Source organism: Mya arenaria, chromosome 10 (genome assembly GCF_026914265.1).
Source record: "Mya arenaria isolate MELC-2E11 chromosome 10, ASM2691426v1".
Taxonomy (NCBI): domain Eukaryota; kingdom Metazoa; phylum Mollusca; class Bivalvia; order Myida; family Myidae; genus Mya; species Mya arenaria.
The window spans coordinates 54674716-54746804 of NC_069131.1; the positions used below are offsets into that span (position 1 = coordinate 54674716).

The 72089-nt window shown below is 33.1% G+C and overlaps 4 protein-coding genes and 1 long non-coding RNA gene across 11 annotated transcripts; all 5 read right to left on the reverse strand.

Moving 5' to 3' along the window:
* Positions 1 to 1368: 1368 nt before the first annotated feature.
* On the reverse strand, positions 1369 to 20369 carry LOC128204243 (multiple epidermal growth factor-like domains protein 6). Of its 2 annotated transcripts, XM_052905635.1 has the most exons (5): positions 20250 to 20369; positions 8645 to 8717; positions 5661 to 5736; positions 4104 to 5033; positions 1369 to 2723 (listed from the first exon to the last, which is right to left on the reverse strand). In XM_052905635.1, exons 3-5 carry the CDS (start codon positions 5719 to 5721, stop codon positions 2698 to 2700), a joined length of 1017 nt encoding a protein of 338 aa, XP_052761595.1. In that variant the 5' UTR covers positions 5722 to 5736; positions 8645 to 8717; positions 20250 to 20369; the 3' UTR covers positions 1369 to 2697. The 2 variants fall into 2 exon arrangements, 1 of the variants encoding a protein (XP_052761595.1); XR_008256137.1 differs by lacking the exon at positions 20250 to 20369 and having other exon boundaries at positions 4833 to 5033; positions 8645 to 8806.
* Positions 20370 to 22347: 1978 nt separating this feature from the next.
* LOC128204240 (multiple epidermal growth factor-like domains protein 10) lies at positions 22348 to 30765 on the reverse strand. 5 transcript variants are annotated; one of them, XM_052905628.1, is made up of 5 exons: positions 30669 to 30765; positions 28219 to 28313; positions 25704 to 27387; positions 25220 to 25287; positions 22348 to 25106 (listed from the first exon to the last, which is right to left on the reverse strand). In XM_052905628.1, the coding sequence occupies exons 2-5, from the start codon at positions 28277 to 28279 to the stop codon at positions 25015 to 25017; spliced, it is 1905 nt and encodes a 634-aa protein (XP_052761588.1). In that variant the 5' UTR covers positions 28280 to 28313; positions 30669 to 30765; the 3' UTR covers positions 22348 to 25014. The 5 variants fall into 5 exon arrangements, 4 of the variants coding, with proteins under 4 accessions (XP_052761588.1, XP_052761591.1, XP_052761590.1 ...); XM_052905631.1 differs by lacking the exon at positions 30669 to 30765 and adding an exon at positions 30058 to 30104; XM_052905630.1 differs by lacking the exon at positions 30669 to 30765 and adding an exon at positions 30034 to 30063.
* A 4430-nt stretch (positions 30766 to 35195) lies between these two features.
* Positions 35196 to 37120, reverse strand: LOC128204830 (uncharacterized). Its single transcript, XM_052906238.1, has 5 exons — positions 37116 to 37120; positions 36687 to 36775; positions 36392 to 36494; positions 36110 to 36183; positions 35196 to 35805 (listed from the first exon to the last, which is right to left on the reverse strand). The coding sequence occupies exons 1-5, from the start codon at positions 37118 to 37120 to the stop codon at positions 35654 to 35656; spliced, it is 423 nt and encodes a 140-aa protein (XP_052762198.1). The 3' UTR covers positions 35196 to 35653.
* Positions 37121 to 41559: 4439 nt separating this feature from the next.
* Positions 41560 to 46498, reverse strand: LOC128204247 (uncharacterized). Its single transcript, XR_008256140.1, has 4 exons — positions 46246 to 46498; positions 43298 to 43378; positions 41854 to 42774; positions 41560 to 41648 (listed from the first exon to the last, which is right to left on the reverse strand). It is a non-coding gene; the product is annotated as an uncharacterized LOC128204247 (long non-coding RNA).
* A 4321-nt stretch (positions 46499 to 50819) lies between these two features.
* Positions 50820 to 57549, reverse strand: LOC128204242 (scavenger receptor class F member 2-like). Of its 2 annotated transcripts, none has more exons than XM_052905632.1 (6): positions 57480 to 57549; positions 56144 to 56260; positions 53768 to 53848; positions 52452 to 53268; positions 52179 to 52252; positions 50820 to 51943 (listed from the first exon to the last, which is right to left on the reverse strand). In XM_052905632.1, exons 1-6 carry the CDS (start codon positions 57514 to 57516, stop codon positions 51768 to 51770), a joined length of 1302 nt encoding a protein of 433 aa, XP_052761592.1. In that variant the 5' UTR covers positions 57517 to 57549; the 3' UTR covers positions 50820 to 51767. The 2 variants fall into 2 exon arrangements, with proteins under 2 accessions (XP_052761592.1, XP_052761594.1); XM_052905634.1 differs by having other exon boundaries at positions 50821 to 51943; positions 56187 to 56260.
* Between the last annotated feature and the right edge of the window lie 14540 nt (positions 57550 to 72089).

Sequence of the window (72089 nt, forward strand, 5' to 3'; positions counted from 1 at the left end):
TTAAGGTTCAATTTGCACAAACATATACCCGTATAATCAAACAGGCATAAACACATTTTAAAGTTCTTACGTTCTCATATCGTTTTTGAATTTTAAAAGCTTGTATACGAAAACTTGATATCCTATTTACAAAATGAAATGTTTGTTCAATCATTGAATACCGCCTTTAAATGGTCACCATTTCCATCATTTACTTCAAAATTAAAAATAAATATTTTAGTGATTTTAGTCTGTAAACTAGTTTATTTAAAGAAATTTACAAAAGTGAATCGGCTAAATTTATTATCAATTAAATAAGTTTAAATATACTGCTGCAGATATGTGTTATAACCGTGTTGTCCATATATCGCGCCTGAAATATCATGGCTTAAATCAAGAATTCGAAACAGTACAAAAATAAAATAACTTGACATCAAGAAATAATTCTAAGCAATTAAATCAAACTTAATATAAAAAGTTGCTTTAAGAGGTTAACCTTTGGATCTGTTAATTTCCCGTTCGCTCGGAAATATTGCATATCTAGCTTAAATAACGGTGAAGACCATTTGGTAAGCTTTAATAATTCAAAGTGATCCGTACCGTTGATTATATACTATAATGAACGTGTTTCTCTGACCCACTCTTGATTAGAGGTCACCTAGTCGGACAAGGGTTTTTTTTCCGGGTACTCCGGTTTCCCTCACAGCATAAGACCACACTCTCGCGAAACACCGTGCCAACGAGAGTGATTAATATAAGTTGCAATAAGAAGTTTCACAATCGTTGTAGAATTAAATAAGTTCAACGAAACATGTTTCTCTATTATAATATTGATGCTATGCTATATGTTTTGCAAATAAAAATGTTTTTAGGATTTACGGGCGACAAGTATCGTTGTAGTTAGACGTCATAATTATGCAATATACAACCAGTCCGGGAACCTTTTCACAGCATCTTGTATGTGTGGCCTGTTTGTGGCATTTGTGGTGTTAGAAAGTTTGTAGATCACGTTCAGTGTCGTTTTGAGCCTTATTGTTTGCTTCTAAGCATGATTTACATCTGAAGCTGTGACAACTAGGCTTTTTCCTGTAGTTCTCATTGTTTTATTGACCGATATAATATGCCCTGAAAAACTTAATAATTTCTTAGTTTTTTGTCAACTACTGTGTCGTATATTACAAATTGTAATCTTTGTTTTTGATATAATAGTGCGTACCGGATATGTTTAAATGATGCAGTCTAGTTATCATATATACATCATTGATAGTATTTATAGTAATGTATTTGGTAGCATAACAGTGTTTGACCCTAGAAGCACTTCTTTGTAACACCTTCACTTCAACTTAAGTCATTTAATTCTAGCCACTGAGCCATATTTAATAAAGTCTTAAACAACAGCATTCAATTATATAAGATTTATTGTTAGTTAATATATAGTTAAAAGATGTCAAATGCGTTAGTTTTCTTATACGAAAGCAAAGCAGACTCACATATTCTTATTTTAAGCACTTTACAGAATTTCCTAACATTTTGATTAGAACCAGAGCCTTTATGGACAGCAGTGTAAAGACTGTCGGAATATTTAAATCTGGTTAACTGTTGATTATTTTTCTAAAAATATGGGTATAACTATGTTCACCACATTGTTTATTTTTGGGGACTTTATATGTAGTACATGTTATTGCTTTGCATACGTATGCGCTTAATATTTTTGAACACATTCTTTACTCGAAAAAATCAATAATTCAAGCGGCTTTATTTAACCAATTATGTCAGGATCTCTATATTGGTGGTCATAGGAATGATTCAGATCTTTCATAGAGACAAAAATATTTAAAAACTGAGTAACATTTTTATTCAATAATAATCATTATTGATTTGTTTTTCATCGGTAGAACACATGCCAGAATCACGATGCTTTTGTTATAGAAAATGTTTAACCATCCATCAATTTGAAGAGTTTTCTAAAACTAAATTTGGCAAACACAAAATACGAACATTTAAAAGGTTTGTGTGACTGGTCTTATGTATCATTTGCAACGTACTATGATGTAAAATCATTATAAAAATGTCCATCGGATCAACTGTATACTATTATACAAGCACAACATGAGATGGCTTATATATCATGCCTTTCTTTCTTTTATTTAAATGTCAATTTGTTGCCCTGGTAAGTATTGTGAAAAGATATGGTGACCATATTTTGCTTCAGGTCTTTCCCTGTATTTTATATATTTCAATGGATATTACAATAGAGAAATTATCAGTATCACGATGTTATATTGTAACAAATAATATCAAATATAGGAAACAAGAATGCATGAAGACAGCAGGGTGAATATCTAACTATATATGTATTTAACGATGTCTAATAGAACTATCATAATAACGAAAAAAAATGTTCAGATCATTCTTAGAATTAATGGTATAGTCCTCGTAAATGTCAAAAATCTAAAATTAAAAATCTTACACGCGTCGTGAAATATATAAATAACACATACCATGACAAAAGTATTAATCAAATGTAAAACAAGCTATCAAAAGAGTCGTTCAAAATGTGACATATATCTATGCAAAAGATTTCCTTGGAATATTTGTTTTCAACTGGAAACGCTACAACATTATCCTTATTGTTGTACTGTTATCATCTGGATTGGCAGAGGCTTGTAGTATTTCATATTACTGTCGATCTTTTATTGCCGCGCTGTGTTCCCCATCTTATTCCTCGTTCGGCTTGTTGCTGTCTGCAAAATAATGTTACTTAAATATATTTTCAAAATGTAGATCTGGTATATTATCGTATTTTGCTAGAAGTACAGCGACACATGTGTTCTTAGGCCGTAACGGTCTTTCACCCTATTTTCACATGCGTATGAAACGAACAAGTTTAACATCGTTTTGACAATTCAAATGGCCATATATTGACAGGTTTTGGCTTTAAAGGGTTTTATTTTCGAAAAATGTAATGATGAAATGCTGCTGAACAATTAAAATAGAAAAATACATACGGACAATTAAACTGTTTAATACGTCTATGTTATTTTTTACATTTTTGTTTCTAAAATGTAATGAAACATTTTCATTAAACTTTTCATTCTGATTAAATACACCACAATTGCAACTATGAACAGTAACTTAACTTTATATATGAGATAACATTTTCTCAATTCATATTATGGATACATGTTTTATGTTTTCGTTTTGAGATGCATGTGTATAATTGCACCGCGAATATTAATTATGGAAGCGAACAGCGAGCAAATTAAAACAATCGTAGTCTCTTTGAAAATTTTGATTACTAATCAGCGTGAAAATACAACCTATATTTACAGCCATCGAAATTGCAGATAAACAATCATTAACAACTATGTTTTATCATAAAAAATTCAATTTTGGCGGGTGTTTTTAATTTTTCTACATAAACGACATCAAAACGTTTCCTTACTGTATTAGATAACGAGAAAATAGTACCAAACTAACATTGTTTTGAAATTAATTGTAAATACTTTCAATTTTTACTGCACGTAATTCATTTTTAAAACGACCCATTGACAAGGAACGGTTTACTTTTCATTTGGTAGATCAACTAATTATGGGTAAAAGGCAAACAATTAAATGACGTATACATATTTTAAGGATATCACATCAGTATGTATTCAAATTGAAAACAAATACTACAATAAAGAATACATAAAAACATGTATTTTTTATATTAAGATTATTTAGATGAACATTTACAGCGCTTTATATCTAAAACTTCAATATATATCTAGCGTATCGAGCGTTTTCTTACTAAACTAATAAAGTGTAAACTGATGTTTCTTGTGATGCCATAGTATTTTAAACAAATACTGTAATCATTGAAGTTAACTGCCACCCTACAACAACTCCGATAACACATTCACCTCGAAAATACAAAATGTGTGTGTCGCGCATTACAGTGATAAAACAAGATACACAGCTGCATTTATGTTCGAATGTAATATTGATTTGTACAAATTGAACCAAACGTATGGTATGAATTGAATGAATTTTGTGTAAAAGCTGTCAGTACCACGTTCGATTAATTATGCATGTGCATTCAGCTGTGTATCATAAATATGATAATAAGTACGAGATCATACCTGTCTCACATCTTACTCCCGTGTATCCTCCAGAACAACCATTCAGACATTTACCCAACATGTTGCATTCGGAGTTAATGCAAATCTGTCTACACGATAAATTGCAATTTTCCCCATAATATCCGCGTTTGCACAAACAGCACTTTCCATTGTTCATGAACAATGAACACCGGCAATTTTGGTTTAAGCAACCGAGGGAACAATTTATACCATATTTTCCTTGTGAACATTCTTTACATGTTCTTCCTTCGAAATTCGCCGTGCATGGACTGCAAGATCCATCAATATTACAATTTCCACCGTAACATCCAGTAGAACATGTTTTGTTGCAATAGTCCCCGTAATTACCAGAGACGCAGTAAATGCATGTTCCATTTCTCAAACACATGTTGCCACTGCATTGTATTGGACACGTAATGTTACAGTTTGGCCCATAATACCCAGAAATACATTCTTTGCAAGAAGATCCTGAAAAACCTTCACGACAGCTACAGGTTCCATCGTCATTACAAATGTCATTCTGACATCCTATTGAGCAGGTAACGTTACAGTTTGTTCCATATCTTCCTGGTCTACACGTATTGCATGTTATTCCTTCATAATTGTCGGTACATGGACTACAAGTCCCGTCGTCATTACAGGACCCCCCATCACATCCGACTGAGCAGCTGTTGCTACAATTACTATTTATATCATAAAATGAATCTTTGCAGATGAAGCATGGTATACCTGTAATTTGTGAACACGTATGGCAATTCCCGTAACAAGGATTATGACATCGTTCACCATATATTTCGTCAACACATCCGTCAAAACAATAATTCTGACCGTCTCCTGCACCAGCTTGATAACCACATCTGTCAACTCCTCCATTGCAGCAAACACAATTGGAACTGCAGTTTACCTCCTTTCCGTCAATAATAACCGTAGCTATAATGAAGACATTGGTACAAATGTGAGTACAATACGTCAATATGTTATATTTTCAAACACAACCAATGTACATGTATGCAAACGGGCAAGATATTGGAAAGAAGGGGGACCAGAAATTAACATCAGAGTTACATGCAACTTTGGGACGCAGCTGTGAACGTGCGCGTCCTGCCCGAAACTGACACTTAAAAACAATGTAGTGGGGAGGATGTGTTACGCCCTTCAAAAATACTTTTCATTTTCTGTCTTACATTTTCTGTGCTTTGAACGGTTTACGGAAATAACGCTATTGTACGTAAGAAAACAAGTGCTTAAGCTTTAGTCGATATTATAGAGCAACATTGGAATGATTAATTTTAAATATAGAATTACTTCTGTGATATGTAAGTACGTTTGTGTTACTTTGTGATTCGATGCATGTGCATACGATTGGCAAGTACTCGATTTAATGATTTTGATGTTGTTTTAGGTGTTATCTGCGTAGGGTATTCTTAACAGAAATGAAAATAACAAAATGTGATTACTAAGTTTAGGTTAATAGTATTTCCCATTAAATTTGTAAATAAATCTTTATTATATTGAATCATATAACTATAACATTTAAAAAAAAGAAAAAGTCCAAACCTGCGATGCATGTTCTTGAAATGATTAGTGCCATGCAGACCAGCAAGCTTTGATTGATCATTTTTTTTCTTCTTCGCTGTCAATGTCAGAAAAACATTATTCAGTATTTACATTTAACGGTTAATGAAAAATAACGTTAAATACTAAGTTTAATTTGTAATATTGCAGCAGCAGCCCTTTTTTAAGCTTATATTATAAGCTCAAGAAATAATAACTTTTAAAATTCTTACAGACAATTCTTGGTAATTAAAGAAATAATACAAAACATGACTAACTATTTTTGTTAAAACGATAACAAGATACTTAAGTTTCAATAGAGCTTTATTTAAGAGTTTGTTCATAAACCGTTATTGGAAATGCTTTATATTGCCGAAATGCACCCGTTACACTGTTGACTCAATCTAAGCGTGGATTTTAAATTGCAATCCTTTTTTGCCTTTGATCTATAGGGTCTGTTCATTCAAAAATATATTTTTGAGCGAGTCCTTTTGAAGAGAATGAAGTACATTTGTATGTGTTTAAAGCAAGATAAAAGTGATAACTATTTTCTCAGGCAATACTAGTTTAAATTTTGTTGTTGTTTTTCTTGCTTGATTTCATGCTCCATTTGGAATCTCTTAGAACTGAGTTGAATGCAATTTTAACTCTTGCAATGATACACATGCCAGAGTGACATTATTAAAGCCATTGTTTCCATGTTGTAGCTATATCATGATAAAATGATAAAAGCTCACTGTCAAACAACGTCAAATGATTTTTATCTACTTTATATATCACAGCCAGCCTAAAATTGGTTGAGCAAATTTATTTATGACACGTCACAAGTTGGTCATAGTAATTTGAATATGCAATGAGTTAGGAAAAGCAGATATTTAATAACAATCTTTCATGAAGACCTGTTTTGAACTCTTGTTGGCCGTGTCGTTTATGCTTTTATATCTCCTTGATTAAGAAACTGGCCTTTTGTTACTTTTAAACAATATCACAGTACTTCCAATTCGTAAATTTGCAATTAGTAAGAAAACCACGGAGTGAAAATATTCCATTACAAACGATAAACTTCTTTGAATAAAACAATCTAAAGTAGGGATGGAAGCGAATATCCGAGTATTCGGATATCCGGATATCACGCAAGTATTCGGATACCAAAATGGGTATTCGAATATTCGTTAAGAATTAAAATTTCAATGAAATAGCTTTGCAGAGACATAGCAATTGTTATAAAACTTTTTCAGACGATATATTTCAGGTGATCAACAGTGTCTGTCGCGAAGTGGGTATGTGTCACAAATCGTCTGCTAATTTGGTGTTTGTACAAGGCGTGATATTGTGTCCTTGTGCAGCACCCTGTGAAGTTCTATGACCTTGTTTACAATGACAAGTGTTGTTTATGATATCAGATGTGCTTAATTGACACTAATTGGCACTAGTTGATATTAAACGGATTGATCATTAATCCGCAGGAATTGATCGTCCAATCACAAGATAAGGGTCGTGCAATCAAAGCTATTAATGACCAATCGTATTTTTGATGAATATGCATGAATAAATTATTGCTATCTGAACAATAAATATAAAAACAAATTTGTTTATTTTCACTTTTCAATCAAATTTCCATCATTTTTCATCTTGTAATTGTGTTATGAATTATTAATCGTTATTCCTGTATCATGACAACGGAAATATGCCTCCAACATTGACAAGTTTTTGGAAGTATTTCACAAAATCCGAGGATGGTAAAAGTGTTGTGTGTCAACTGTGTAATGTTAAACTGGTATATTGTGGTGGAACTTCAAATCTTAGAAATCACATGAAAAAACACCCCGTATGCAGTCCACCGACTATGCCTTCAAAGTCCACCATCAGGCAGACAACTCTTGACGTCACCATGTCCACTATTTTTTTTTATACAATATGTAAACATGGTTAGTTTATTGATAAATAAAAAAAGTACACGCATGTAAATAAACAAAAATCAGATCGTCTTTTTGTCTTCTTATCTTTTCCGCAATTATATCCTTCATCAAAAACACCGCAGAAATTGTAGGTATTGCATTAAATCAAACAATATAATGAAATAAAATTACAATCGACTAATCAAATAATCAAAGCGTCATTTAACATGAAACCTGCTGATAAATAACAAACTCGAAAGCACGTGGCAGTAACCAAGCAACCACCTCGGCCGAAGTGACTATCAAATTCGCGAGGTGTTTATGTGGTATTCATTATGAGTTTTATGACGTAAAACGAGTTGTTTAGCTTTGATTAATACATTATAAATTATTAAGACTGAGAAAGAATGAATGAAAAAGTGAAATTGCCATATGACGAATTATAAATTAAGTGGACACTTGTGTCAAACAACAGAAGGTGGGTGACATATAATAGGAAATTTACTTATTATGAAAACAATTTGATACGAGTATCCGGATAGTATTCGAATACTTGATACGAATATCCGGATACCGATTTGGTATCCGGTTTCCATCCCTAATCTAAAGACATTTTAAAGTTCTTACGTTCTCATATCGTTTTTGGTAACTTTGAATACGGAAACTTGATATCCTATTTACAAAATATAATGTTCATTTAATTATTGAATACCGACTTTAAACTCTTTCTATCAATTTCTTCCGCAACATTTAAAGTAAATATTTGAAGAAAGTAAATAAGTGAAATAGATTATTAAATAGATGAGATTAAACATTCTACTGTGGATGTGTTACATGTCAGTGTAGATGATGTATGCTAGAAATGCAAAAAAGCGAAAGATTATCCAACGTTTTTAGTTCGAAAGTAGTTTTTTTGTTGAACGAAAACAAAGTTTACTGCTGTAATTTTTATAGTCTGTGCCAATGGTTATACAAACAAGAGGCACGTGGGGTTCATATATCGCGCCCGAGCTCGGCGTGTAAGCATAAATTTCAAGAGACCGATCATAACAATATCAGTGACACAAATGTGTAAATAAAATGGTTTACCTGATACGTGAGGCTAAATACGTGCTACCCAGGCAGGGAAGGCAAGGTTATGTCCACTATCCAAAAACAGCTCCTATAATATATATATGTTCAAGTGTATGTTTTGAATACTTTCTACCAAATGTGTCTCCTATTATCGGAAAGAAGGAAACAAATGCAATAACAAAATGTTCACAATACGATCATAATATATTTGCAAAATCAGACAACTCTTTATATGACCATAGTCAAAATAATCTTCCTTGAATATGAATTATATCAGCTCATCTTTACCACTGTAAGAAGCTTTGTGTGAGGCCGATGAGGTGGATTGAAAAGTGTACGGATATTACAAAAACCTGTTGATGATTTAATAGGAAGTAAACCAGCTGTACTTATTTGAGTTTAGTGTTATGTGTTGATATAAACCAAAGTTAAATCTCCCTTCTTTATGACAACAGTACGATCACATGTTACAAACTTACACAATGTCATGTTTTATTATAAATTTGAACAGTAAACGCGTTTGAGTAATGTATCAGTATTTATTATATGCCTATCAAATTCCTTTGTCATATCCAACAGTGACCAACATGCAATTAAGAATTCCTTCTATCTGTTACAATACAAATTTAAAATGTCCCATGCCAAATATTCTATTTAATCTTTTATTGTCGGGTATTGCATGCATCCAAACCAAAGAATTAAAATAAATCGTGAAACCACCTTTATTGAGTGAACCTTAAAATTGAAAACAAAATCGTATACTGACATTCCCAAACCTAATATGTTTTATTTTCCGCAACCAAACAGAGGGGTTTGCCTTTAAACAATTTGAACAACAGTAACATAACCATGCTTTTCTAAAAAGCTTTGAAGATATATTTTGAGACTCCCCTTGTCAGTCGAGAGACTTTGTTTGCCTACCTTGAGGCAACGTTTGTCAGCTTTGAGACACTATTAACAAGCTTTGAGACTCCCCTTGTTCGTCTTGAGAGTCTGCCTGTCAGCCATAAATCTCTGCTTGGCAGCCCTGAGATTCTGCTTATCAGCCCAAAGACTCCGCTTGTCAGTTTTGAGAGTCCATTTGTCAGCTTGAGATTAATTTACTTCTAAGACTCTGATTATTAGCCCTGAGTTAGCTTGTCAGCCCTAAGCCTCCACTTGACAGCCTTGAGACTCCATTTGTCGAAACCGCTAGTCAGCCTTTATACTATGATTGTCACCCATAAGACTCTGTTTGTCAGCTTTGATATTCTACTTGTCAAGGGTAGGACACGGTTTTTTAGCATTCATACTTCGCATGTCATCCCTGAGACGGTGCTGGTCACCTCAAGTACTCATAGCCCTGAGAGTATGCTTGTCAACCCTTATATTCCGTTTAGCAGTCTTGACACATAGTTTTCTCAGCCCTAAGAAAAAGCTTGTCACTCCCAAGACCCTGTTTTTTAGCCTTCAGAGATTGTTTGTCAGCCCTAACATTCCGCGTGTTAGCCTTGATAATTCGTTTGTCAGCCCTGATACTATATTGTTGATCCCGGAGACTCCGCTTTTCAGCCTAAATGCTTTGATTGGAACCAAAATAATCTGCTTGTCAGTCTTAAGATTTTGCTTGTCAGCCCTAAGACCCCGCATGCCAGCATTTTAGACTATGTTTGTCACCCCTCAGACTCTGCTTGTCAGCCCTAAGTTTCCGCTTGTCAGCCTTAATACTATGTTTGTCACCCAATATATTCTGCTTGTCAGTCCTGAGATTGCACATGTTAGCCCTAATATTTGGCTTGTCAGTTGAGTCCCGCTTGTCAACCTTGAGACAATGTTTGTAACCCCAACCCTGCGACAGTGTTTGTAGCCCATTATACTCCACTTGTGAGACTTAATACCATATATGTATCGCTAATACTGAGCTTGTTAGCCATGAGGCTATGTTTGTCCTCACTGAGACTCCACTTGCCAACCTTAAAATCTGCTTATCAACGTCTGCTTTTTAGCCAAAAGACTTGCTACTATATATGTAACCGTTTAGGCTTTATTTGTAAGCCCGTGTAAGCTAAAATTTAAATAGCTCAACAGGGGAGAGAAATTAAGAAAGCACTAGAAATGTATGAAATGAAACAAGTTTCATCAATATTACAAAACGTATTAATAATTCTAGCGTCAGTTTTGTTTTATTTAGCTTATGAGGTAAAACATCGTATATAATACTATTTCAACTTTGACCAAATAGCAACTAATAATTGAACGTAATATCTTAATTGAGTAGGCACATGTAATCCTACTTTGTAAATTATTTAAACAAGGCAAGTTATACAAATGAGACCTTACTTTAAATTAAGATTACAATCTTGATTATCCTCAACATTGCGTGTTGAAACTGATATGTACTACGTATTACAACAAGGAAAATAAAACTATTCATGCATGTATTTGAAATTGTCCTTATTTTGTACTTTATTGTACTTTCGACAAATTTAAACTCAAATTAGCGTAGCATGGCACATAAAGTTTCGATGAAGAACAATAAGAAATTCAACAGGACCATTTGGGCATTTAAAAAACGAACTCGGATGTCTTTAACCTGATTTAAAAATGTTAATGCCGGATCCTTAGCCAAGCTGATGCAAAGATTACATTGATAAAAACCCTTCTTTTTTAATTCTATTACTTTTAATCGAGTGTTAAATAAGAACTGATCCGCTCAGTTTAAGTATTATTTTTTTTATCACATCACGTTCACTTCTGAAAAAAATACAATGTTTTCATATAAATGACACTAATAATATGAATACATATGCTATGGATTTATCTTTTAGTTGAAATATTTAGAAACAATAGATCCGAAAGGGTTTATATATGGATCTAATGAAAATTATACTTTATTTATAAGGTTTTTTTATGAAAATATTTCGTATCGACTGCGTACATTTTAGGCCTTGGACAATCGGTTAAGGCGTCAGATACCGGTCAATCAGACAGTTAATGATATAGTAACAAAACGTTCGTTGGAATCAACGTATAAGTCAATGAAACCAAATATTGTCGTAGCATATAAACGAGATCAATTAGCATAATGATATAATGTATACACACCAAAACACGATCACAGTATATAATAACCATACATCAGGTGTCCAATGTCATTTATTTTTTGCGGAAATTGAAGTGAGGGAAATGTTAGATGCGGAACAATATGGCGGTTTGTAACAGATTTTTGATGTATTGGGAGGATATTTTGACCTAGTTAGTAAGTTTATATCAATTTTTGCGCAATATAAAAACGCCTACTCGGGGGCTAGACTTGTAAGCTTCTCTTGGGTTTTTAACCTATGTTTCTAGAGGTCTTCACATAAAAAGTTATTAACCAATTCAAAATATCATACAATATATTATACATATAAGATAATTATATAATCTTGATAAGGGTTACTCTTAAAGTAATATAACGTAAAACGCATTTTGCGATATTGTTTTTTAGTAAGTATAAGGTTGCTTTTTAAAAGAAAATCGCGATCACATGCATATTTGCAAACCTCTTACATTATATCGAAATAGAATGCCTACTTGTTAAAGTTCATAGCACATGTTTTTTTTTAATTTGGGTAATAGGGCGCTTTGAAAATTTACATTGTTGCATTTTAAAAATGAGACAATGCTACATTCAAAATGTGTATATATATTGTGATCACGAAGGATATCTCTTCCAGAATGTGCTATTTGATAACTAATCACTCCATATTTCTTGTAGTTGCTCGTAAAATGCAAATAAAGTATTTAAATAACGTTTTTCACCATTTGGTTCAATATATCTTTATCGATGATATTATCCAGCATTGTATAATTGTGTTAATCAATATAATTGTCAGAATAAACGGGAATATACGCCATGGCGTTTACTATCAAGTAGGTAGAAAGAAATATCACACATTACATTAATTGTATAAAGTCAATTCCCGGCGAATGTCGAGTTCCCGGTTTAGTAAAACAACAATAAACAACAAACAAAGAACGTTTATACGAGAAATATACCATGAAAATATACCGAATAGTGATTTGTACGAAGTATGCGCTATTTGGAATTTTCGGTAACACAATTTGCATTATCCTGATGTGCATAAAGCAACGGAAAGAGTCATTATATATGTATATATTGCTCTTGCTGTTACCGACTTGGTTCTTACAACAGTGAATGTTATTTACATTTTATTTCAAGCACACTATGGCGTTCACATTTGGATGCACATTACTCAGTGACACGTAAACACTTTTTGATTATTATCGTTAAAGGAACATTGAGTTTGGTGCTTCCATTGAATGTCAAATGTCTCTACACCATAAAGATCGCATTTGATACGCTCTTTATAGTCGCCTTTTAGGCCTAGGTGTGGTAGTTTTTATGTGAATAGCTACTTTCAAGGTGTGATTTATTTTCGGTTTCCTTTAAAACCTGCTGTATAGACTGCATTCAGTTTCTAGCTATTTTTTCAGGATATTTTTTTCATTTACACGACAATAAACTCCAGAAGATTCTGCCACGGAAGGCAAAGCTAAATCCAGCGTTCCGTACCTAAATTGTCTACTGCTGCAAGTGAAGGTTTTCTGATAACAATGTTGCACTTCAACATTTACATAATATTGTACTATTTCACAAGACTTTATTGTCATCCACAATATTAGGAATTCAGAATTGTTCGGCTATTACAAAAATAAATATACATATTAAAAAAATTATGAACTCTGATATTAATTTATAAGCACATTCCATTTTCATTGCCTCGTTTTCAACCGATGTGAAGAAACTATACAAGATAGGTTGCCTTGACTTTGTCGATGATTTGAAGGATACACATTCATATCTATTTAATGATTTAAAGTATTAGTTGTAACGCATGTACACGTTCAAACACCACATCTTTATATCACTATGACATTCTTGCAATTTTCAAAAATCAAATGATTTCTTAAAAAACCCACATACATCTGTATACTTAATATATATATATATATATATATAAAAAATGTGAGATATATGATCGAGTTTGCGGTCCTAAATACAAACTTTATCTACGATTGCGAATGCTTTTAAAACAATGACAATATTATATATAAGTTTTAGTTAAATGTGAATGTTATGTCCTGATACTGTGTTGTTTGTTAAATATATATACATTATTAATAAGCTTATATTGTTGATATAGGTCATAACATCAAATATGACAATATTGTTTAATAACTTTAAAACAATGAATAAACGGAGTGGTTCAATATCTGTAATGTATGAATGCACATTTCATTGATTTATCGTTCGTTGTAATATTCAGTATCAGCTGCAAACTCATAGATCTCATCTTTATCGTCTGCATTGAAGTTGTCAACTGGATTAGCTGAGGCCTCCAGCATTTCGTATTGCTGTTTCTCTTGTGTTGTACGGCTTTGCTTCTTGTCTAATTCTTCGTACAAAGTGTTGCAATCTAAAACAGACCATTTTTAAAATTTTAAAAATAAACTTAAATACTACATTTGAAAGTATGGTTTTCTTTTTATAATAAACTCGTACTTGATTTGGTCGACGAATTATACCATTTGTAATCGCATGCTCTTGGCTTTGTCAGCTAATTATAAATGAAATTATGTAGCCTTTATTCGAAGGTCCAGTGTCAAACGCCTCTTGTCCGTGATGTACTGCTTCATTGGTTTTATTTAATCTGATTAATTCAGGCTTAAGGTTAATACAACTATTTATTGTCCCTATATCTATCAGTTCGTTTTTAAGCTATCAATTATATTGCTATTAACCTTGACTCTTCAATAAACAAAACTGTTGTTTTAAGTTAATCTTACAAACGCTAACATGAACATTATACACATAAAAGTTAATAATTGAATTACGTTACCTTTGTTTGAGAAAGCAAACTATGCACAGGGTAGCTGAAAGTTCTACAAAAAGTCCGATAAGTCCTATACCTGCAGTTATTCCCAAACTTACACCTGACGTAGAAGCTGAAAGTGTACAGATACGTTTTATAACACTGCAATAAAACATCAGATAAGACTTACTTACATTGTAACATTAATTGCATTAGATCGTATGTTCATGTTGCATACAAAGCAGAAAGGCACGCGAGTAAATGCCCTAAAGGAGCGCTTCATTTGAAATTTGAACGTCGGATTTTACCACAAGAATAGGCTTAGCATATATAGATGGAGTGATATAACAAATAAGAGAAGTCTTGTTTAATTTAAATTCACTTCAAATGTTTCTTGAAAACATCATATATGCCGAAGTCCTGTTATCGGAATCAACCTGCCACTTGCATACGATTCAAAACTAAACCAAGTTGCCGTTCACTTGTTTTCTTTTTGGTAATAAGTTGATCACGTCAATCAACAATTGGTCACGATACCACGAAACTGACTTTTTTTCAATCTATTTATGTACATAAGGTCTATACTAAACAAGACTTGCTCTGTATATTTTAGTTAAGTGTTCCTCAATATCTAATAATTAATATATGGTTTATGTGTAATCACTATTATAATCGTTTTATGAAAGCTCTGGTTTGTTTCAATCTACTCAGTATTGATGAATATTGTAAAAACGTTGTTGCATTAACACAATCTGTTATCAGTTAAAAAAAATCAATGCCAATTGAATGTAATTTATTATATTTTCTTTAAAAGACATATGATAAACATGATACTCGCTTACGGATTACTTGATTATTGTATCCTCCTTGCCAGACAACCTCTCTCTATCCACGGCTCTAACTTAGTATATATTATATATATTGTCAATGTACATTTAATTTTAAATAAGAACTATCATTTTCTGTACATATACATTTTGTGAAGATCATAAACGTCACTTACCTGTTTCACATCTTACTCCCGTGTAACCCTCAATGCAACCGACAACACATTCGTTCAACATGTTACATTCTAAGTTTATACAACCCTGACTACATGTTAAATTGCAAAAAGGCCTTTGCACAAAGGCAAGTTTGCAGTCAATACAGTCACCAGTTGTTTTGTTACAAGTCTTACAAAAAACATTACAAGTCTTGTCACACAGCGTTCCCCATAGCCCATCACCGCAACCCAAAATACATCTACCACTGCGAGCATCACACTCATTATTTATGCATGGTTCACTACATGCGGTAAACTTTCCATTTATCTCAAGGTAAAAGCCTTCTTCGCACTGCATGCATAACCCATTTAGTTGTGAGCATTTCAGACATTTTCTGTCAAGATCGGCACACTTCATAGAACAGTCATTCCCATATAAATCACCTTCACAGCCATGCAAACATTTGAATTGGGATGAACACATTGCGTCTTGAAAGGAACTTGGACATATTTTGTGCGTTTTATTTTACTCTCAAGACATATAACAATTCGACATTTAACACTTACGTTAAAATATTTTAGAATTTTCTGAAGACGTTTCTGTATTGCGCCCCCTTTGTCACTTTTAGAGACTATACACTTGAGCTTTAATCCGTCATTGTCTAAATATCAAGATGTTGATGTGGAATAGTGTTACACGGATACAATTCACAACATTTTTCATGTTTGAGTTAAATTGGAAAACCTGTATAGACAGTTCAGTACTTATTGTATTTTTGATAACATAATAATACACTTAAAAGAATCCAATATTCATAAATATATGATACTAACTTATCTTATCTAAATATCTTGTTAACACAGCATATTTCTACAAGAAGCCGGTGTACTATTTTTTTTTTCTTTGCTGTACATTTTAAAAACAAACACATACATACAAATTGACATCAATTAATTTATATTTAACAAATAATCACAATACAAACTGTATTTGTAAAGACCGAGCATAATCAAATCACAATAACAAGGTTTTTTTTTAAGAAGCGATATTAATTTGGATAACAAAGGTGTTGCACTTTGTATAAGATAAACTACAGAAACAAGCTCAGTAGCCGAAAATTAAACATACTCCCCGTTTAATTGTACAAGGTTTACGCCAAAGACATAGCACACAAAACAAATAATCAAAAGCCAGAAACATGGTACAACAGCTCAAAACTCTACAAACACCACAGTACATATATAAACTAGGGGTGTTTATCAATGAATGTAAGTAACCGCCTGGGAACGGTCAGTTAAATGAAGATCTACTGGGGGGTTAAACCAGCCTATGTCAGTCTAATCCCAACAATCCGTAATAAATTGAATCAAGCATGATTGAAGTCTTTCTTCCGTAATAAAATCATTAAACATGTAATAAAAGTGTATACTCAATGTGTGTACCTTTTAGAGTGTTATCCAAGGAAGAGGAAAATGTTCCGTATTTATATATTAATTTAACTATTATACCCCTTTCGAAGTGCCTTATCTGCGTATAAGGATACGTTTTATATACTGTATACAAACAATTTACTGATAACTGGAAATGAGGAAAACATGCACAAATGAATGACAAATTGTTAATTGTGACTCTTACAGGGATACTACATTTTGTCACTAGCACTATTTAAAAAGTCCTCATAGAGAATGCACTATTTGATAAGTTCATCTTTACACGATTAAGGCCTAACACACAATAAAGGAGAGACAAACAAAGTCACAAAACAATAAAAACAAACAACACATGCATTGATATATCATGCAATGTAAGTGAAACACGATTTCACTGGGGTGAACCCAGTCTGGACCCAACCTTATATTATTCCCAAAATATATCAATCAAAGCAAGACCACAAACTTAGCCAAATAGGATCTAGCAAGTGGAAGACACTGAATATCAAGTAAAAAATCATTTAAACTATAAACTGTATTCAAGTACACAACGAGAAGATACAGTCATCACATTCAAAAAAAATAATCCAGCGGGAGCAACAGTGCAAATACGCAGTCATCAAAATACAGCTATCCGGCAAACGTAGCTCGCCTATTAAGAAGTAAATTTAAAGGTTTAAAACTATGTTTCATATAGCCTCATAGCAATCATATAGTTGTACACATCAGTATGTCAAAATATTGTTTTTAGAAAAATACTGGATGTAATAGAAATGGATATGGTGTCGACTGAATATTCCTCGACCTATCCTGGTTCAATATTAATCGAAATGATTACGAACTCTTGCTGCATTTAGTCCGTAGAGAATTTCGTGCGTTTAGATTTTGATTTCTTTGTTTATCTGATACTTGTCAACCATAAAATTTGTATTAAAATGTTAGTCGAATTTACGAAAAGTTAGAAAGAGGCTGGCTCAAAAGGAATCTTAGGTACCCGGATCCAAAGTCTTACTGGTCAATGTTAAACATATTTGTTTAGGCGAAGGGCAAAGTAGTTTCCAAACTATCTTCTGACTTCATTTTTGAACATTTTTTTGTAAACTGAACAAAAATACTGAGAAATCAAATAATTTTTTTTATCCTAGAATTGTTCCAGAGTATAACAATGCACGCTATAAACCCATCTGTTAGAAGGAGATAGTATCTGGCATATCAAATCTGCATAAAAATAAGTCATGTTAAATGATTGACAATATTTAAAAAGAATACATAATACACTCGAAAAACTACAGAAACATGTCCAGTAGTCGAAAGTATAAACATAAACCCCACACGGTCAAGTTTAATTCACGAGATCATTTGCTGATTATCGTAAGGCGTTTTACTTGGTGAGTCGTGTGTCACTCTGGCAAAAATAACTTATATGATATAAATTGTAAAGTTTTCAAGATGAGTTATTTATGAAAAGCAATATCTAGGGTGAAAAGTGATGATGGTCTATACAATTTATTTGCAAGTTCTTTTGGAGTCCGTTAAGAAGAAAACACATTCTTATTTTCTTTTTTATTTAAATGACCTGGTTGCACATATGTCTGAACATCATAAGGGCCTCAAAGATTTAACAGAGCTTATTGTTAAGTTATGACAACGTTGAAGTTAATTAAATTTTAAAACTGTATTTGTTGTTGTATGCTAAAGGAAAATGTATAATAATTTAACAGATTTGTTTATAATGATATCAACTTGGACCTAGTAGACAACTTCAGTAAGCTGCGTGGACGTCTGTTTTAATCCTAACGGCAAGTTTTGTAAAACGGAAAAGCTTTTGTGTGAATCAGCTCGCAAAGCCATGCAATATTTTTAAAGCATCGCGGTCATTGTTTCTTGATATTGATATACAACGCAATTCATTTGATGCTATGATGACACCTACATTGTTGTATAGCTCTGAGGTATGGGTTTGGAGGATGATAGTTTGCTTATCAAATCTCAACTAAAATATTTAAAACTCATTATAAATGTTAAAATTCAACACCAAATATTATGGTATTTGGTGAATAAGGTAATCTATACTATTAAAGCAATATGAACACTTTTGCTCTACGCTAATTATTGTGTTTAATCCTATCATTTGGACACGTTAATATTTAACCGATATATTCATTATCAATATGTAACTATTTACATGATAAAGTAGCCGTAAAAATATCTGACAAAGCTTGAGTTTCTAACGTCGTAAACATTGTATGCGAAAGATGTTATCACAATAATGATAGCTATTATACGCTCTTAACATCAATTGAAATCCGACTCGGGTTAAAACTGTGCTTACTTTAACTTCCTCAATGTTCACAAAACAGTTGGAATGCAGTAATTTGTTTACTAATGTACTAGTAGCATATTGTGTTGACCTCTGTGTATTGTTGAATGTCGTCAAATGCTGCTTTAATCGATTTAATGTCATCAATCATTTACAATACCTGAATTAAAAACAAACAGGTCACTTTCATAAGTATATGATTATTTCCTTAATTTTAAGTTCTTTCAAATATTAGGATTTTCTGGAAACAGGTTTGTGAAATATGACGAGTTCAATAAAATTTCTCCCGAAACGACGACACACATTGCTATAAACCAGAGTCATCTCATGCCAAATATTAATATATTAAGAAACTGAATCCAAATAACTTCAACCTATTCAATTTCGTTATATTTTCTGCGTTTATATGAAGTTCTTGTTTTCAAGTACACCGCGATGACACTGCATTTCTTTAGAATATCTATCTTTGGGTTCAAAATTATATTTAGGACTGTTATTTCATATAAATGCAGGTTTACAACACCCGAAAGGATCTACAGTTTTGCGCAAAGGCATTAAAAATATACTCATAAAGATCACATTGCTTTTATTAATATGTAATAAAAATTATCAATGGTGCACTGTTAATGCCTTAAGCTTTACAATTTGCAGAATAAACAATAGTTAGAATTTTGGAGACCATCCAATAATTCATACTGCGGTCTGTCATGAGATGCACCACTGTATACCTAGTAGTTTGAAGCTGGTCAATTTTGTACCTAAAGTTGACATTTATTATTGAACTCAAGCGGACATGACAAAAACGTACCACAAAAGCAGACTTAACCCGATCTTATTAATTGTGATACAATCGCCAGATACTTATAAATAACACAGAGTGAAGTTGTTCTATTAAAACTGTATTATATCAAGCGGTAGACAGGAACATCTGGTAATTGTAAAACGTTCCTGTACTTAAACCAACGCATATGACATCCACATGAAATTGCTGTACAAAATAAATATAAAATTATAATACATTATTCTTACCCGAATTATCTTTCAGGCGTTAACACATTGCCAAAACCTTATATTCTCATATTTCTTTTTATACCACAATAGGGAAAATAAAGGTATGCATTTAACCATTTAAAGACCCCTGTTTTGTCGTTCCGCCATTAACTTCCGCAATGTTTAAATAATAATTTAGTTATTTGATTTCGTATACATTAAAAGTAAGGAAGAGAATGATTGTTATTAATACTTATTCGGTCATTGATATAGAATAGAATGGCTATTTAAAAGTATGATATGCTTCTTGCAGGCAGGTGACATACGAACACAACACAACCAGAATGACACATTTAATACAATTCATTGATAATTAAGCCGGTAGTTCACAGGCGGATGTATACTTCTTGTTTTCACTGTTTTGCTTAAATATGTTGATAATGCGTACTAAAAACAGCACAGCAACAGACAGGTTCCCATATTATATGTGAACGTTGACTTCAATTATTGGATACAAGCTTAAAGAATGTTGTTGATATTCGATTTTATATTTACGTTATACACGTATCAGTAGAACTATACAAGGTGAACGATCATCACAGGTAGAGAATCAGGAAGACAATGGTTTGCATGAAATAGAGGTAGCCTAAAAATGAAATACGGACAACTTCAACTACATGATTTGTTTTACAACCTCATTATCACATACAACGGTTATATAATACTTACACAACAAAATGCCACTTATTTCGCAATCAAGTTTTAGACATAACATATTTAATTGAACTGGCGATTTACTATTCAGTAAACTCAAAACAGTTTGAACCTACCTTTTGAATTAAAAACTACATTGCAGACACTAATTCTTAGTATACTGTATCCTACATTGGTAAAGATATATTCAAACAAGTTGTATTAAGCGTAGACAAAGCAATAACTGATGAAATGGTTTTAGTTATGGGTATGAAGTCAAACAATTATGTGGTCAGACCCATTTTACAATGATATACCTTATTTCATCATTTTACAATTAAAGGCAAGCCAAACTACCATCGTAATGTTGTATTCCAAAGCCGAATTATAAGTTCAATACTTTCATGCGTACCGTTATTGAGGTGAAATATGCGCAAACATCCTGCAATTTAATACATAATGCGAACACATCATAATACAGCAAACCAATGCAAACAGCCTAATCAAAACACGAACTTTCTTGTCGGATATGGTCCGTAGTTGCTTGAGAGATTTCGAATGATCAGGTAGATGGCTAGGTGATATATTTGGGCAAAAGCACACCATCAAGCATTGAAGTCTAAAAAGCTTCCGGATATTTACTTGTCAGATCAAGTTAGATATCAAAACAATAAATGATATGAATGCAAGTTTACAACAAGTAAAATAGTCATGCCGCAACAGTTTCTGCTGCTAGAACATATGACAGCAATATGGTGCATAGAAGTAAAAACTATAATAAAGGCTCAAATGGCCTTCAAAATTAGATTTTGGTATGCAAAATTTGTCCGCGGACAAACGCTCGTTTTGTTAAAAAAAGGCTCCATATTAGCGTGAAAACTGAATATAGAATTGCCTATTATAAGCCAAAAACATAGCGTTATGTCCATGTGTATTTTATACTGTAGAATTTCTTATTCACTAATATAGAACAAAGGGGGAGGAAAAAAGTAGACTTGAATTGCATAATTCATTCACGTATGTGTTTATTGTACATATTGAGATCGACATGTACGATACCACGAGAGAACTGATTTATGCGAATATCAACGTGTCTACAAGTGCAAGTTTAAACAAATTTTAAACTCAAACTCACGTCATGAATTCAAACCTCTCTTAGAATACTTATTATAAAAAAGTACATTAATTTCTATAACATGAGTACATTATTTGAGTTTTGATTTCCAAATAATGGCTTACAACGGATAAACATAAAGATATTGGTAAACTTTAAGGTAAGGATTCATTCTTCAGTTTGCATTCTGACACTTGGTACATGTACCACAAAACATTTTAAAAGATTTAAAATATTCAATTAAAGTTCGTGTATAGGTTTCATTACGTTAACCAATTGCCTTCAGCAATATTTAGAACAACGTTTCGATACAATGATAATGATGCGGATTTATTATTTATTTATATATTTGGTATGTTTATCAAGAATTGTTAGGTACCGCCTTGGAACAACACATATTATACATCCTTAAAATGTTTTCATTGTGTTTATTGAAATACAAATATGATATTATACAAGTTAATTCTTTACCATATACATAAGCCATGCGTTTGTTCAATCATTCATTCATGGCGATTTATTTCCCTAGCTTACAAAGTGATACACCTGACTAAATGTAATAATGTAAACGCGCCATTCTTTGCTCGTACGGGCGCATTGTCAGTGTACCACCCATTATTGCTTTCAATAAAACAAACAAAAAACTGTCAATGAACAGGTAATAACAGGAAATATTACTACACGTTTATTAAGCTTAAGATTTAACAACATGTATAGATAGCGAATATAATGTACATATTCGTGAAGATGTAACAAAGATAGTAACATTGACATTGTTATAGCTAGTGTACAAGTTATAATTATGTTAAATCTAAAAATTAATGTTTTCTTATCATCTTCAATATATCGGTACAGAAGAAATACATGTTGTTAAAAGGTAGTAGTTTTAATATGCAATGCTATTTGGTATTTTAACAAAGGTGAAGTGGTATAAATAAAACAACAAATATAGTTGTGTCATTAATATTATGTGTTTGTATAAAAGCTCTATGGGTTATAATACATGTATCATGACTAACTACAACGAGGAAGATTAACATGACATATTAGTTTCGTAGGTCAATGCCATTAATATTAACGCAGCATCCAGTGCTCAAGTCAAACATGTGTGTTAATGTGTACCGTTCAAAAAGAAATAAAAGTCTGTCAACAGGTAAAAGTATTTCCTATTTTCAGGCTTTTTTTACAGATAATGCATACAAAATATTGGTTATACATACGTATTTTCGTTACAAAGAGAAGAAGTATGTCTAAAAGTAAAAGTATTTCATATTTACATGCTTTCATTTACAGTTTAGGCATGAAAAGTATTGGTCTAAAGAAAAATATATGTGATAACATCAAATAAAATACATTCATTTGTTAAAATGTAATTGGATTTTATTTTCCGTTTTCTAAAATATATCAAAGAAGGAGCATAAATACATTTACTCTTTACGGCTGTTATCTCAAATTGAAATCGATTTCATCAGAAAAACTTTCAAACAAACGCGGCTTTAAAACATGTGGGAAGTTTTGAATCAACTTTCTATAATAACAATAGGTAGGAGAGTATCTGAAATATGAAGGAAGAAATATCCAAATTGTGTTTTTACAATTTAACTTTTTGCGCTTGTCTACCATTATTCACCTATAATATCTCAATTTTCAAACATAAAACAAAAAATAAGTTAAGTAAATGGTAATATCACATGCTATAGTACGCCTAACATATTGCTACCTACATACAATAAAACCAAATTCATGGATAAAAATCAGCCCTGGAAAATGTTTGTTTTTTTAGGCATGAACAAGTATTTGGGTTTCAATCCAATTAATATGACATGCTGAAAGTGATACTGTGCTAGCTATTTAGTTTTCGAACTTAAAATGAAGCGTTGTATGATAAAGGCAGTATAATTCCAATTTATTTACCGAACTTGTTTTAATCAACTAAGTTATTTCCTTATGATAATTGTATTATACTTTTTTTAATATTTTACGGTCGAACTAGTGAAATAACAGCAGTAAATACATATATTTGATAATTTCAATAGAAACTAAGGAATTAAGATAACAACTACTTTAAAAGTCAATTTGTTGTAACTTCATTTAGATCAAATCTGAGTGTCTCACGTTTGAACCAGAAACGCATGTCAGAAATGATACTTTGATATCAAGAAATAATATTTGTCATGGACATTGTAATCATAATTTCCAAACTTGTACTGGAAGTTATCATTATTCCTCTGAAACGGCTGGTACGCAAGCGAATCGTACAATAAGAGTTCTTGAAGTGCATCATTAAACAAACGTTAATAATTGGAACTTGTACTGTTTTTTTGCCTTACACATATTGTATTCAGCCAATGAAATTTGGTCAATTTATTCATGGCCTTTTTCGTGTATCAAATGCTATCATTTGGAACAAAAATTCCCTAAAAAAAGTTTAAAGGTGAGTGTTTATAAAATGTTTGCACTAAAACAGAAAAGGATGTAATTTTGAAGAACTTTTTCTCCACTGCCGTCGTAGGAATGACAATGTTTGTCTTCAGCGATGAAAATACGGGTAGCAAAATGGAAAGCAAAAAAAGACAAATTAACAAAAATACAAGAAATGAAAATGAATATAAAAATCCTTTGTCATAACAAACCTTCGTTAATTTTAGTCTTAGTCAATTTTATTATTGTTTCCTTTTATTCGTGATCATAGAAGTGTATTTTCAATCCTGGCTTCCCGGTCGTGTAATTATATCCAATGACTCTCATGACAAAGAATATGATCTTACACTAGACGAATGTATTTTGAAGTAAGAAATCATGTTTAAAATGTAAAATGCGAAAAGCAATCGATGATAGCAATAATTTACACCAACTGTATAAAACAAAGGTCACGTATATTTTCACCCGTTAATAAGTTATGAAATCACGTGATCAAAGTTTCATGTTAATTATCCACAGCGATCTAGATATCTCCCTCTGTGTCTAGGTTTACTTAATGCTGTCACTGGGATGATATTAGATTTGAAGCATTTCATACTGTGGTCTGTCATGAGATGCACCACCTTGTCTTTTATCTAGTTCCTCGTACATCGACTTGCCTTCTGCAACTGAAGACAACCTTATATTCTAAACACATTCAAATATTCAAACCGATATTAGAAAGGTTTACTAGCAAAATAACAGTTGCAATATTAATAACACATTACTTATTGTGTGTTACCTGTATTCGTAGGACTTGCATCAGATGATTGTAGTCTATAAGCATCGTTGTTTTGGTTTACTTTCCGCCTTATAAAATGAATTAAGAACTGCATAATGCATTGTCTACTTAATAACCATCAGAAGTTGTACAATCTACAAGTACATAGAAAACACCAGTAGTCAATATATTCTGGCACAATTATGTTAAACGACTGTTTTGCTGGAACTAACGTGAAACTGAACGAGAAACACATCAAATTAGCTTTAATTAGTTTAAGCAATAAGTGTAGTGCCTACCGCATTGAAACGGATATTGAAACACGAATTTACTTTGGTCTACAATTATTTATGTGAACTCAACCTGTAAATTCTAATATGTATACAATACACTTATTTGCTTTATATTTGACTTTGACAATGCAAACAATAAATGAAAAGAAATAAAAACAATCATGTTTTCTACATATATAATTCTAAAAGAAAATGAGCAAACTATACCGTACCTTTGTTTGCGAATGTACACTATGGTCAAAGCAGTTGACAGTCCAACAGCAAGTCCGATAAATCCTATGCCGGCAGTTAGTCCTACACTGATCCCCGATGTAATGGCCGTTGAGTTGCAGTATACCCCGTTCAAAGATGGATGTGCACAAGTAAAACAATTACCTGTTATTTTATTGCATGCCTTGCAAAGAGTATTACAACTTTTGTCACAGTTTTCACCCCAATAGCTGTCAACGCAATTTGCAATACATCTTCCACTGCTTGCATTACATGACCTATCTATGCATCGTTCACTGCAGACTGAGCAAATACCACGTCCATCTGGATAAAATCCCACTTTGCACTCCGTGCATGTTCCATTTTTCTGCGAACATTTTCGACACATGCTACTATAATCAGAACAATGACTAGAACAATCTTTCCCATGCTTTCCATCTTCACATCCTTGTAAGCATTGGTATTGTGACGAACATAGTGTGTCTTTACAGGAACTAGGGCATGGACAACAACTGCGTATACCCTCGTTAACAAAGTATTCATTGTTAATGCAAGTATTACACTTTTCCTCATCACAAAACTTCGTGTGGCATTTACAGTCATATTCTTGGTTAGAGTACATATTTAAACATGAAGTGCATCTATCACTGCCTTCGTCACATACGCAGTTCGGAGGACATTCGCATCTTGATCCAGAATTATCATTAAAACATGACGTGCAATGCAACAAATCACTCTGCTGACAGGAGGCACAATTTAAATCGCAAGGTTCTGTACACGTGTTACCTGAATAGCCATCAATACAACCGTTAGTACATCGTCCTTCTGTTTTGTCACAGTATGGTGTAGAACATCCGCCACTGCAATTGTACTGGCATTCGTTCCCATATTTTCCTTCAACACACGCATCACATGGTGTACCAATGAAATTCTCACTGCAGGTACATGAACCATCTCTCATGCAAACACCAGCGCTACATCCAACTGAACAAGTGCTATTGCACTGTTTCCCAAAATAACCAGGCTTACAGCGATAACATGCTCCATTTCTCATACATGTTTCACCAAAACATCCACTGAAACATCTTGTATTGCAGTCTACTCCATAATACGCATTTATACATTCCATGCACGAGACACCAGAAAAGCTTTCGCGACATTTACAACTTCCATCATCATTACAAACGCCGTCCTGACATCCTATCGAGCAAGGTGTCTGACAGAACGTGTTTCTCCCATAGAATCCCGTTTTACAAGAATCGCATCCCTTTCTTTCAGTACATCGACAGTTCTGATGATCACATGTACTGTTACAGTTTGTACCATAGTTCCCTTGTATGCAAATATCGCATTTACTTCCTTCATAATGGTATAAACATGGACTACACGTTCCATTATCATAACAGGATCCCCCATCACATCCGTTGGAGCAGGACTTATTACATAAACTGTTCATATCGTAAAATGTTTCCTTGCAGGTGTAGCATGGTCTTCCAATATAGAAGTTGCACGCGTGGCAGTTTTCGGGACAATGATTGTGACATCTGTGACCATACATTCCATCAACACAACCGTCAAAACAATAATTGTCTCCAAAGTTATAGTTTTTACCACACCTTTGAAGTCCTCCCTTGCAGCAAACACAGTTAAGACTGCAGTCCACCTCCATTCCGTCAATAATCGTCACTAAAAAGCAAACGTTGAAACAAACACTTAGTCAAAGCGGTTAACATTGTATATATTTGTCAGTTTACGACGTGAATACATGCACTCGAGTTTTATATTGCACTGTCCATAGTTTGGCTCTTGATTGGACGCTTCTATGGGATGAAGCTGTGTACGTGCGCCAACCTCCCCAAAATGAAACGTGTAATTCGTTATGTAGTTGTGGGGATGTTTTACGCCCTTGGAGCAAATTTGCCATATTTAATCTTAACTGATGATATGCAGGTGCATTGCATTTATAGTGTGTCTTCTATATGGCAAAATTAAGTTTAAATGGCAAAAGCGTGTCAGATGCATCGTTTGAATCTGCTAGTGCTTTGCACTTGTTTACAGAAATAAGCCATTAATGACAAGGAAATAAAGAAACTTATCTTCAATTAGTATATACAAATTTATTTTAGCTCGATTGTGACGAAAGCTAAGCTTATAGAATCACTCTCGAGTCCGTTTCCTGGGCAGAAACCAGTACTGTGTCCTTTTTTGAGAGGCCATGAGAAAGTACCCCTGATGGGGATCGAACCCACAACCTCTTGGGTGAGAGGAAGACACCTATGCCACTAGACCACTCTCACCTTCAGTTGATACAGCAGAGAAACATGCAAAGGATATTTTAAAATATGGAATAAAATCTTCAATAACATATAAGATCTTTGTCCTTTCAGTTTGGTTCCAGAATAGTAACTGTTAAAAGGAAATGAAAGTACAAACCTGTTATTACAAAGTAAAGGTCAGATAGTAATTCCTATTTCAACTCATTATACCTTATACTCATTATAATTAGTTTGTCCTTACCAGCAACGCTTGTTCTTGAAATGCTCAATATCACGCCAACCAGCAAACTCAGATTGATCATGTCTTCTTATTCTTCTTGTTCTTGGATGTCAAAACTTGAAAAATAATTTACTATTTACGAAACCGTAAATGAAATGAATCCTTTCTAGTTTAATTTATAATGTTTAAGTTGTAAATTAGGGCAGCAGCTAGTTATAATAAACTTGTTTACTCTTGGATTATCTCATAATTAGTCTTAATGTTTGTTGGTAATTTTATGCTTATATTAAACCTGTAATAACTGTAAACCAAACAAAGCAATTAAACGTTTAGACTAGATTCAACATGAACTACTTATGAATGTTTAGATTATTTGCATACAATGTACTTACTGGCAAATGTCGTAACTCTATGTTTATGCTTATTGTTTGATGACCTACCTAAAATATTTTTTATTGCAAATCTATATATAAAACAATACCAAGTGGTCATATCAGTTTGACAAACATTATGTTTTACAAACTTTCATTTAGACTTGTTCTAATAAAAACTAAAATCGCCACCGACAGCAGAATTTCAATATGGTTAATTGGGAATTAGAGCCAATTAATTCCCTGTATGAGTTAGAATAAGGCAGCAGCCTCTCTATTTCCATTAGTGACGAAGAGACATATCTAAGTATCTGATTTGATTAGTTTCGTTCCTCTACATTCTAACTAAGTTTCATGTCCTTTAGTATGTCCATATCCCCCTCAAAAGCAAGCTGAAGCTACCTTTTAACGTATGCCACACACACCACGTTATTACACACCAAGATTCATCACTATCCATGTGTTCTTACTAACATTGTCGGGCGGAAACCCACCCCTCTTAGAAGGAAAGGATAGTTAGCTTTATCCATAAGATACCTTCACCCCATGTTTAATCACTATTCATCAGTCCTGAAATTATATATTAAACATTTTTTTCCTTTCCTAGTAACCATGTTCATGACCCGCTGAAAAGCAATCCGCAGGTAGCTTTTCACATGAGCTAACTAACACAATAGTTTCAACAATATCCATCAATTAATCCCATGGTAGCTCATCACTTTAACTGCCTACACACCAAGTTGCATCACTGTCTATTAATCCTAACTAAATATATACACGCGGAAACCATACATATTTTAAGACATTGACTTGACATAAACCAACGCGCCCTCAAAAGAATAAAATTCCTTATCATAATTTTGTTTTCAATTTCTAGTTACCTCTAGCTAGCTCTTAACATCATCTACATACAATCAAAGTTGTATCACCATCCGTCAATCATGATTAAATTAAGGTGCACACTATTATTATTTTTTTGTAACATTTACCTTGAACTTGACAAAACCGCATCAAAATTAATGAATAGGTAGCTCTTCACATGAGCTTCATTTACACCAAGTTTCATCAATATTTTTAATCTAACATTGACTTTAGCCTTGAACCAACCTAACCCTAAAGTAATACTAAGCAATGTCTTAACATCGACTAGCAATACATAAAGTTTCATCACTATCAATCAAACAAAACATTCCCTTTTCAGAAAATATTGCAATACGTAAATTGGTGTAGTTCCTCCGGACAATGTTAAACGTTACTCTTAATAGTAGCACAAAGTTATTCTATTCAAAGCAGTTACCTTGTTAATCAAAAAAATTGCTGTAACAAAAACTTCCTGATATTTAATTCAATTGTTTTATATCCGTTCAACTCTTTCCCATGAAAAGAGGAATGTGTTTTTTATTATTACCAACTTTAGATTTAATCGGAAATGTTTTTAATTCCGATTAAAATCTAATGTACTTACAGGTACCCGTTTTATCAAACAGACCATAACAATTTCAAAATCCTTATGTTCTTATTTCGTTTTTGAAACACTTGTTTACGGAAGTTTGATATCATAATCACGAAATAAAATTCAGCCATTCAATACCGTCTTAAGATTTAACTTGTAACACTATTTACTTCCGCAATTTCTAAAGAACAATTTAAGAGGTTTCAGTGTGATATTTAACTAGGTGAATTGTCGAAAAAATAGTATTGATGTATTATGCATCGTTGTAACTTAATGAGCATAAACATACTACCACGACTGATTGGGATAACATACTTAAAAAAGGTAAAGTGCAAATATTAGTCAAATATTCATGCTCGACATGAAATATTCTGACGTCAAAAAAGTAAATTCAAAATTATGTGCCTATAAGAGCAAGACGATCAACTAAATTTCATGGCTTAAGACAACAGTTATAACCAAAGTCCAGGAACTAGACATCAACTGTTAATACTTAGCGAGTTTCTAAGTATTAGACATAAATTGTTATCTTTTTTTCGTAATGCAATATTTCCATAAAAGGGTATGTTTGAATATGTTTTAAAACCAGTCTTTTATTATTGGAAAGAAGGAAACAATAGCGATCACAAAATACAATCAAAACGTACCGTTATGCAATTTCAAAACTTATATATGAACCTAATCCAGATAATAATACTTGATTATAAAATTTCATCACATAAGTTTCACTAAACAAGCTTTAAGATGTGGACTGAAAAGATTTTCATGTTTACAAATTGAAACATAAAACTTCCTTCTTATCGACAGAGATGAGATTACATCTTACAATGTCATCTATCATAATATTTGTGAATATTATTCGTAAGGAGGCTTTAGTTAACATTTAATATGTAATGGAGCATTTTAATGATTTATAAGTTCGTTTCGGTAGTATGGTCAGAAAAAGAAGCGAAACAGATACTGTGTATTGCAAATCTAAAACTGAAAAAAATAAAGGCAAAGCGGCTATTTGGAAGGAAAACGTCTAGCTGAAGTTTAAATACAATGGAAACTAAAAAGACAATTTTAATAGTCAAATATTTAAATGAATACCTTTTATATAGAGACAGGTTGTTGTTGGCCTAACAGACAATACATGAGGAACACACAACGTCAAAACTTAACAAAGACATATTATACATGCATCGAGATGTGAAAAAGAAGTTCACTGGGGGAGGAGGGGTTAGTAGTAATAATTTATCCATGAAATACACTAAAGCACTTTGACAGGTTTCTATAAAAACACAGTATATCTACAAAATACACTGTATACTATAAGTAGTATGCATTATACATCCTTTATTATTTTACCTCACTTGACTTATCCACGTTAAACTCTCATATTCACCACATTATACAATCCGTCCTGGAACCTTTGACATAACATTTTTCACCGGGTGTTATAATTATATTACGCCCGTGTGTCTAATTATAGACACTATAAATGACCAACATATCGACTCGACAGTCGCTTATAAAATAGGTTATAGTCTAGCGCTTTAATGTGTGCAGCTGAGTTTGTTGCTTGCAAAAATGGATGCAAATAAGTGTATTGCTTCATTGTCAGAGTCAAATGAGCGACATTTAGACGATCCATGAGATTCTTTTCGATCTAAACGATGGAGAGTAGTGTGAAGCTCTTTTGTTCTTACATAGGTAAGGAGAGCATTAAAGAAAATTTCGAAGAAATGAAATCAACTAAGGAATGTTTATTGTGTCGATTCGCACAGTAAAAGGCGAGATGCTTATTATGTTAAATGTGGACTTTCGCAGTTCATTAAGGAAGCGTGCCGAACTTACATATAACTAGACAGTGAATTTGCTCTCTATAAAATAAAAACGTTTAAAAATAAGTTGACAGACCTTCAGGAAAAGAAGAAAGGGTCTGTTGAACACAAAAATAAGATTAATGACCACGACCTTAGGAAGCTGAATGATCAACCCAACGTCGCCTTCAACATTTCCACACCTTACGGTTTACACAATAAGGACATATCAACAGTTTATAGTAAAAAGGGTAAACATGAATTGTATTTGAGGTACAAAATGTAAATTGTACACAGAACTTCGTGTACTGGTTAGAAGAAAACCTGCATCAGCCATTTGTTTATTTAGAAATTGTCAGATCAAAACCTCGCATAGTCATAGCTGTTTGAATTGTTCGTATCTTACCGCCTCAAAATAATAATAAGTGGCGAATCAAGGATTTATCATTATTATGGCAGAACTTGTTTCCTTGCGCTCTTCAGGTTCAAATTATCTTTTACTCGTTGAGACGGGTAGAGAAAATCTGGTCTTGGTAAACTTCAAACATATGACAAATAACAACTACAATTATAATTGCTTATAACACGTCCCAATGACAAATGACAACGTCTACATTTGCTGTCGAGTTGATTAACCTGGAATAGAAAATATCCGCCCAGCTGTAGATGAAGCCGACAAGAATCATCTTTTTCTCTTTCCATTTTGATGGTAAACACTCTTTTTCTTTTTCCTTGTATCTCGCTCACATTTCTCTTTTTGTCTATTCTCATTCTCCTTAATGCTTTTACAATCACTGCTGGAGACAGTTTTATCTTGCTAACTGCATTTGATAGGTTTTTATTCATCAAGTGATTCCTTTCTTTGACAGAACTTAGAGTCATATGCCCATTGTATTTTGGGGAACTAAAATCTGGTGTTATTTATGAAACGGTTTCCAGAAGATAAATACTTATATTTGCTTGTTGCTAGTTGGTAATTCTAAATTCATTTGCAAAAATTAAACAAATCACTCGTATGTCATTTTCAGGACTATATCTCGGAAGGTATCCGAAATATGTCTAATCAGAAGCCATGACCTAGGTATGTTAAGATTGCTGCCAGTGACCACAGTATTTAGATGTACAAGTATTTGACAATGAGTTTTTCAAGCTTAATTAACTGAAAGAGCCCCCTTTAAAGAGGAGTATCAATCATTTTGTCTAAGTATGGTCCTTAAATACTAGGTAAAGGATCATAGGTAGCTTTTACACTATAAAACAAAAAAGGAACAATTCTGACCTACACTATCCAAACAGAGATAAAACCGTGTATCCTACATCGAAAACATTTATTCAAATGATGAGATTTTTTTAATTAACCACCCGTTTTCAAGTCTTCACGTGAAAGCCGTGTATTTTTTTATAACATAACACGCAATATCAACTATAACAGACGATATCTTAAGCTGATAATCCTTGTTTGCACAAAGTATGTATAATCAGTATATATCACGTAAAAACTGGTAGTTTTTCATGTACTATTCTCCATGTGTGGGTATTCTGTTTTTGTTTGTACTCTATGCAAAGTAGATTGATTCAACTGTCACAGTTAAACATGTTCTAGTGTTGTCCATGTTTTGACATCCCCTCGCATACTCATTGAATTAAAAATTGTTTGTTTTGTTTAAACATATTTTCTCCCTCTTTCTCATAGAAAGAAACTCTAATTCTCATTGTCACATACAAACTCACTCTAACATATTTGGTTCAGGTTGTTCCATTTTCGCCACACATAGTATCTACAACAATAAGGCGAGGATTTCTCGAAGTCTCCGGGCCTGACACATTCGGAGTATATAGTGTTTGAGGTCATTTCATTGTATTCACACAGAGTTTTCTTACAAGAAATAGTCAAACATTGTCTCACAGTCTCATGTTCTTACAGATTCACTAGTGATGATATACACGAGAACACAATTTCTTCGCGATACTTTATCCACACACGTTATCTGCAATCATATAAGATATTAGTGGAAAATAACAGTTCAATGTTTTACACATATTTATTATGAAAGAATAATACAGTGGCTAGGGTTACTCTATTTTCTCCATATACAATATAAACTACGTTAGCCAGGACCATTTTGGTAGTCTTCTATATTTACATATTCACTACAACGATTCCAAATGTTTCAGTCGAAGTAATACCACCAGACCACTCTCACCCTGTTGGGGATCGAATCCACAACCTCATGAGTGTAAAGCGGAAAATGTCACTCTCACCCGGGTGGTCTAGTATATAGTGTATAGGTGATTTTATGCTATTGTTATAGATGCCTAATTCGTGTAACTTTATTTCACTTAAACTATTCAATATCATAACTAAAATGTATTTGAGTTTGTATATCTCAATATGCAATAAGGGCTGGTTGTATCGACTGGTGATTGTTGTTATTTGTAATGAGTTACATTGTCGACAATGATTTCCTCTTGTATACTTTTAGCGCATCTGTCTCTCAGTTGGGTGGTTTACTCGTTAAAAACAAAAACACGTACTGTTCAAATGTCTGCATGCATTCTATGAAAGTTATCCCCGTGAGTACCATTGTCCATTCGTAGACACAAGGACCATACCAGTGTATGTGTAATCACTGTCGAATCCTTAACATATACAATTTAGGAACTATTCTTAATAACATAAACTCACGTGATTTTTATATCTTATGATCCTTTGTTTTGTTTTAAGCCTAAATGAAATGTAACATGTATTATACTGACCAATAAGACTCATAGATATCTATAAAGAAAATACATGTGTTTCACATTTAAAACAAACATGAAGCCGATAGATATGATCCTTTATGTAATTGATGCTTTTGAATATGCTTTAAATTAAGACCTAACATGTTATGCCTAATATTTCTTTTATGAATTCGAAACAAACACTTGTCCTCACATGATTAATGTTTAAATGTTAATTATTTTGCACTTCGATCCAGCAAACTCGTTCTTTAAGTATTCCATTCCAGTCGAAACGGGCTGGACAAAAAGCAATTAAATTTGGTTGCCTTGGAAGATATATGATTACACATCCTCATTTCGGATATTTTGGATATTATCGAAACCTTGTACATCCCTATTTCGTAAATTATATACTTCTATTCCCTATTCGACCGATGGAAAATATTTGATAATGATGACATTCTATGTTCCATCTGTGGACAGGTGATGTTGAAATATTTAAAATGTTAACGGCATACTGCATTTTGTTATGTGCAAACTATTTGACATTGATGATGTATTATCACCGTACTTTATCGACTGAAAGAGCGTCTTTAATAGAGATACCAAACAAACTTCATAAATTCTAGGCAGGAGTTCAGTCGGATTTTATTCACTATATTACAAAGAAGTAACGACGTGGACCAACAACAATCATAGAAAGATATAACAGCATATTTGATGTAAAAGACAAATCCGTATGATGAAATTCAACCATACACAGTCTCATTGCGACCAGTTTTTATATCTGTTTTTTTTTTCAGAGCCTTCATCGAACTGTTTAAAATACACATTTAAACAAATACATAAGGTAATACTGAAACATTCGCTAGTACTTTAATTGATTGAGGTTTTCTGTGTTACTCTTTATCCAGTTTCTACAGCAACTACTAAAGAAACAACTCACGGTCTCTCGTTCATACCTATTATGTAATACATATTGCGTTGATGCCATTCGATTTTCTCTTTACACCGGTAATTATTTGAGAATTATAACACTGTTTTTGTTCAAAAGGACACAATTGGTTACGTTGGTTCTATATTATCCACACAAAATATCAACGGAATCAGCAATGAGCATTCTCGTAATCTACAGTTTGTACATCTTTACTAGACCGCCTTTCAACTTCTTCAATCGAAGTTTGTGGCATGTCATATTCATGGTTCTGTTGCTGCTCACGTGTTGCGTCGTCTAAATCCTCGTAATTATATTTCGGCCCTTAAATAAAATCAGAACGACTAAGTATTTGGATACTTATTAATAAGCAAGATCATGACCGTTCTGGTAAAGCTGTATAAACAAATGTCGAAACTCCTCAATCAAGCATACGGTTAGAAATACGTATACATATGAGAATCTTGAAGAAATAATAGTGTAAGATTTCTTGCTGGTAAACTTTGCACATACAGCATATGGTCATAGATGTACTGAATAAGATATACTCTTGACATACTTTTAACAACTGCTAATAATCTCAATTTTAAATTCCTTTCATTTTATTATAATTTATCGCACATCCTACCTCTTTGATCGGATTTCGGTGTGTTTGTATTTATCCCACTGGATGACGCTTCTTTTCCCTTCTTTCTTTTAAATCTAGTAAATATATGTTACAAATTAAATTTCCGATATTTTAGAATAACCATTTATATAACAGTGTTGAGAAATAACTGTTTGGTTACGACAATTATTATTTGACCGCCTTTACAATTTGAAAGTATAAGACATCTTGGCCATAAAACATGGCAGGTATGAACAAAGGGAGGTATTTCATGTACATCGCTGGTAAGCAAACGGTAGTTACCTCCTTATCAACAGCAAAACAACCAACGTCGCTATTACGGACACGATAACTCCTACTAAAAGAATGCCAACGAAAAGTCCAACCCTGATATGAAGCGTTGCATCTGTAATATAGAAGAAAATGGTTATTTTTTTAAAAAAATAGTTTATAACGTTAAGGTAAAGCTGGATTTATTAATGAATGAAACGATATTTCAAGTACCGTCTTAATATATTTATGAGCAATTAATGCTGTTTTTATTTTTAATAGTGATTAAGTATCAGTATGTGTTATATATAGAAATAATAATTCATACCTGTGTCACATTTGGATCCCGTGTAACCTTCGGCGCAGCCACTCAACCATTTTCCAAACTCGTTACATTCAATGTTAATGCATTTTGAACTGCATAATAAAGTACAGGTGGTCCGTATAAGGATTTCTGTATACACGCACTACACTCACCATTTAGTTGGTCACAAGTCATGCAGAGAGGACGACATATCTTTGTACAATGTTCACCCCAATAACTATCTTTACACCCATTTTTACATCTTCCACTGACAGTGTCACATGCACCATCCTTACATGACGATTTGCATTCTATGCAAACTGCCCCGTAAAACCCTTCTCTACATTTATCGCACAAATCACCTGTAAAATTACTTTTGCAATCACAAAAACCCGACATTCGTTCACATGAAAGTGTGGTACATCCAATACTGCAAACCTTATCACAAGTTACACCATATCGTCCATCAAGACACGCATCGCATCCCTCTTCGTCGAAGTGTTCAATACATGAGCACTTACCATCTTTTAAACATTGACCATTTCCACACTCTGTGGAACACGTTTCATTGCAGTATGTCCCGTAACTTCCACCAAGACACGCGTTGCACGTACTTCCAGAAAACCTTGACGGCAGGTACAATTGCCATTGTCATGACAATCGTCATTCTGACATCCAGCAGAACAGGTTGTTTGACTAGATGTGCTCCTGCCGTAAAATCCCAATTTGCATGAATTACATCCCTTTAGAGTTTTACATCGGCAGTTTCGGTGAAGGCAATCGTTTGTGCAATCTGTACCATATTTTCCTTTACAACAAGCACATGTTCCATTACAGTCCACCTCCTTCCCGTCTATGGCCACTGCCACTTGAAGAAAAACGTTTTATTAATTGTATGCATGTGCCAAAGGTCATTAGCAACACTGATATGCGAACTAATGGCTTTGGCCCTGTCATTGATGGAATTTATGTTTAAGTGTTCGACTGCTGGACTTGTTTCTGTAGTTTTTTCGTTTCGCAGCTATATTGCAGTTTTACACAGATTAAGGGCCCAGAGTTGCACGTAGCATTTATCATAACTATCGTTTGATCGGAAGGAAAATATCGTTGGCTTGACCTGACAAGGATACAGCACGCTTCCAAAGGGTTGTTCAAAACTACAAATTCTTATTTTAAATTGCTTCATGTCGCCATGTATTCCAGTGATACATTTTTTTGAACATGTGTATGATACTTTGGAACTTTGTTATACCAGAAATATACCAGATTAACCTCTGTCGACAGTTAAAGTTAGTAAGTACAGTTCAAATCTATGTACATTATCAAGTGGTGTCAACATATCAAAACAACTTTTATCATCCTGTATTTTAAACAAATTTATATTTAATTCTGACCAAACGATTGTCATAAAAGTATAGTATATTAAAAATGACCAAGCAAGTGTCGCAAACTTTTGAAAAGTAATAAATGAAGAATATTCTTTACTTGATTTTTTTCCCGAATCATATGGATTAGATTCATCGAGTCGTTATATACATTATGTTTTAAATAGAACCGGACAAATATTTATCTTGTTATATTTGATTGTCTGTTGTGCAGCTGAGATGCTCCCAGAACTTTCGTTTCTACTACTATAACAATGTCATTATCACATTTTTATTTTTTTACTGACAGCCACGGAAAGCAAATCAACAACTTCGAAATGTGTGTTAACTAGGAGTACAGTTATGTTGATGTATGCAACCTTACAACTCATGTATACACGAATATCAAATCATCTTGGTATTGTTATGGCACTGTAATGGTAAAGCTGACGCGTATTTTGTACGGTTGTGCTACGCTGTAGTCATTTCAGTTCTGAAAACTTGTCTAAAACAGTAAAATGTTCTCTTACCTGAATTCTTGATATAATGTAGTGCCCTTTGCAGGTTTATAATCCAGTTATTAACAATACTTAAATCCTACTATTGTAAATTAACTCTTCTAAACATATTATTTTTACTTTGATACTGCAATGACGAAAACGACGGTTTATGGAACCATTCAATACAGTCTATAGATGTTCATTCATGCAATCATTCACTTGCACAATATCTTAATGAATCATATTACAATATATTTTCGATAAGCATTGAACAATGTAAACACCTGTATTTTAGTATTCTGATACATAAACTATTATTGGAACTGTATACGTTTAAACCTACTACTATAGAGCAAGGATAATGCATAGAAAATGTAACCTGCGGATAAATGGACAGTCATGTTTTATCATACGTTTCAGGTGTCCGTATTTAATATAAGACAGAGAACATAGGGTTCATCTGCTGGTCATTACCAACGGTTTTTTTTTTCCAGATATTGACCGGAAACGGATATTCAGATAGAGGTCACCACGACCATAACCTTTAATCCACTGGCTTAAAACTCAATATGGATTAGGTGCTGTCATAAGTATAATGCCTGCTAAGTTTGAGGTATATGGGCCTTAGCATAGTTAAGTATTTTTGGCGGAAACAGATTTGCAGCTCGAGGTCATCAGGATCACGACCTTTGACCTACTGACCTCACATCAATGGGGCTCATCTGTTAGTCAGTACAAACCTGCACACCAAGTTTGAAGCCTAGAATTTCTAATATGAAAGCACCTGCTTATATTTTGCATTCCTGGATTCTCTTCCGTTCATATAAAAATATATCATTTTCCCCTTAACGTGATCTGATATTGTTCATCCTTTTGATGGATACAGCTTGCTTTTCAATTGTGGAGTAATTCAATGTTTGGTACATAATTCACTTAAACAGGAGAAAACAACAGTTACCTTAAAAATTTGATGATTTAAATGTAATACGTATTTGTGCACAATAAAGATTAAGTTTAATTCATTATTAGGTTTAATTTATTTGACTATAGTGAATAAAAAACTAAAAAACAAGCATATACTTTGTTTACAGATAAAATTATAAGCCCTAATAAACGCGTTTTAATTAATAGCTACATGGCCTCATATTTCCCAGTTAAAAGCGCTGAAGTATAGATTGTATTTTTAATGATTATTCCCTAAATTTCCGTGGACGTATCGTTTTGTTGTGTTTTCGGCTAATGTCTGACGTTCTTGAGCATTTTTATTTCTTGTTAAGCGTTTTGAAGACATTTTATAAGATCTTTGATATTTGAAAATCCCCATTTCTTTAGACGATCAAATAAAAAATAAGCCCATTTGGGACATTTTTAACAAGAAAATTGGGAATGTTTATTATTATATGTTTATTATTATATGTTTATGTTTATATTTTATATTTATTAATGAACAATCCCTATAAGAAATAATCGAATAAGTGACTTTTTGTGCAAACATGTATTTGTTACATACCCAAAGCAAGCCGACTTCAAAGTAGTTTTTCTACAACATACGCTAACGTTTAAAAGATAATATTAGGTTTCGCGTTAACATAAACGATAATATACTTAACTTGTTCTTGAAAGTTGTTGTTGTTTTTGTTGTTGTTTAGTTTAGAGAAATAAACTTTGAAAATCTATTTACAAGTTGTTGAACAAATACAATTAAGTAAGAGAAAGCACAAGAAACCCTTCTGTTTAGAAAGCATAACTCTTGGGCCCAACATACACAAAACGTACAGACGTTACAGACAAACCACATGTATGTCAAACTATCTTCATCAACAATTGATTATACCTTGCGTCTCTGCTTTCGAAGCTGGTGTGTCATGTTTAATATTCATATTTGCATCAATTATTTTAAACGGTCTTGTATGATAATTGTCATTGATTTAATGGTACAAGGATATCTTACAATTGATCGGAAGAAACACATTAATATATAACATTTCAACGAGCCAAACAATTTAACACTCATAAAAGCCCTTTCGACGTATCTTCATATTATACAAACGCATCAAAACTGCTGAGCATCGAAAACAACGAAAGAATAAAGGACGAAATATGTAACTTTGTTATTCACAACAAACGATAATGGCATAAAAGTTTGTACAAGTATGTGAATGCTTTTGTTAAACGTAAACCATATAAAAGTGTTGATTAAGCAATGGAAGCCCTCGATTATTGATGTGCTGTATAACAATTTAAATGAAAGACATTTTGAAAATCAAGAGGGTAGCTGTTAAAATGGACCATGAAACAAATACTTTTGATATTGAAATATACTTATTTTAATCGTAACATAATGAAGAAAAAATTATAAACAATACTCACATTCAAAATGCATATGTGCAATAAATATCATTATGTTCATGAATCTTTTTAGAATAGGCTCAATAATAATACAGTCAAGTATTTATAGATTAAAACCAATATACATGACACTACATTTAACAGAAATAAATGATTTAGTTGATTAATGCTGTGTTTGCCCTTTGATAGTTTAAACTGATTACCGTGTGTTGTTATTTCTAAAAGAACAATTATAACGTTGTCATAAACTGTGTTGGTTATGTAGTTTCCATTATGTCGTATACAAGATCTATCGCTCGTTGTAATAGTCATTACTAGCAACATCTTCGCAGTTCCTCTCATTCTCCCCACGTGCGATGCGATCTACTTGAACAGTAGTGGCTTCAATCATGTTATACTGATGATCGTCTTGTTGTGTTGTTCCATCTGGATTTTTTTTAATTCATAGTACACAACGTTGACACCTATGAGGATCGTAACGGGTTATTTCTATTACCTCTATCTTAAGCACATATCAATTGGGTTCATGAACAGATCAAGTGTTTCTTACTTTCAAAACCCTTAAAGTATAACACTTAAAGTATGAGATATAAATAATAGATTGTAAAACGACGCGTGAAATTATTATATGATACTGCAAATTATTAACAACCGGAATTAAGCATTCCCGTTACCAAATACTAAATGAAATAAAGTTACCTATATTCGAATGTCCTGTATCAGCCGGACGCTGTTCAAGAGTTACTTCAGGGTTGTTCTTCTTAACTTTCCGCCTAAAATGACATATAACGTGTATGATTCATACTAAAATAGCCATACTTTTGTCCATGAGTAGCCGTTACTTTATATTTGCAAATTAAAATACTCGCAGGCATTATAAAACTGCTATTGAAACCTCTTTTTATGAATATATGTGTATTTTGTTAGTAATGGACGCAATTCTATTGATAGCTATTTTCAAACAAACAATTACATTACCTCAGTTTCAGAATAACTGCTATGATCAATGCACATGTCATTCCCCCTATTACGAGTGCAATGACTCCTATCACTGCAGTTATTTCAACACTTACTCCAGAAGCAGCAGTTGTTGAATTGCAGTATAACCCGTGTAAAGATGTAAGTAAACAAATACTACAATAACCGGTCAATCTGTTGCAAGTCTTACAAAGAATATTACAACGTTTATCACACTCTTCACCCCAATATCCTTCAACGCATCCTGCAATACATCGACCACTGCTTGCATCACATGAATTATCGATACAAGTTGTACTACATGTTGTACAATTGCCATGAACATCTGGATACACTCCCTTTGCGCATTCTGTACATATCCCGTTATTTTGTAAACAGTTTAGGCATCCGTTATCCATATCGGTGTGACCCCCATTCCCATTCACACAAACATTTCTGCAACTTCCATCATCGTTACAATCCCCATTCCCACATTGTAAAGGGCAATGTGTTTAACAGAAGGTGCTCACATCATAAAATCCCGCCTTACAAGAATCGCATCCATCGGGTTCACTACATCGGCAGTTCTTATAGTCACAGGTACTGTTGCAGTTTTTACCATATTTTCCTTTTAACCATAAGTTCCATCATTATTACAGGATCCTCAATCACATCGGACTGAACAGGTATTGTTACAATAACTATTTGTATCATAAAATGTTTCCTTGCACGAGTAGCAAACTAAACCTTTTTCTTGTGAACACGTATAACAATTTCCACGACAGGGATTGTGACATCTGTAACCATATATTCCTTCAACACAGCCATTCAAACAGATATTATTTCCAAGCTTAAAGTGATTCCCACATGCTGTAACACCTCCTTTACAGCAAGCACAGTTTAACATACAGTCCACGTCCTCTCCGTCAAGAGTTACCGTAACTGAAAATAAAACGTTGGAACACGCTCTAAGAAACTTCAATGTATTGATGTATTGTTTTGTGAAGTAGGTGAACTAAATCATTTTTTAAACATGGACTGAGTGTACCATCTCCTTCAGAAATAAATATTTATGTTTCAGACTTGATAAGTATGTTTGTGGGGACTTTATTGAGAAATTTAATTTGTTAAGAAATTTCAAGACTTGTTTAGTTATAAAGTGTGCATTATTATACATACATTTTATTATTTCATATTGACATAAAATGATCTCAATCGGAAACTCATCTCGGGAGCGCCAAATACTGATTATGTACCCAGAACGTACCTTACCTGCTATGATGAAAGTGCATCACATTAAAATACTTGGTTTATTTAAGAAAGAAGTATGATTTAGATGTATACTTATAGTTTTTTAGTAAAGTAAACTTTAAACAGTATTGAATGTACCAACAATATTCTATTTCAAATTCGGGTCAAGTAGTAATCAAATTTAAATTTAAAACTAATGTAACCATGTCCTTACCTCCTAAGCATGTTCTTGAAATGGCCAGTATCACGCACAAGATGAAGCTCAGACTATTCATGTCTAATTAGTTCTTCGTTGCTGTCAATATAAGAGTAACTGTTTACAAGACAGTTAAAGTAAACAAATATTGGATACGAAATTCACCTTCCCTGTATATGCCTTATTTCATGTATAAAGCTAGACCCAGTTAAATCCCGTATTGCAAAAAGTTAACAGATAGTGGGAAATGATGGGTTATAAATGTTTTCGAAATCCATGATACCTCGGCACGCGAAACCTGGTTGTCATTGTCTTCTTTTTTAAAAACCAAATGCTTGCACAGAATAAATATTTTACCAAGGCAATATCTTCGTTATCACAATAGTTGCTGTCGAACTAAGAACTATTAATTGAGTATTATTAATTGAATTTTATTAAAACCAATGCGCATGTTTTGATATTCTAGTGTAGGAATTAAAGTGTCAGACAGCACAAACATCCAGTAGTGCGTTCTACAGGACTTCTTCCTAAAAAATAGTTCAGTTTCTCAATATGGAAAATAACATTAATCCTTCCATTAGAACGCTACTTGAAATAGGCAATTTATTGAGAAATCTTAAATGTTGGAGTTGTAAGTCTTGGTTAAATTCGTTTCCGCGATGCAAACTCCACGAATTGTACTAAACTTCCCTCATGTATGTTATCAACAGCAAAAAAAACAAAACAAAAAAGGTTCCATTGACCATGATGAACTGTACATCCTGATGTTTCAAGATATTCTCCATTTAGAATTTGTAATTTCGTAGCGTATAAAACGAATGCCAAAGTGTTTATTATCAAACAAATACTAAGATTTATGCTCAAGTTTACTTCTGAAATACACCGTTGAAGTTTGGAGGTAGGTTATTAACTATTAAAATAAAGAGGGAGGATGTCAAGTGGACCGACACAAAATAAAGTATAATGTGCAATGATATTCGATACACTTTATCCATCAGAAAATCCATCTTTAATCGTCTTGTAAGGCTAACATTATTTCATTGTTACAAATAATATCAACTTCATAAGGCAAGACCATTCGCGTTATGGTCGTAATTTTCCTCGATTGAAACAAATACTGATGCCAATTTTAAGAGATTCTCCCTCGCGGGGAACGAGTCCAAAACCTATTGAAGCAGACAAATCTGCTAATAGACTACTCTCACGTATTCGTAGCATCCTCATCAATAACTTCCATAGTATCCTCATTGTCGCAAATGTAATTGGGCTTCTCTTTAAATGTTGGTGGTGTTTAATTTAGGTTTCGGCCAAATTTGATTATGATGGTCGTTGTACTAGTACCAAAACATTATTCCCCACTGAATGATATTAAGAAGAATCAAAGGCGACTTTGTTGCACTGTAATTTCTGGCCATGAGTTGTTGTAAAATATTTGTCATAAGGTCTTGTAATTTATTAGCGTATAAGCCGAATTCAATAGAGTCAATTACATATACAAATGCAATGACTTATATCCAAGTTATGAAAAAGGAGTTTGCAAAACGATTATCGTATTGGTGTGTTTTGGCCACTGATGGGTGGTACTTCATCTAGGTATGTGCACATATTTAGAATGGCATGCATGATGCGATAATAACATATTTTAAAACGCGTTTTTATCATACGAAATATAATCGCACATTCGTTGAATCGATGGCTCAAAATTAGTAAATTTTAAATGCTACCCCTTCTGATATATGCACATAATATGTTGTCTGCAATTGTCTACATGAATTATCAATTATTATATCAAAAATAACATCAGTCATAATCAACAACAGTTTAATTGCAAACTGTGACCTTCAAGCTTCAAAATGGCTTCAAATTATTTTTTTCAGTACTCATATACAGAGTTTTGTTTCCTAATTTTAAATGTGCGATTTCAATTGAATTTCTATGTAAGCACAATTTATATTTGCTAATTGCAAATTATTCCAAACCATTAAAGCACAGGTTTCTTTGCACCAGTTAATGTCAGGGTGTCATGCTAATTAAACTATTTAGTTATTGTTTCCTTGTCTTGTCCTTACTTGCTATGTTTGATGTTGCAAGGCTCAGTATCGCACACAAAATGAAGCTCAGATTAGTCATGGGGGTTTCTTCGTCTTCGAGAGAAAGAACATATATAAGTTACAAAAACTACAAATAAATTACAATGAATAATATATTTAATTGTGTTTTGCTTATTTTGAATACTTAATATCTATTAAGGCCGATTTTGCCATTCCGCTCTAGAGAAAAACGGCACAAAGTTATTAATATATATATATATATATATTTTATTGTATTTGCGCCCTTAAAACCTGAAAAAAACATATTGGGCGCCATCAGATTATTAATTAGGCTTCAAGAATAACATCTTTAAGTGTTGTGTTGTCGTTATACCAGGTTTGAAAATGATTTTTGTCGTGTCAAAATTGTATGGTTTATATCCATCATTAAAAAAATACAGCATTCATTAAGTCGCCATTTATATTATGTTCACAATTATAAATGGAACAAATGGCATACACGATAATGTGTTATACAGCTTAGATGCTCTCAGCTGTTTCTAGTGCAATACTTTCACATCGTCATAATTGCAATTTTGCAGATAAGACAACTGCGCAAGATAAACAAACAAAACCCTTCTGAATAAAACTATGTTCGTAGAGTCTAAGTGGGTTAACTTGGCGTACAGATACGTTGATATATTCAGCCAAGAAACTCATGTATACAAGTACATGAAATCATCTGGTAATTGATATGACATTATAAGGTTAAGCTGACGCGTATTATATACGTATGTGCAACAATGTAATTAATTATGTTATGAAAACTTCTTAAGAAAACAACCAATATTTTTAGCCAATTAAATTGCTAATTGATAGTATTGGACTTAATCATTAAGAATTTTAACTTTTGCGGATGTGTAAAGGTCCACCTACTGTCACTCATCCGATACACACTTCCTGCGTCAGATTTTGCGTTGACAATTTATCATCCAATGCGATTGTATTCTAAGTCAGTTATATGACCTTTACTCACTTCGCCCATTCTGTAAGAATTCACTTCATGTCATCTAACTATTGCTTAAAGCAGAAAAAATGTTCTCTTACATGGATTCTTAATTAAATGTTATGTCCATAACCGAATTATAATCCAGGCGTTAACAATACTAAAATCCTACTATAGTTTATAAACTTTTCTAAAAGTTGTATTCTTAATTTGATACTGCTTTGACGAAAACGACGGTTAATTTAACCACTGAATACCGTCTTTAGATGTTCATTCATGCAATCATACACTTGCACAATAATCTAATGAAGCATATTGAAACATACTTTCGATATGCATTTGACAAAGTACACAACTGAAACAAAATAAATAGTATTCTGATTTATAACTATCATTGTAACTGAATAAGATTAATGACATTTTATGTAGAGCAGAGATAATGCATTGAACACATAAACTGCCGGTGCATGGACAGTCTTGCTTTTATCATACGTTTCAGGTGCTCGTATTGAATTGACAGACAGAGAACGTAGGGTTAATCTGCTTGTCATAACGAACCTGCCTTCCAAGTTTGAGATGTTTCGGCGTTAGCGTTTTTTTCAGTTATTGATCGTAAACAGATTTTCAGTTAGAGGTCGCGTCGACCGTGACCTTTAATCCAATGACATAACACTCAATATGGATTAGGTGCTGTCATTATCATCCTGCCTGTTATGTTTGAGGTCTATGGGTTTTTAAGTATTTCAGCGGAAACGAATATTCAGCTCGATGTTACCAGGATCACGACCTTTGACCCAATGACCTCACATCAATGGTGCTCATCTGTTGGTCAGTACAAACCTGCATACCAAGTTTGAGGCCAAGAATTTCTTATATGAAAGCACATGCTTATATTTTGCATTCCTGGATTCGCTTCTTTTCATATAAAATGTGTCGTCTTCCCCTTCACGTGATACGATATTGTTCATCCTTTGATGGATACGGGTTGCTTTTCAACTGTGGTGTAATTCAATGTTTGGTACATGGATCACTCAAACAGGAGAAAGCAACAGTTACCTAATACGTTTGATGATTTAAATGCAATATTTCATTGTGCATAGTATAGTTAAGTTTAATGCATTATTTTTTTCAATCTATGTAGGTTTAATGATTAAAAAAATCAAAAAACACGAGCGTATACTTTGTTTACAGATAAAAAAAAAATATAAGCCTTAATAAACGCGTGTTTTTAACTAATAGCTATGTGGCCACATATTCTCCTGTTAGAAGTGCCGAAGTTTTGTTTTTATTTTTAATGTTTATTTCCTACTTTTCTGTGGATATATCTTTTTTGTTGTGTTTTCGGCTAATGTCTTGAGCATTTTTATTTATTTTTTAGGGCTTTAAAGACATTTTATAAAATTGTCAATAATATTTCCTTTGATATTTGAAAATTCCCCCCTTTTTTTCGGGGGGGGGGGGGATGGTAAAATAGAAGAAATAAAACAAGGAAATCGGGAATGTTTATTTGTTTATTTTGACCTCATTTAATGAAATGCATTCATACTTATTATAGTGTTTTCTATAAATAAACAATGCTATTGGAAATTTATGTGACATATGTGTTTGTTTAATACCCAAGGGCGAGGCGACTTCAACGTAGTTATTCTACAACATATGATAACATTTTAAAATAATACTAAGTTTGACGTTTCCATACATTAGACACAAAATGTACGAATAACACAGACAAGCCACACGAAAACCAAATTATCTTCATCAACAAATGATAATACCTTGTGTCTGTGCATTTCGATGAATGACTCGCGCTGTGCTTTTATGTTCATTAAACATGATGGTACCAGTCTATTTTTTTTTGCATGATTGTTTAATTGATTTAATGTCAAAATGATATCTTGCAACTAAACGGCAGACACAGATTATGTATCCGTTTCAAAGATCCGAAATTATATTGTTTTTAAGGCTATTGATGTTATTTGTGTAATGTGCAATTTGACTTTAAATCATCTTTAAGTATAACGTGTACTTAATATCGTATAATGTAAAGACAACTCTCGCATATTGTTTGAACAATTTAACACTCATAAAGGCCCATGCGACGTATCTTCATTATCAAACAAACACATCCAAACTGCTGACCATAGAAAACAACGGAGGAATAAAGGAAGAGATATATGCAACTTATTTATTTACAACAAACGATAATGACATACACATTTGTACAAGTATGTTCAATGTTTTTGTTAAAGATACTCAATGTAATAGTGTTTGATTATTGATAGTATTGGACTTAATCATTAAGAATTTTAACTTTTGCGGATGTGTAAAGGTCCACCTACTGTCACTCATCCGATACACACTTCCTGCGTCAGATTTTGCGTTGACAATGTATCATCCAATGCGATTGTATTCTAAGTCAGTTATATGACCTTTACTCACTTCGCCCATTCTTTAAGAATTCACTTCATGTCATCTAACTATTGCTTAAAGCAGAAAAAATGTTCTCTTACCTGGATTCTTAATTAAATGTTATGTCCATAACCGAATTATAATCCAGGCGTTAACAATACTAAAATCCTACTATAGTTTATAAACTTTTCTAAAAGTTGTATTCTTAATTTGATACTGCTTTGACGAAAACGACGGTTAATTTAACCACTGAATACCGTCTTTAGATGTTCATTCATGCAATCATACACTTGCACAATAATCTAATGAAGCATATTGAAATATACTTTCGATATGCATTTGACAAAGTACACAACTGAAACAAAATAAATAGTATTCTGATTTATAACTATCATTGTAACTGAATAAGATTAATGACATTTTATGTAGAGCAGAGATAATGCATTGAACACATAAACTGCCGGTGCATGGACAGTCTTGCTTTTATCATACGTTTCAGGTGCTCGTATTGAATTGACAGACAGAGAACGTAGGGTTAATCTGCTTGTCATAACGAACCTGCCTTCCAAGTTTGAGATGTTTCGGCGTTAGCGTTTTTTTTCAGTTATTGATCGTAAACAGATTTTCAGTTAGAGGTCGCGTCGACCGTGACCTTTAATCCAATGACATAACACTCAATATGGATTAGGTGCTGTCATTATCATCCTGCCTGTTATGTTTGAGGTCTATGGGTTTTTAAGTATTTCAGCGGAAACGAATATTCAGCTCGATGTTACCAGGATCACGACCTTTGACCCAATGACCTCACATCAATGGTGCTCATCTGTTGGTCAGTACAAACCTGCATACCAAGTTTGAGGCCAAGAATTTCTTATATGAAAGCACATGCTTATATTTTGCATTCCTGGATTCGCTTCTTTTCATATAAAATGTGTCGTCTTCCCCTTCACGTGATACGATATTGTTCATCCTTTGATGGATACGGGTTGCTTTTCAACTGTGGTGTAATTCAATGTTTGGTACATGGATCACTCAAACAGGAGAAAGCAACAGTTACCTAATACGTTTGATGATTTAAATGCAATATTTCATTGTGCATAGTATAGTTAAGTTTAATGCGTTATTTTTTTCAATCTATGTAGGTTTAATGATTAAAAAAATCAAAAAACACGAGCGTATACTTTGTTTACAGATAAAAAAAATATAAGCCTTAATAAACGCGTGTTTTTAACTAATAGCTATGTGGCCACATATTCTCCTGTTAGAAGTGCCGAAGTTTTGTTTTTATTTTTAATGTTTATTTCCTACTTTTCTGTGGATATATCTTTTTTGTTGTGTTTTCGGCTAATGTCTTGAGCATTTTTATTTATTTTTTAGGGCTTTAAAGACATTTTATAAAATTGTCAATAATATTTCCTTTGATATTTGAAAATTCCCCCCTTTTTTTCGGGGGGGGGGTGATGGTAAAATAGAAGAAAAAAAACAAGGAAATCGGGAATGTTTATTTGTTTATTTTGACCTCTTTTAATGAAATGCATTCATACTTATTATAGTGTTTTCTATAAATAAACAATGCTATTGGAAATTTATGTGACATATGTGTTTGTTTAATACCCAAGGGCGAGGCGACTTCAACGTAGTTATTCTACAACATATGATAACATTTTAAAATAATACTAAGTTTGACGTTTCCATACATTAGACACAAAATGTACGAATAACACAGACAAGCCACACGAAAACTAAATTATCTTCATCAACAAATGATAATACCTTGTGTCTGTGCATTTCGATGAATGACTCGCGCTGTGCTTTTATGTTCATTAAACATGATGGTACCAGTTTATTTTTTTTTGCATGATTGTTTAATTGATTTAATGTCAAAATGATATCTTGCAACTAAACGGCAGACACAGATTATGTATCCGTTTCAACGATCCGAAATTATATTGTTTTTAAGGCTATTGATGTTATTTGTGTAATGTACAATTTGACTTTAAATCATCTTTAAGTATAACGTGTAGTTAATATCGTATAATGTAAAGACAACTCTCGCATATTGTTTGAACAATTTAACACTCATAAAGGCCCTTGCGACGTATCTTCATTATCAAACAAACACATCCAAACTGCTGACCATAGAAAACAACGGAGGAATAAAGGAAGAGATATATGCAACTTATTTATTTACAACAAACGATAATGACATACACATTTGTACAAGTATGTTCAATGTTTTTGTTAAAGATACACAATGTAATAGTGTTGAATGACAAACTGTAGTCCTCTTAGTTTATGATTTATGCCCTGCATTACAATTTAAATGAAGGACATTTTGAAAATCAAGAGGGTAGCTGTAGCTGTGAAAATGGACCATGAAACATATACTTTTGGTTTAAAAAAAAGCAGAATACTAAAACAATATCCAAATCAGTATGTTTTCCCGCTAATTCACGTTGATTCAAAACACTAACAACAGTTTTGGCAACTTAATTCAATTATCAAAGGCATAAATGGATGATGAGAGCGAAGTTGTAAATATCATTTTTATGTTTTGCAATATACTTATTTTAGTCGTAACATAATAAAGCATTTTTTATAAACAATACACATATTCAAAATGCATCTGTACTATCATTATTTTTAGGGATATTTTTAGAATAGGCTCAATAATAATAATACAGTCGTACCCCGTTGGCTCGAACTCGCTTGGCTCGAATTCCTCATTGGGTCGAACTAGATGTAAATGATCAATTTATTTTAACTGTAGGTAAATAATCCCGCTTGGCTCGAATTTTTCGAGGCTCGATGAATTTTTGCCGGTCTCTGGGAGTTCGACCCATCAGGGTTCGACTGTACAGTCAAGTGTATATAGATTAAAACCAATTTACATGACAGTAAAAGTAAATATTTCAGTTTATTCATGCTACGCTTGCCGTTTGTTGGTTTACACTTCATAACGTTTGTCGTTATTTCTAAAATAACAATAACGTTGTCATAAACTGTGTTGGTTATGTAGTTTCCATTATGTCGTATACAAGATCTACCGCACGTTGTAATAGACATTTCCAGCAACATCTTCGCAGTTCCTCTCATTCTCCCCACGTGCGATGTGACCCACTTGAACAGTGTTGGCTTCAATCATTATATACTGATGATCGTCTTGTTGTGTTGTTCCATCTGGATTCTTTTTTAATTCATCGTATACAGTGCTGACACCTTCGGGAATTATAAAGGACTATTTATATTACCATCATGTTTTTAAAGCAAATATCCTATGTCAAATATAGTTCTCGTACAGATTAAGTGTATCTTACTTTCATAACACTTAAATTGTAACACTCAAATTACAAATGATAAAACGTCATGTAAAATTCTTAAATCATTACTGCAAATTATAAGTAAACGGATCTGGGCAAACCTGTAATAAAATAATAAATTGAATCTAATTTACCCATATTTGAATGTCCTGTAACAGCTGGGCGCTGTTCATGACTTACTACAGTGTTGCTTTTCTTTACTCTACGCCTAAAATAAACATATAACGTGTATGATTCATAGCCATACCTTTGTTCAAGACTAGGCCGTTACTTTATATTTGCAAATTAAAATACTCGCAGACATTATAATACTGCTATTGAAACCTCATTTCATGAATATATGTTTATTATGTTAGTAAAAAATGCAATACTATTGATAGCTATTTTTAAATAAACCATTACATTACCTCCATTTCAGAATAACTGCTATGATCAATGCACATGTCATTCCCCCTACTAAGAGAGCAATGACTCCTATCACTGCAGTTATTCCAACACTGACTCCAGAAGCAGCAGTTGTTGAATTGCAGTATAACCCGTGTAAAGATGTTAGTACACACGTATTACAATAACCGGTCAATCTGTCGCAAGTCTTACAAAGAATAGTACAACGTTCATCACACTGTTCACCCCAATATCCTTCAACGCATCCTGCAGCACATCGACCACTGCTTGCATCACATAAATTATCGATACAAGTTTTACTACATGTTGTACAATTGCCATGTATATCTGGATAAAATCCCTTAGCGCATTGTGTACATATGCTGTTATTTTGTGAGCAATTGAGACATTCTTTAATCATATCTGTTTGACCCCCATTCCCATTCACACAAACATTTCTGCAACTTCCATCATCGTTACAAACCCCGTTCCCACATTTTAAAGGACAATGTGTTTGACAGAAGGTGCTCACGCCATAAAATCCCGCCTTACAAGAATCACATCCATCCGGTTTAGTACATCGACAGTTCTGATAAGCACAGGTCTTGTTGCAATAACTTTTTGTATCAAAAAATGTTTCCTTGCAGGTGTAGCATTTGCGACCTGATTCTTGTGAACACTTAGAGCAATTTCCACGACACGGGTGGTGACATCTGTAACCATATATTCCTTCAACACAGCCATGAAAACAAACATTATTTGCACATGCTGTGACACCTCCTTTACAGCAAGTACAATTTAACGCACAGTCAACATCCTTCCCGTCAATAGTTACTGAAGCTGAAAATAAAACGTTGAAACCCGGGCTAAGAATCATCAATTGTATTGATGTATTATATTGTTTAGTATTGGATCTAAAGCATTTTGTAAACATGGACTGAGTGTACCCCCTCCTTTGGAACTAAAATATTTATGTTTATCACTTGATAATTTTGATAAGATTGGTGGGTTTTGTTCAGAATTTTCATTACTTTTTATAGTCTTAAAATATGCATTATTGTGCATAAGTTTCATTTTAATTATTCCATCTTGGCATAAAAAATATTCATAATAGGAAACTAATGTCGGGTTCGCCCAATACTTATGCAGTACCCTAAAACCTTACATGATTCGATGAAAGTTCATCACATTGAAAAACTTTGTTTGTTTTATGAAATAAAGACGAATTACTTTTAAATTAGAGTCAATTTTTAAAAGCATTTAAAGTACCAATTTTTATTTGGCAAAGTTAAAGTGATATTTCCGTTTCAAATTATTATTTGTGTAACCATGTCCTTACCTCCAAAGCATGTACTTGAAATGGTCAATAACACGCACAAGACGATGCTCAGGCTATTCACGTCTAGTTCTTTCTTCATCGCTGTCAATATAATATATATTATTTACAAAACGGTTGAAAAAGAACGTGTCTCAATTTGTCCCTGATAAAAAAAGCAGAACAGCTACGAACTCCATGTCATTAAGATTTTTCACAATGTGCTCTAAATGATTTAGAAAAAAAGAAATATAACCATTGTTTTTAAGCTTTTATTGCATTAGGACTTCATTCTTTTTCATTGTTTAAACTGCAAGTCATAGCAATTAATTATTGAACTAATTGGAGGCCGATATGCATTTTCAATGGATGGAAATGCAGATTATAATTTAGTTTTATTTTTAATAAAAGAGTAACAGCATATTGTATTTAACTAGTTTACTCTTTGGTTTTAGGTAGTTGCTTTTATGATCAATTGATTCAATGTATATAATTATCCATAAATTACGATAATCAATTGAAGGGATTTAAATGTCCTGACAATAAATAATACGTTGACTACTTATCAAGAAGTTGAACATTTGACTGCTCCTCTATGTATATACTCTTGTGCACGTGAATGGATGTGTTTCCAACTTCACATGCAACGTACAGACACATTACATTACTCGCGTTTTATATCACGACTGGTTTTAATGTGTTGTTTGACAAAATCATAGCCTATACATGGCCTCAGAGTTTCCCGGACGCATGTTTTTTTAAAGTATGCAGATCATTTTGTGTAAAGGGCACCTGCAATGAAGATATTCTATAAAACTAATGGTAATTGAACGAAATGCAACTTTCTGGTGTTAAGCTTACATGTATGATATCCATTTTGAATAGTTCTGTAAGCTGTAAATAGTTCAATTAATGTTCACCTGATTATCATGCTGCAATCCGATTTATTTTTTTTATTAATGCATATACCCGTGTTTACTAATGCATTTGCGTTTAATTATTCCCAAACCTTAAGTTGGCATTTAGTTGTAAAATCGATGCCACACTGACAAAAGAAGATGTTAATTCATCAATTGCAGCCCTCTTTGACTGTTAAATATCACCACTGTTCACTTTCTTAATATAACCATGCACTATTTGACTGCTTAAGGTTACATTAAAGGAATATAGGGCTTTCGGAATCATTTAGTGCCCATCAAATGCCATAATTACACGATCATTTAGACTGAATTTAAATTGTTGCCTATAAAGGGATTAACTTTAGTTTAGCTTTGTACTGTCAAAAGGCAATAAAAGGGATGTTAAATCAAATGGCTTCTTCCGTCTTCAGTTCCAGATAGATTATAGAATCAATTCCATATCGATCAATTATTTTTTCAACAATTTTTCTTTGGTCACCAACGGCTTATTAGTGATAAAGATTGACATTTTTGTTGGACACCGATACTGCATATACAGGAAATGTTGTGTTTTGTAATGTCGTCTTTATTCAAATGCGGTCATGCAATCGGTATTAACGGAAAAAGCCCAGTAGCCAATACATTAACAACAACCTTGTTCAAAGGCAAGAGGCAAATGCCTAACACAAACAGAAGGTCATCTTGAAACAAAAAATGTAACACTGGGCTTCGAACGATTCAACACGTTTTTTTAATGTATTTTAAAAGTTGTAATATTTTAGTAATAAAATGTAGCTATCAATCAGCTTTGACATAAGTATTGATTTCGGCATGTATTCTTTCTAAAGGCGCATAATGTTGTTGAATATGTCAAAAACAATTATAGATTTATCTCTTCATCTTGGTGTATCTGTACTTGAAATATGCAATGTATTTAGAGAACTTGTATGTATGAGGTGTAAATTTCGGCTGAATTTGATTTTGCATGCCAATGTACACTTAATTTACTATTTAATATTATAATTGTCCAAAATGGCAATTAAAGGTTCTAGGTTCTATTGACCATAATGTACCCTGAATCCTGACATTGAGATGTTTTAAAATATTTCCATTTAGGGTTTCTCAGCGTAGTAAGCGAATGCAAAAGTGTCCATTATAACTATTCATGTTCAAGTTCATTCATGATATACACGGTAGAGGTTTGAAGGTAGCTTATCCACTGTAGAATAAATAAGGGAGTTATCAGGTTGACCGACGACTAATGGAGTATAATGTGCAATAATATAGGATACACGACACACCTAATGAAATAAATACGCATCTTGTAACTAAATCTGTCCGGAAATCAATCTTTATCTACTTGCTAGGCTAACGTTATTCAATGTTACAAGAAAATATTAACTATATGAGGTAAGAACGTTCGCGTACTGTTCATTATTTTCCTTGGTTGAAATCAATACTGCTGGCCATTTTTTAAAAGGAAACGTGAATGACTGTTTACCTGACTTTGCTTGTTTCTGAAATTTTTCGTAACGTGCCTTTACCTCCTCGCGCCTTTCAGGCACGATCACCTTCTCCTTGAAATCCTCAATGCCGTGTTTCTCTGACATCTCGATCTCTGTAACATGCAAATATTTGAACTGTAAAGTCCATTTTTTAAAAAGGCATGAGAAAGATCACCTGGCGGGGAATAAAACTCTTTTGGGCACACAACTATACTACTATACTACTATACCACTATCAGAAGTGTATGTATCAACAACATAAGACAAGCACCATCATAGTTTGAAATGCTCTTTTAATAATAATGTGTACGCATTGTGTAAGGGTTATCATTCTCTTAACACAGTACAAATGACTCAATAACTATAGCATGTACCACTCTAGTATTAACAGCGTATTTACATCTCGCATGTCATTTGTTTTTGTGTACATACTTTCTCAGTTAAAAATTAATGCAAACTATTCTAACAGTCATAGTCAGCCGCATATTTACCCCAACATCTGGTAAGAATGAACTAAATAAACGATAACGATCCTAATGATTGACGGCTACCAACAAATTACAAACATATATTTCAGAGTTAATTGTTTTAGCTGTACGTATTATTCTCTTTATAAAAATAAAACATATGTTTGTTTTTTGTCGGTTAGAACACAGAAAGGTGATTAATTACAAACAGAATTGTATGATCATACGAATTGTTATCGCACAATCGTTGAGTTCAGTCACTTACAAGGCTACCCTTTTCTGGTGTTCGCTGCAGTTGTCTACATCAATTATTTTTTCTTTATTTCTAAAATAGCATAGAATCAGTCATAATCAACATCAACTTAGTTGTTTTTTTAGCTTTAAATTTGGTATGTGTTTCTTTTATTCAGCACGTATGTACAATGTCACTGCAATGGATGGCACAGTTTTGAATAAAATAGAATTAATCAAAATGTTACTATATATGCTTAATCATTATGTATGTAAATACGTTTCTATTAATTAAATATTAATAGTGATATGTGTTTACTATGCTTTTACTCTGATATGCATTATATTCATTGTGGTATGTAAATACTTATGTAGTAATTAAATATTAATAGTGATATGTGTTCACTATTGTTTTACTCTGATATGCATATTTATTGTGGTATGCGTTTACTTTATATTTATTTTAATATGTGTAGTGATATGTGTTAACTATTTCTTTATTGTAATATCTGTATCATAATATCACACTGTCGGTTTAAATTGCGATGGTATCATGAAGACTAAGTTAAATATGTATTTTTTTAAAGGAAAACATTCATTGAAAAGAATCTACAAAGGGATAAACAGTTCTCACCTGTATATTCCTTTATCCCATAAACATGCATTAACATACAACCTTTGTAATGTTAATTACTCTGTACTGGATAAAGCCGTCTTAATGATTGAAACAGGATCCCAACAGATATATATATACATATGATATGATCTAAACGCACATTCAGCCCATTCTGTGCATACTTTTACATCCGCAATGTCGGCAATACACTCTGAATGCACTTATGTATATGATACAGTGACCTTGACATGCTAGAGTAAATATACATTCGATTATGTACGAAAAAGTTAGGTTCGGAGTTACATTATTGACATCAAGAGGGCGTTTTTAGGCCCTGAGTGAAAAGAAATGTTTAATCTATGTCGCATGTCATGGCAGACTGCACGCCTTCCTGAATATTTAGATAGACGCCGTGACAAAAGTTTGCAAGCACCGCTGCTGACTTGGACAATGGAATCGTTGGTAGCGATGACTTGGAAGAATATACATGTACTGTTCACATTCCGTCTGCATGTTGTCTACTGACACCAAGACATAATCAGTCATTCTCATACGCAAGCAGCCTTCTCATACCAATCAAACAAGTCTTATATTATATGGCAATGTAAACTATCATTATATAATCGGACCTACAGTAGTCAAACATTCAAAACGAACACAGGCAGAATGTTAAGGTCAAACAAACGCTAAACAAGTGACACATCATTCTTGTTTGTAAAAGTCTTAAATCTTATGACTCTTATTAAATTACACTGCTTCTAAAATAAATCTCTAGTTGCGCATAAATTCATCTATAAGAAGGAATATGCTTTATAAATCCCTTTAATGCTACTGTACATATTACAAATGCACGCGGAAAGTTATGTTGCTGACACATTGGTATTTATTTTAGACTTTGAATAATTTGAATGGAAATTATGATAATGCAAATGAACGTGATTTTTTTTTAAATTAAATAGTTCATTTTACTTGTATGAATATATCAATATACTGTCAAGCGACCTAAATAATATATAGTGACAAGCTGTTCGATCTTTATAATGGGCTGTTTTAAATATTCACGCCTTCACTAATTAGGTGCCATTACAACATCATAATATGTTTGCCTAAGTTGTGCCGTGTTTCGTGAGCAAATTGTTATGTACACACTATTTATAAACCATTACATGTATACTAACCTGTTGTCCCCTGTTTTACCCTATGCAAAATAGTGTTGGCTCCAGATTTGTATTAAAAACTTAATTGATGAACATAATTGATATTTATGCAGTAATTATGCATACGTTGGTTAGACTTTATCATACTCTGAATGGAGTACACGCAGCAGTCAACAAAACGTTGTTTTTTTTATTTTGTATATTTTAACAATAGTAGTAGCAAACTGAAACTCATCCTGAAGCTTTCAGCATGATATACGCTCATGTCATGAAGTAAATCAGCCTTGAAGTGTAATGAATTTGCATCCTTTAATTTTGATTTTAACTACGATATCACAATGAAAGTTAAGAGTACTCTTGCCAACAGGATGTTTACTGCAAATTATTTTATTAACACGTCTACTAAAGTTTAATTCTGAACAAGGGGTTAGCTCAAACGAGTGAATGCGAATAACTATTATATTTTTTTTTTAAATAAGTCCATATTTATTAGTCTAATAACACAATTATTTAACACAGAAAAGTATGGTTTTATCAGCGATTACAATGCAGCAAGTTATTTCAATTGGAGTCCATTGGCAGGAAAGTTGATGTGAACTATTTTGTCATGGTCCCCTGTTACGAAATATTTTCCACGATCATTACTTGATAGTTTGCACATATCATGTGAGATCGTTGGGACAAAACTCGAATCACGTCGATCCGAAGATATGTTATTATTAACGTTCACTTAAAACAAATGTTTGTGAGCTATAGGGACACACTATATGTATAAACTTAACCTTTTATTTAATTTTTTAACGTCAAGAAGTCTTTAATCGAATGCAATACATTGTTTCCAGGTTTTTATAACCATTACTTTTTTCTGTTTTTCACACATGTTATATCTAAAATTTACAATATCACTTTGCCTGTTTGTAAACAAACTATTTGGATATAAATACACGCTTAAAATGCTTATTTTTACAAGAAATGCGCAAATATCTTAAACTAAATTTTAAGATAAAAAATGTATTTGAATAAAGAAGTTAGTTCTTTGCCTTCATCGAAAGTAACGCAGACAGATTGGAAGAAAAAAACGAACTGATTGGCAGTCAAGTCTTGGCAAACAATGCCTTACTTAAATGGGGATATGTCGTTAGAAGTTGAACATGCATTCGTGTAAAAAAAATATACTTAAAACACTCAACATGGATATTGAAAGGTGATTAACGCCATCTTCAGAATTGGACTAATTATAAACACAAGCACATTAGTGTTGTGCCGGTTTAAATCACTTAGCAGATCTAAACAGATTTTGCATCAAATTGACCGTAAAAATGTACTGTTACGAGCTAACAATAATCCAAAACAATTTTGGTCATTATTGAAGTCTAACGCACGCCAAACTAAATCAATTCCTTGTAATATTAGGAATGAAGAGTGGTTTAGGCATTTTAAAAGACCCATTATTTAAAGATGGTTAGTTTATCTTGTTGAAAACAATAAACACGGATGGTTTACATAACCATGACATGGATTCAGTATTGAATTGTCCTATTACTAACGAAGAAGTGTTTCGGAGTATCGGTTAACTTAAAACGGACAAGACATGTGGAGCTGATGGAATAGGGGCAGAGTTTTATAAGCACCCATATTATTGATACTTTTTTAATAAAATTTTAGATACAGGGTCATTCCCAGATGCTTGGAGCGAAAGCATTTTGGTGCCTATATTTAAGTCAGGCTCGAGAAATGATCCATCTAATTATAGGGGCTTTCTCTCATCAATGGCATGTACAAAATAGTTTCTGGTATAAACAATGATCGGCTTACACTTTGGGCGGAGGAGTTTGGCGTAATTGACGAGGCACAGGCGGGTTTTCGCGCGAGTTATTCTACTATGGATATACTTTTCTGTTTGCAATCAATGATAACGAAATATACATCAAAGCCTTAGGGAGGTTTCACGTATTGTTTGTCTACTTTAAAAAGGCATTTGATTCGTGGGTTCACCAAACACTGTTTACTAGTCTGATGACTTAAGGCATTCGTGGTAAAGTATTAAATGTTCTTGTATCAATGTATGCAAATTTACATTTTGCGCGCGTTAGAGAAGAAAAGAGAAATTTATCAGAAGCCTTTGTTTGCAACATAAGTACCAGACAAGGAGATTAGAGTTCACCGATAATTTTTAGTCTTTATATAAACAACCTCTGTTCTTATTTAAGGGGAAATTTTAATAGAGGTATTTTCATAACAAATGTTATTCCCGACATTATAAGTCTGCTATTCGCAGACGACGTTGCAAATTGCGCAGAAACCGCGAATAACTTACAATTGCAACTTTACCGTATATCGGAATATTGTGATAACGCAGAAATGACTGTTAACTTAAAGAATACAGAAATCATTGTTTTTTGTTAACGGCGGCCCGTTGAGAAATTATAAAACCTCAATGTATACATAAATGGGTCTGCTTTTTACCCCCCCCCCCCAACTGCCAACCCAACCAGTTAACATTGCAGGCCAGTTAAGCAGTTTTCGCTATCAAATCTTAAAAAAGACCGTTTGGTTGCTGTAAAACCAAAAAAAAACTGTTCAAACTATTTGACTGTATGGTGGTCCCCATTTTGACATATGGAGCGGAGATCTTGGGTTGTAGTTTCGCCTCTTAAATCGAACGACCTCAAAGTTCGTTCTGTAAAACTTTTCTCGGTCTAACTATAAGTACTAATAATTGTATGACACTAGGTGAATGCGGTCGTTCTGCATATGCAAAACCATCGCTACCTTTAACATTGTAACGTTATGTTAAAACGTCAAGACGATATTGGAAGAATAGATTCGGTAACAAAAGTTTGAGAAATTTTATTTCAGTATGGATTTGGCTACGTCTGGTTATGACTTTAATACCTTTAACGCGCAATTTAAATTTCGCTTAATCGACTGTATCACTCAGGGGTGGCACGACACCGTTAATACATCTTAAGAGGCGATCACTATTAACATGCTATATCTTTACTCAATCCGGGAAAATTATATTTCCATAAATTAGTCACATAAATTCGTTCGTGCGCTCGCGCGACTTAGGTGACTGTTCAAGTCACCGGTTAAATATCGAAGTTGGCCGGCATGTTAACATAGAAAGAAATGACAGAATGTGTGCATCCTGCTAAATCAACGAGAACAGGCTTTTGTTAGAAGATGAATGCTATGCGTTTTTCATATTCCCGAGGTTCTCTACTGTAAGAAATCAGTTTTTATATAGCTGGTACACGGGTCGATCTGACCTACATGCCTTTTACCGACTCCTACAGTCAGATAATAGTTTTGTTATTAGACAAATGGAAATATTTATCTTTAACTTGTAAAAAAGGCGGATTAATATTGAAATTTGTATACAATTTGTATAAAGAAATGACACCACTTTATTGTAATTAATGATGTATATATAATAGTATGTATTTTGGGCCGGATGCCGTAATGTACAGAATAAAGTTGAGATGAGTTGAGTTGATCGATTATAATCATGATTGATTGGAAAAGCCAATGTCGGCGACTCTCGAAAGTGAAATTTGAACAATCGATTATAAAAATAAGGGACGTAACCGCTACCGACTACCAGTAAAGATTTTGTCTGGTTAATGTTAGTAAATATTGAAATGTTAAGGTGTTTCCTTTTTAACTTTTTTAGTCATATTCGAATCAGGCCAGTAAGTCACTATACTGTTATACCTTCTTACAAAATTTCTTTGTAGTTTAACTGCATAAGGATTAGTGCTCAACTTTTCGTGTTTGTGGTTTTAACAGTGATTTTTAAAACATGTTACCGTTTACTTCTTACCATTAATAATTAAGTTTTCTCATTTTAAAGATAATTAAATAATGATTAAATCAATTAATAATCGATCAAATTTATAAACGATTTAATTTTTTTCTATCCAATTTTCAACACTCCAGGACATACCTAAATCAGTTTCCACTGGTTTTGTTATACCGAAGTGATATTCCGTGAAATTTAAATTAGAAATTCTCTAAGAACAGAGTAATTTACAAAGTCTTGTCCGTTGTTAAGGATTAAATTGCCATAGAGAATTAAACCAATGTTAATTTCTGTGATAATTGACATATCAAGTTTTTCGAGAGTCGGTATATAAAGTACAATGCATTAAATACTACTACTACCGGCTTCATTTTGTTTCTTTTGCAGTTCGTTTTTTCCAGGCAATATCAGAATATTCAAGGATCGGACGGATGTACGAAAAATAAATAGTGTTAGACATTTTCTGTCCAGATGAAACTTGAGCTTTCGCATTAAGCATATTTCTTTAAGAGCTTAACTTCTGATACACTTAAAGTGTTCTTGCCTTGTACAGTCACTAGATAGAACCAAACCAAGATGGTTATGCAAATTGATTTCTGAGATTTATTGACCATACATAGAGAAATCTGGATAAATACGCGGTAGTCGTTTTCTCGAGAACAAAGGTGATCTAGTTTTTGCAGGATTAAAGGTAACTAGCCATTTATCAGCCAATTTATGATGCTATCAATGTCTCTTTTGATTATTTCAGTCTTTAAGGGCTCGTCAACGAGAATAAAAGACTAGTATCGTCTGGAAATAGCCTAACATTACTTCCAATATTGACACCAATGTCATTTATAAATATCAAAAACAATAGGGGACGTAGAATAGAACTTTGCGGCACACCAACTTCAAGAAACGCCCAACAAGACATGGAGCAAGGGAGAACTACAAGTTGTCTACGTTTGCTAAGATAGTCACTAAAGAAAAGGTAATTTGCCATTGACACCAGTTTTCTGTAGCTTCATAATCAAGCCCATGTGCCAAACTTTATCAAATGCCTTCCTGATATCAAAGAATACTGCTCAAACCTCAAGGCCATCATATAATGCCTTACAAAATGTGTTGTAAAGGTATGCAAGCTGATTAAAAGTAGAATCGCCTAGCCGAAAGCCTCACTGGAACGGGGATTAAAAGGTAAGTCACGAAGGTGGTTAAAGAAGTGTTTATATATTGCCCTTTCGAGCACCTTTTCCATTGTTTTAAGTAGGGAGATAGGACGATAGTTAACAGGAAGTATGGAATCACCCTTTTTGAAAACTACACACACATTAGCATCCCTCCACGGTTTTTAAAATCTACCGATTGTGGGAGGCATATTGAAAAAGGGAACACAAGGTGCTAGCTAACGAGTGAGAACATTATTTTAGGATTCGATTGCTAATGCAATAAGGTCCTAAAGTTTATTAACAGGCAGTGATGATATATGTGAAGTTTTTAAAGTAGGTATTGAGAATTTCAGCTTTAAAAGCGTCATCAAAGTTTACCGTCAGCGGATCTTGGATTGCATTCATGCTTGGCCTCGCTTGAGGACTAACATAAAATAATCCCAGTAATCCAGTCAATTTGAAAAAAAACAACACTTTCCAAACGAATGAACACTGCAAAAAATGGCGTCGAAACAATAATGCAACTGTTTTTTTTTTTCTGTTGGGGCCCTTATTAAGCTTAATTTAAAACGTTTTCAATGACATCACTCATGACGTCACACAAGCACCTGTTATGGAGGTTATTTTGAACTGACTGTTTTTGCATTTTCGTGACATTTAACACCTTTTTTTAAAACACAAACGTTTCTCATGGTGTGTAATTTATGCAATAATACAGATAATACACCTTTTTGCGTACGCACTCGGGCTGTTTACCATTTTGCGGGCATTTGCAGATGGTAACGACCTCAAAATGGTGTATTAATCCTATAATATCCTGTTGTGTTATTTAATGTTTCATGCACTTATTGCATGCTAAAGGACAAACGGAAGGACTAAATCCTTTCAAGACAAAATAATATTTTTCGTAGTCAGCATTAATAATGTCATGCGTCAATAATGAAAAAAACGGCTTACAATTCGTTTTAGGCAGGGTGATATTGTTAATTATGCCGATAGCCCTTTACAAAGGAGATTCTTTTCCTTTATGTTTCATTGGTCGAAAAATGCTTATGAATATTCTGGATTTACGAAGTTTCCCTAGCCAATTTGCCCATATAGGTTATGATATACTGGGGTACCGATGATGCAAATAATATGTTTATCTTTAATTAGGTACTAATTATTATCGAAATGAATTATAATGTAGTTTTTTGAAAACATTTTAAAAATTTATTTGTTTGGGTCTGAGTCTCAAATAATTCGAACTGTATATTTCCGGTATATGTATTAAAAATATACGACGGCTCGAGTGAACGGATTGCACATTGCGTAACGCCTGCTGCGATATCGGTCTACAGAGACAAGTCGCAGTTGTGGCAATTTATAAACTTTCTAAGTATGTTACAAAATCCAAGTGAGTTAAAGAGTGTCCTAAGCGTAATTGCATAGCTAGTTAAGCATATAAGAACAAAGATAGCGAAAACAGAAATCAACACCTTAACAATAAAGTGCGCAAAGGCTCTTTGTAAGGGTTTGTCTTAAAGCAGCACTCTCACAGATGTTCCATTTTTTTTACAACTTTTTTAGTTTTTGTCTTGGAAAGAGCAATTTTTTTCGTAAATATCTGCAAACCAATGATATAAGATTGCTGACAAAAAATCAGATCGTAGATTTTCATATTTCCGTTCAAAACTAACGGTTTAAGAAAATTGCATAAAACATCAGTTTCCTGTATAGTTACTTGGATTATAAAATTACTCTCTGTAAAAATTATTCAACCTTTCAAACATTATTAGTCTTCATATTTATTGGAATTCCTGAATTATAGAGTGAAAATGTTTCCATATAAAATGTTGTATTTTTATGCGTAAAACTTGTTATGAATGGTTTCAAATACATGCATGGACATTATGATTCCAAATCTATGCACATTTTGATTCCAATAATTAACCACAAAAGTATTTTAAATTTGGTTTGAAACAGAAATATTGTCCTTTTGTTTGTTTCTAAACAGTAACTGGTATTATTCGTGTTTATAGTTTCCATGTCAATTTAAAAAAAAAAAATCAGTTCTTTTAAAGATGCACTCTTACTCCCACAAAAGATTTACCACAATTAAAACAATGGTTCTAATGAAGGATACCTATTTTTACTTGAAGGAAATTTGCATAAAAGACAGTATTTCTACCATTTGTGATCATAGTAGATCACAGTAAATCTTTATGCATTCAATTCACCAATCATTTAATATGTTTGCGTTTTCAGCTATTAAATACACGGTTACAATATTTTATCAATACTTAATATTTGCCATAAATGAATTATCAAGTAAGTTGTTAAAGGGTTAACAGTCAAAGTATATGTTTGTTATACATGTGTATGCATTGATATTGAATAAGAGTGTCACTTTAAACAGTTGCCATGGTAACTAAAGTCTAGTTTTCTTAAGAAACTGTAATTGTTGTCTAAAAACCTTAGTATTTTCAATGTGATACTTTTTTAGCGTATCCGCTTCAGTCAATGAAATATTTCTGTTTTTTTGTTAATCATTTGGTCATACTTTGTATACAATTATATTTATAATTTAACCTTGAAAATTGATGACAATCTCATACTTATATTGAAATATTCAGAATTGCTAGATGGGTTGAAGTTCACCTTGTTTTACAAATGTCAGGCAAATCAATGCAATATATACATAATTCTCCTTTTTAACAAAAAGCGTTGTTAAAAGTTTTTTTTTGTATTTTTATTGAATGGTTACCATGGCATTTTTTTTGCCTTTAATCTTCCTATTTATAATACTATTATTTGTAAAAATGCAACGGTCAAGCAGTGAATGGAAGAATGTAAATGTTCTTTGACTTTTATCTTTTTCAAGCTCATTCTTAAAAAAAAATACAGCATTTTTAAAATTTCTTAAAAATTGACGTTTTTTCATCATTTTTTTAAAGGGAAATAATTTGCTTAAAACATTGTTAAAGTTCAGATATTTAGGAATGTGTATTAAATTTGAAAATAATCAAAATGTGTTGTTTGACATTATTTATTTCATTTAAATTCCGAAGTTTTGAATTTGACCTATTTTGGCAGAAAAATTGAAAAAAAATGTAAAATTAAAAGGGCCATAATTCTATCAAAAATTGTTGGATTTTTAAAAAAATGTGAATATTTGAGTTTGTAATGACGTAACCTTTAAAATGATATATCATTTTACTATACCGCATCAAATTATTTTTTTACGTTGTTATTGCTACTTACATGTATAAAAATGCGATCTGATTTTTTGTCAGCAGTCTTATTGGTTTCTATGGATTTTTTTGCAAAAAATTGCTCATTCCAAGACAAAAAATAAAAAAGTTGTCAAAACGTTCAATCTGTGAGAGTGCAGCTTTAAACTATGTGAGCATACGGAAGCCGGTATCCGCTACAGAGTTTTATCAATGCCCATTTGTTACTGCTTGAACGACATTATATTTTCCAGAAATATCAAGCTCTTCCAATATATTTCCAAACTAATAATTTCGACATGATATGCGGACTAAGAAAATATGATTTTTTTCACAGATAATGTATATAAGATTTAACTGATAAAAAAACCTTCTAATAAAAGTAACTATTTCAATGATGTATCTGTCTCTTGTAGCTTTCTTGATTGAGTTTGTTCATTACGTGCTTGGCAATTTTTGTTTAAGTGTCAATTTGATTAAACAAAATAAAGCTTATGACGTCAAACTTCTTTTAGTGCACATCAAAACCGTGTGTTATAAAACACAGACATCTTTCTGTTCGCTGAAAGTTTATTTGGATCTTTGGATCGGTAAAACTGTGCCACACAGAGTAAAATGATTGCAAGGATTTCAACACAGGCAGAAAGAAGAAAAGGAATCGTATAAGATCCTGATGTGTCTCGGATCCAGCCTGCAATGCAAATTATTCAAATTTAATATACCAGATTTACAAAAGCACTGGTTATTCCTTCCACCTACTGACAAGAATTCGCAGTTTTGACGATTAGTCATTTTGGTTTTCTTTCAAGTATACTGCTTACTGATTTCTAGTATGAAACAATAATAAACGAACATATATTACAGATAAAGTTAATGGCAATTTGAATTGTGTTTCTTTCTTTTAACAGAAAATGGAATAGAATGAACGGTTTTTAGTCTTTAGAATACAACTTACATTTTCAGCCAATGAGATTGCAGATAGGCAACCATTAAATAGTAGACCTAATCATTAAGAATTTCAACGTTTTCGCGTGTTTAAAGGTCCGCCTACTGCCAATCATCTGATACACATTTCCTGCGTCAGAATTTGCGCCGACAATGTATCAGCCAATGAGGTTGTATGTCAGTTAGATCTCATCATGTGAATGCTTAATGATTAAGAATAGCTCGTTCTCTACGTTTACTCCGCTCATTCTTAATCATGAAGAATTCACTTCATGTCATCTAACTATTACTTGAAAGCGAAAAAAAGTGTTATTAATATGTATATCAGCATACTATTTTCATATACATCATAAGACATTTTTAATGATTCCGATATATTATTAGACTACCTAAAAAATAAACTTAACCGACTGAAAACATATAGTATTTAAAATATCTTAAGATGTTCACATACTATACTGCCAACACGCATATATAAGTATTGTCCGCATTTTTATTGCGTTTATGCAGTTTGCACGCAATAGGGCACGCGAGCAAGTTGAATTTGCTCGCATCCCCTTGTGCGTTCATACATTCTTCACGCAAGTAAAATTGCGGTCAAAACTTATATGTATGTGTGTTATACATTATTGTAGTACATTTTAAATAATTGTTTATTAAGATTTAAAAATAGCAGATTGTTCTGCAATTGAGCAATTGAATGTAAACGACTACATGCGTTTGTATAAAGATTAGATGCTATCTTTAAAGTCGTAAATCATTCGTTAAATAACGTCGGGCATACCAAATCGGAGCGCAGTATTGAAATAGACAATGATGAAATAATCCCTTAATATGTTTCAAAATATGAATGTCAAGTGAGTTATATGTTCAATCAGAGACAATTAACAGCAAATTGTAAGACAAACCAAAGAGTGTAAGGATTGATCAAATTAATAGTGATATTAAAAGATAATGTCAATGACGACACATCTCAACTATAAACATAATGGTTACTCAGAAACACATCTCATGTTTGTAATAAAACATACCTCCTAATGGTCCCAAAGAGGCATTTGTTATTCCCGAGAGAGTTAAACATAGTCCCATAGCAGTGGCTTGTCGCTTACTGCCAACCAGATTCAAAGTGACCAAACTAAAAGTAGTCACAACCATTCCAATAGCTGTTCCTGCTAATATGCATGACAGGAACTTTGTATAAACACTATTAAGTAGTGATAATCCGAGCTGCGATGTTATTATCATTATGCATGCAGTTATTGGAATCGTCAACACAGTTATATGTTTAATATGTGTCAAAGAGCCTGGAAGAAACCATCCAAGAATACCAGCTAGGTTCAATAAAAGTAGACCTAGCGTAGCACTGGTTTTAGATAGCCCCGAATCATAAAGTGCGTCGACCACATACACAAAGAATATCGCGGAGCATGAGTGTGCTGCTGCAAGTCCTAATGCAAAATACATGAAAGCTTTGTCTTCTACAAGCTTCTTTATTGTTGTAATAAGGGTATTTCCGTTGCTATCACTTGAATTATTTTCGCTTTTTTCAAAAGTTAATGTTTCCTTTGGGAACGCCACATCAGTAACGTCACTTTTGTTCGTTCGTGAATTCCAACCTTGATGTGCATCATTAAGGTCACTGCTACTAGCATGATACGCCTTATTATCTTCGCCAGCGAAATCTTGCAAATTTGTTGACTGCCTCGATTTCTTTGTAGTAGGTGGTTTCCAAAGCAATGTTAATGGTATCATATTAAGAAAAATCCCACCAATGATCAAATATGTTCCCCTTAGCCCAAACCTGTCCCTGAAACAAAGGAAATGTATGTTCCTTCAAATACATCTCAAAATTATATATTATTTATAATCCAGCGAATGGGAAGAAAGATAACTTTGCTTATGTCACTTTAAAATATAGCATGAATGACATAACGAAATTGTATACATAAACTAAATACATGTGTATAGGTTAACATTATTTAGTATGTTTTAATAAAGCCAAAAAACTACTCTGATTTCGTAAACCCTTACGTCAGATAATTTAAGAAGTAAGGAAAAATTACTCCACCAAGGCCTGATCCAACATTGACAATGGATACGACAAATATTGCCTGTTTGCCGCTAAAATGAAGACCGATAGCAGCGGAAGGTGCTATGATAATACCACTGGCTGGACCTTTATCATACTATTAAAAGCAGAGGAGACGCAATATCTCATTTGTGTTAAGGTTATAATCCACGCTATGTAAATGATATGTCTATGTACCAGACACATTTGTGTAAAAAGAAATTGTAAAAAGGTCAATTATCAATTGTTGCAGGGTATTTATACTTGTTATTTTTCTTTTAGAAAACATGTTGTCACAAAACATTGAAATATAAATCGTCTAAAACTATATCCACGTTTGGACGTCACAAAGGTTTAGTCTACTTGTTTGGCCAATAATACAATAAAATAACTTATTTTGTTCCTACAAAACCGTATTTTCTAAATAATTCCGACCTTAAACATATGTTCTGAACATGAAATTTAAAACATTTTAAATGTTGTTACACTACTTTTTCGTTGTTCAGTACTCACCTCCAAATAATCCCATCGATATCCATAGGAATGTAATTGACGTAGCAATTGAAATAGCAAATGCCAAAACTTACAGACACGATAAAGGAAAGACACAACGCAACGTTTCGTACACCATACTTATGTATCAAACATCCTTGGAAGACGCCTGGAACAGAAACGGCAAATAGTTTCTGAGTTTATCGTATTAGTTAACAATGACGAAAATCCCCTAGGACACTAGGCGTGACCCTAAAGTTTCCATCGACTATTTATTTGAGAAGTTGAAATTTTAAAAACATTTTTGAATTGTATACACAAATGAAACTCACCAGAACAAAGCTTAGCTGCTATGTTCACAGACTGCACAAGTGCAGCTTCGGATCGAGATACGTGAAATGTGTCCATAATATCTGACAATAATGTCCCCATCGAGAAAAGTACACCTAGCACTAGCAGGTTTGCGAGGAACGCAGTTACGCAGACTAGCCATCTGTAAAACACATGCATAGTACAATAATTCGATAAAAACACAATAAAATGCTGGCCTCTTAAGCCGTTTATGTTTAATTATGAACAATAAACATGTCGTTGGTGGGCCCCATAAAACCAGTTTAAATACAAATAAGACTTTGCAAAGGAAAAAATCCAGATAGCCAACGGACATAAGCGATGTTTACACTGTAATCTTACCAATCTTTAAAACCTTTTTTTCGGACACCGTTGGCAAGATTTCTAAATATTTTCATGGAAATATTCCTAAGTCGGACCTTCATCAACTATCTTCAAGTCAGGTTTGTTTTAATTTTTGGGGACAGGGAGCGGCACTAGTCTTTTTGTATATGACTATATCGTAAATTCAGAAAATCTGTTGGCCCAAACTCAAATTTATTTTACAGTTAAGATCATAAGGTGGTTCTTTGTTTCATTCCTTCAAGTCATGTTGGAAGGCATTGTAGAAGGTATTGTCTTGCTCAAATATAGGCAAAAGTTGGTTAAATTTCCTGACAGTTCTGAACATGGCTAGAATCTTGTTTAGGAGTATAAGGCCTCTTGTCGAAGATTCCGACGACGAGAAGAACATATACAAAGTTCAATTGCAGACCGCAAGATTCGAGAGGAGCGTCGGGTTCGATCTAGGCGTTTCACCTCGTATTCCACGGTTCCGTCTCCGTCAATGTTGCAGTCACTTACGACTCAAAGGCTTCCCGTGTTTGCTTCAAGACCACAACGGGGCTCGTTCGAGGGCATCCAATGCAGCGGTGCCGGATAATAGCAGACAGATGTGTGGCACTTTGCTTTGCTCTCTTAACGCTGATGGCAAAAATGTCAAAGTACTGATTCAGCTTGAATAAACGTGCCTTTAAGTGAGGCACAACAGTAAGTTCCGATAATGAAACTCTAGTTGGTAGATTAAAATCCTGTTTCGCACATTGGGTTCAGGCAGGAGCAAATGATTAAGTTTTAGATATCCAAAATGGATATAAGATTCTTTTCAAGGACATTCCAGATAAGGTAGTTTTGGTTAATAACAAATCTGCTTTTAGCTAAGAAATATATAAGTGACGTGACGGACGCCCCGCACGTGGTGAACCCGCTTACGGTAGCATATGACACAAACGGTAAAGCTTGGACTGTAGACGTATTAATCAGCATTTGTGCAAATTCAAATTTCGCTTTTAAAAATAAGAAGTTGCAAAACAATGTATAAGGAAGGGGATTTTATTTTCACGTTTGATTTAAAATCAGCTTACCACCATATCCAACTTTTTCTAGAACAAATCAGACATATGGTGTT

Bases quoted from the DNA above. Each gene is read 5' to 3' on its own strand.
- LOC128204240 (XM_052905628.1), bottom strand. From the start codon at position 28,279: ATGATCAATCTGAGTTTGCTGGTTGGCGTGATATTGAGCATTTCAAGA. The intron at 25,288-25,703 runs GTACGGTATAGT...TCATTTTATAAG, and splicing joins GTGTACATTCGCAAACAAAG to GCGGAAAGTAAACCAAAACA. The intron at 25,107-25,219 runs GTAACACACAAT...GGTTGTCTTCAG, and splicing joins TGCAAGTCCTACGAATACAG to TTGCAGAAGGCAAGTCGATG.
- LOC128204830 (XM_052906238.1), bottom strand. The intron at 36,184-36,391 runs GTAACTACCGTT...TATATTTACTAG, and splicing joins GTTTTGCTGTTGATAAGGAG to ATTTAAAAGAAAGAAGGGAA. The intron at 35,806-36,109 runs GTAGGATGTGCG...ATTTTATTTAAG, and splicing joins ACCGAAATCCGATCAAAGAG to GGCCGAAATATAATTACGAG.
- LOC128204242 (XM_052905632.1), bottom strand. From the start codon at position 57,516: ATGTTAATGCATGTTTATGGGATAAAGGAATATACAG. The intron at 56,261-57,479 runs GTGAGAACTGTT...TGCATGTTACAG, and splicing joins TGGGATAAAGGAATATACAG to AGATCGAGATGTCAGAGAAA. The intron at 52,253-52,451 runs GTAATGTAATGG...TGTTTATTTTAG, and splicing joins GCAGTTATTCTGAAATGGAG to GCGTAGAGTAAAGAAAAGCA.
- LOC128204243 (XM_052905635.1), bottom strand. From the start codon at position 5,721: ATGATCAATCAAAGCTTGCTGGTCTGCATGGCACTAATCATTTCAAGA. The intron at 5,034-5,660 runs GTTTGGACTTTT...TCTTCATTATAG, and splicing joins TTCAAGAACATGCATCGCAG to CTACGGTTATTATTGACGGA. The intron at 2,724-4,103 runs GTATGATCTCGT...ATTATTTTGCAG, and splicing joins GGGAGTAAGATGTGAGACAG to ACAGCAACAAGCCGAACGAG.